Raw genomic sequence first — 67,405 nt, 5'->3', positions numbered from 1 at the left:
CGGACTCCTCATGCCACCAGGCAAGGAGGACGCAACCAACAGCCTCCTGTGGCTGGTGTGACAGGTGACCACACATGTGGTGGCTTAAAACAACAGAAGTCCCTTCTTTCACGGCTCTGGAGACCAGACGTCCGAAACCTGCATGGGGCTGATGCTGGGCTGGGGTCAGGGCGTCGGCAGGGCTGTGCTTCCTGCCAGCCTATGGACAAGAATCAGCCCCTGCCTCGTCCAGCTTCTGGGGTTCCAAGGGTCCTTTGACTTGTGGCCCCATCACTGCAGCCTCTGCCTCTGTGGTCACATTGTCCCCTCCTCCTCTGTCTGTAATCCTCTGTGTACCTCTTCTTACAGACACATGACAACTTTTACAGCCCACCCGGATAATCCAGGGTCAACCCCGCATCTCAAGATCCCTAACGCGGTCATATTTGCAAAGATTTTGCCATGTAAGGTAATATTCACAGGTTCCAGGGCTTAGAATGTGGACATTTTGGGGGGCTGTCATTAAGCCTACCTGGAGGGTGCGCCCAGGAGGGAAGAAACTGAGGCACAGAGCATATTCTCATATAGTTAGCATTGTATTCTCACCCAGCAAGTGAGGCCCGGAGTCTGAACTCCCAGACCGACTTCCCTGCTGCCAACGGCTGTCCTCACATGAAGTGAGGTCGGGACAGACAGGGCCAGCCCTGCCTTCCCCTCCTGGCATCTCCCTGCTGGCTGCCCCCCACCTCCCCTGGCACCTGCGTGGGAGGCCCGGCTGCAGAGCCGGGCTCTTCTTTTCCTTTGCCCGAGAGCAGCATCTCTCCCCAGGGCAGGTGTGGTAGCCCGGCAGAGGCGGAGGCTGTGAAGTCCCCCGCCGGCCCGCCCACGCCCGCGGGAACAGCTGGGTCCCAGGCACATCCTGTGGACGTAACCCTCCCCAGGCCTGCTGATGGCTCCCTGGGCCTGGGCCTCTGCTCACGCATGCGATGCTGGCAAACGGCCCCAGCGTTGTTTCCTGAGGGACTTAAAGCTGCCCACCCTGCCAGAAGCCAGGAAGGGCGCGGGCGCGGCTGGCGGGGACCGTGGCAGGAAGGGTGTGCCCGGGGCACATGCGCCTCCTCTTTGGTCACCACCAGCACCCAAAAGGCCTTTGTTCAGGACTGAACTCTGTCGGGCCCTGGGAGGAGCTGTGGGCCAGCTGGAAGGACCCATCCTGGCCCCAGAGTGGGGCTGCTGAAATCTGTTTACCCGGCTCCTCCGTCGCCAGCGTGTGTCTAGGGAGCTGGCCTTGTGTATCTTTGGCAGATAGAAAATCCTGTAGAGATGACCCGGGTGATGCTGAAGGTTTCCAGCCGTCCCAAATCATTTTCCCTCCCCACCTCTCCTGTCGCTGGATCCACTGGGAAAGTTGTAATGGTCTGAAGCGTGTGAAAATGCTTCGTGAAGTCGGGACACTACCCGCCACGGGGATCACTATTATTAGTGTCCGAGGAGCTGGACCAGGACACCCTTATCTCCAGGTGGCGGGGGAGGCCGCCTGCTAGCACGTGGACCACAGTGACGGTTTCTCTGCTGCGTGGCTGGTGATCAGTGTCACGGGGCTTTCATAACTACCATCTTGTTTGATCTTCCCACCGCCTGGAGCAGAGATGAGCCCTTCTCACTTTGCAGATAAAGAAACACACTCCAGAAACTTTGGGTCATTTGCTCAAAATCACGTAGCGCTTGCCTGATGTCGGGTCGGAACTGGGGTCTGTGGGCCGAGGACGGGCTGGGGCAGAGCAGCAAGGGGACCTCGGGGGTGCCAGGGAGCAGCCGGCCGCCAGGAGGGGCAGCGACAAACACTGAACGCCGGGCCAGAGTAAAGGCTGGGAGCTTACGTCCCTGCCTGCGTGACTTAGGTTGGCGGCTGGGCCGTAAGTGCATTTTACTGAAGGCTGATGAGGGCTGGGACTCTGCTGGGTGCACAGTAAGAACTGTAAATAATTCAATTAATAAAGCAGCAAAGGGACACAGGTGGAACAGAGGCTGTGAAGGCAGGGTGGGAGCTGAGGTTTCGGAAGGGAAGGGGCCGGGGGCGGAGCCACCAGGAGGAACACAAGGGCCGGCTGGGCCCTGAGCTGCGGCGGGCCGGCCGGATGGAACCTGGTCCCGGCACTGCAGGGGGTGGCGCGCGGTGTGAGCAGACCACGGCCGCTCGGCCTGGCCCCGTGGCCCTGATCTGCCCTCCCCGGAGTCACACCAGAAAGACAATAGTCCCAGAGAGACTCCTTCTGGGGACAGGACAGGCGGTGCCAGGCTGTCCAGCAGGACAAGGAGCCCTTGTGCGCCCTCGGCCCAGATCCTTCTCCCCCCTCCCTGGCCCTGGGGGGTGCTCGGAAGTTCAGATCCTGGGCCGGAGGAGGCTGGGAGCTCACGCCAGGGGCCAGTGCTGGGCCGGGTCACCTGGAGGTCTGGGGAGCAAGGTGGAGGGGGAGGGGCTGGCTCCTGGTGCGGCTCGCGGGGGGCCTGCCTGGACCAGAAAGGAGGCAGATGCTGAGCTGTCCAGCCCCTCCTCCTTGGCCCTCACAATGGCCTTGGGCACAAAGGGGAGGGATGCTTAGTCCCACCTTACAGATGAGAAAACAGAGTTCAGAGAGGTGGAAGGCTCTACCCGAGGCCACCCTGGGGTTCTCGCCAACGCTGGTGTGGGGACAGGACCTGGGTGCGTGTCTGAGTGTATCCAGAGGTGGAGGCCATCTGAAGGGTGGGGAGGGAGCTCTCCTCCCACCCATGGCTCCACCTTCCCTCTGCTTCCCCTGCCGCCTCCACCTGGCCAGGCTCGGCCTCTGGGGCCCAGGCTGAGCCTGCAACACCCCAGAGAGGGCGCCAGGGTCCCAGCCAGACAGCTCTCATTTACTCAGCTTTTCCTTGAAATTCCACACACTCTGGGCGTTTGGCGGGAGCCTGGAATGCTCTTCATCTGAACAATCTGTCTTTCAGGGCGCCTGCATCAATCACCCCATTGTTCCTCCCATTTCCTGGACTGCTCAGGCTGGGGGGCACCCGGCGTTGGTGAGGGGGGCGCCCCCTGGTGTCCCCATCTGCAGGCACTCATTGCAGTGCCCGGAGCTGAGCTGGTGACAGTGGCCTGAGGGCATCTTCCGACCTCTGGGAGGGGAGAACCCACGACGTAGGCGGTCAGGCGCTTCATGAAGAAGGGGTGCAGCTGTGAGAAAGGACACTCCCCGGGTCCAGGGCCAGGGTTCAGCCTGAACTGCCCCCAACATCTGTGCGGCCTTAGGTGACTCAACATCCTCTCTGGGCCTCCGGGCCTTAGCCGTAAATGAGAAGCTGTCCTGGGGCTGGTGCACACTGTGCTGCAATCGTGGCCGGTCTGAATCCCGGCTCTGCCACTTGTTGGTCAGGTGTAGCTGTTTGACTGGATGAGCCTCAGTTTCTTGCTCTGTAAAATGGGCTTAATAACAGTCACTGCTTATTATTTGTGGAATCCGTATTTGCAAATCAGCCCACTTGTTAAAATTTATTTGTAACCCCTGATCACTACTCACGGGGCCTTTATGGTCACTCACATGCAGGGGGGTGAAAAATGTCACCTGCGGCACATGTTCCCAGCTGACGTTGAGCAAGACGATGTCTGTCTTCTGGTTTCCGTCTCATACTGTAAACAAGTATCTAGTGCCATGTTTTTTGCATATTTGTGATTTTGTTGGTGATTCCAGTGTTTAAAATGGCCCCCAAGCTGATGCTGCAGGGCTATCTGGTGTCCTGAGCTCAAGGAAGCTGGGACATGATTTTTGGAGAAAACACGTTAGATGGGCTTCGTTCAGGTGTAAGATCTAGGGCTGTTGGTCGCGAGTTCAATGTTAATGAGTCTTCGGTACATATTAGGTAAAGTGTCTTTAAACAGAAATATACATAAAACAAGGTCATGTGTTGACAGGTTGGTGAAAACACTGTGACCAGAGGCCCCCAGGAACCCAGCCCTGGATGTCCCAGGAGCCGTGGCTCAGGGTTTGTCAGGTGAGAGTTCGGTGACGGTGGAACAAGACCTCGAACGACAGGGATCAATGGCACTTGTCACACAGGTACCTGAAGCTCTGAGGCTTGGCTGTGTCCAGTTGGCCAGTAGCTCTGGCAGTTATTACTGGTCCACGACGCCTGAGTCCACAGGTCCTTCTCCTGACCTCTGAGCCTCCTGTGGGGTCAGCTGCCTGGATGTGGGACCACCCGCCCCCCACTGCCAAGGGCACACGTGGGACATCACTGCCGGCTTCGCTCAGGCCTGGAGCTTCCAGGCAATGCTTACTCCATCTGGTTTCAGCACGAGGCCCTCAGAACTCTCGATGCCCACAAAGGCTCTCCTCGGACGTTATCTAATTTGATTCTTGCGACAACCCGTGATGGCAGTTTTTTTTTTTAATTTACTTATTTTATTTATTTTTATTTTTGGCTGGGTTGGGTCTTCGTTGCTGTGCATGGCTTTCTCTAGTTGCAGCGAGCAGGGGCTACGCTTCGTTGCAGTGCGCGGGCTTCTCATTGCGGTGGCTTCTCTTGTTGCGGAGTGCGGGCTGTAGGCGCACGGGCTTCAGTAGTTGTGGCACACGGGCTCAGTAGTTGTGGCTCGCAGGCTCTAGAGTGCAGGCTCAGTAGTTATGGCACACGGGCTTAGTTGCTCCACGGCATGTGGGATCTTCCCGGACCAGGGCTCGAACCCATGTCCCCTGCATTGGTGGACAGGTGGATTCTTAACCACTGTGCCACCAGGGAAGCCCCCGTGATGGCAACTTTGCAGTCCTGGTTTACAGATGAGCCTGAAGTTCAGGGAGCCTAAGTGGCCCATCCAGGGTCACCTGGTCAGTGGGTCAGTTCTGCAGAGTCAGGAAGTTCCCTCCTCCAGGCTCCCCTGTTAAGACTTCAATGCTCTGGGCATGGTCAGGGCCACACCTGCTCACTGACACTTTAGTTACAACGAAGGCATTGAGGTCCCCAGGAAACTGGCAGAGAGCCACGAGATAAACGTCTGAGCATCCCTCCCTACGCCTCTGCCTCCGCCCCGGGCAGGGGGCTCACAGCTCACCCAGGTCACCCCACGACTCTGCCTACCCTTTGCCTGCAGTCCTGGTGGGCTGAGTCTCCAGGCCCACAGTCATCACGGTTACCTTCCTACACGTGATGTGTAACCCCCATCCCCCCTCCCACCCATCCATCCCTCCCACGCCTTCTCAGTGAGTTTAGTTTTTATCTGGTTAAATTAAAAGTCTTTACATAATTTGACTATGTAAATGCTTTTCACAACAGAGCCGGCATAGTATATTATGATTAATATTCCCTTTTTCCAGCACTATGATTTTCTCTGAAGCTGAGTTTTGCCTTGTTTGCATTTGCTTGGTTGTCTGTGTGTTCACGACTCAACAAGCCTCCGTTTTTCTGGTGGCAGAGAGAACTCAGTTCATCGGAACCCACAGGGGATCTGGGACAGTTTCCTCCTCCCCTCCCCCTCTTTTCTTTTCTTCCATGACTCCCCCGCCCCGCCCCTGCTCTAACCTGTGCTGGTCATGCTGGGCCTCGGTCGCAGCTGCTGGTCACTGGGTACTTCCTTCCCACCGACCTGGGACTTCCCTTTGCCTCTGCCCTAGTGAATCCCTGTTCCCGGCACCAAGCCCTCCCCTTCTGTGGGTTGTTCCTTCATTTTGGTGAAACCCAGCCTCCAGCAGCTTCTTGAGAAAAGAGATACTAGAACTCTGAAGCTTCACATATTTAAAAACACCTTTCCTCCACCCTCAAGGTCAGTTGATGGTTTGGCTGGGCATCTGAGGCATTCTAGTTGGAAATCATTGTCCCGTAGGATTTTTAAGGCATTTTCTACTGTATTCTGGTTTCTGGTATTGCTACTGAGAGGCCTGTAGCTGTCCAAGTTTTCAGGCTTTGGTGTGTGACCACTTTTCTCTCCGGAAGCTGGTCTCCTGGTCCTCGGGTTTTTGGTCCTCATGGAGCTGGGCTCATCGCTTCAGTTCTGAGAGGTGTGGGCTCAGCGTCTCTGGTGACTGTCTCCTAGGCTCTCTGACCCTCCATAGCTCCAAGTAGTAAAATACTGGGCCCCCTGGATGGGCCTTTAATTTTCTTATCCTTCCTGATCAATTTCTTTTTGTACTTTCCGGAAGATTTCTTCCACTTTCCCATCCAGCCCGTCTACTGAATGCTTTATTGTTGCTATCGTATTGCTAATTTCCGAGAGTTCTTTTTATTTTCCGAATGTTCCTTTCCTTTTTTCTACAGCATTGTCTCCCATTTCATGGACACGGTATCTCCTCTCTCTCAATCTGTTTTTGAAGTTTTGTTCCGTTCCTTGCATTTTGTGCTTTCCCCAGATTACTTTTGACTGTTTTAGTTCCCTTCAAGCTAGACGTTTTCCTCAAGTATCTGGCGGTCCCTCAACGTCCATGTGTACAAAGGAATCGGAAGCACTCAAAGGCCATTGGAAGCTCTGTGTGTGGGTGCGGCTGGGGTCTAACTCCAGGGGACCCGCGGCCTCACTGCAGGCCTGCCGGACGTCAGTGCTTTCCTCGGGATGGTTGCTTTTCCTGGATCAGAATCTCCACCCTCTTGCCAGGGCGTCTGAGGCTGGCTGCCAGCGTTTCCGGAGCAGAAGTGGGAGGGGTGGCTATTACCCCTCCGTGTGTGAACTTTGCTCCGTCCTCTTGTTTTCAGTGTGATGCCCGTATCCCAAGCTCTGCCGGCGCCTGTGTCATTGACTGAGCCGACACCCACTGTCTTCCCTGCCTTCTAGGGTATCCTGCTGGTCTCGTTCTACCCACATCCCTTTATCTCCTCCTCTGAATTCCTTCCCCTGCCTGCCTTTGCATGTCCCACCCCTCGGGGTGTCCTCCTCCCCCTCTCTCCCCCCTCCCCCTCTTCTCCTATCCCCACACCCGGCCCGTATTCTCCAGGCCTTCGCTGGATGCACTGGTGATTCCCAGTCTGCCTGTCCAGGCACCATGTCCCCCTGGAGCTCTGCATTGGGATATCCACCCCCCCCCCCCCCCCACCAAATACCGGACAGGCTGCTGGTCCGTCCCCTGAGCATCTTGGGTGCCGTCTGTCCAGTGTGGACCTCGTCAGCTTCCTCCCAAACCAGCTCTTCCTCTGTGATGTACTTCTGCTTCCAGTTTAAGGCACCACACCCATCCTGTCGACTGAGCCGATTGGTCTAGATTCTTCCCTTCACCTCCCACTGCCTCTGCCCCTCACCTCCCAACACACACCTGTCAACAGCTAGAGCTGAAGATCATCCTCCTGATGGCCTCTTGGATCTGTCTTGCTCATAAAAAAATGTGGTCTGCCATTCTGGTCACAGCGAATCTCAAGCCAGCAGCCACTGCAGCTGGCCCCCATGCTGCGCCCTGAGGGGACTCAGGATGGAGGAAAACAGGATACTGGCCCTAGAGAGCTGAGATGCATATCTCAGGAATGATTTCAGTGAGCCCAGACTCTTGCATCTTCCCATCCATAGAAAGGCACTAAAATCATTAACTTGCGATGTCTGGTTTTCTTGATTAGCAGGAACTTTTTGATGTTCAACTACAAGTTGTTTTTTGGTTTTTTTCCCAACAGAAATTCCTATATATCCAGGCTCCTCCCCTACTTCTTCGGAGCAGCTCCTTAGAGCTCTTTCCGTGGCTGTCTCCCGGGCTGTAGTCCTCAGTAAGGTCCCCAAATATAACATAACTCAGAACTTTTAGGTCGTGTGGTTTTCCTCAGTCGAAGTCTCGTGTGTTTCATGGCACTGCTGCTGCCTTAATTCAGGTCCTCCTCAGCAGCCACCCTTATTATTATTATTATTGTACTGTTGTATTTTATATGACTTATATTTAAATTCTTCTTTATTTGTTTATTATCATTATTATTGTAATTGCCTCTGGTCGCTTGGTCTCCAATTCTTCCACCCTCGGATCCAGCTTTTATTCTGCAGTCTGCATGAACGTTCTAAAATTCACATCTTCCTGTGTCACCTGGTTTACAGCCCTTTAACAGACCTCTAGTAAATGCACGGAGTCCAGGCTCCTTGGCACCTGGGGTGCAGACCAGGTTTTGGGACTTGTCATCACCCCATAGCCACTCCCAACTCGCCTCCGGCTTGTCCCCAGCTTAGTCCTTCACACTCTAGCGAGAGCAAGCTGCCTATAGTCCCCCCCCCACCCCCATGCATTTTCCTGCCACTGTGTCTGCTCAGACCACCCTGGGTCTGTAATGCCCTTTCTCCTTGGTTGCCTGATGAACTCCGATGTTTCCTAAAAACTCTGGTCTCTTCTCAGAGAATTCATCACACCCCATCAGTACTACAATAAAGCTCATATGGTATTGAGTGTTATTACAATTGTTTGGGGAGTTTTTTATATATTTATGTGGACAGCAAAGCAGGAGGTGAAGGCTCCCGTCTGTCTAGATTTTAGTCTGAATCATGAAGAATTCACATTTATCGAGATTGGGGAGAGGATAACAGGTGAGGTGTAGCAAGTGTGCACTTCACCCCCGGTGGGACCCCCTGAATTATTGTGAGGTGATTGTCCATGGGGGAAGGTGTTGGTGAGAACGAATATCATTTTGTCACAGGCTCTGAAATACCGTGGTTCCCTGGCCTCCATGCTGCTCTGGAACCTTAATATCCTTAGCGTAAAAGCAGCAGGAATTTTCTTCATACCTTTGCGTCTTAGGCATCAGAAAACGCCCACTCCCTGCAGACCCCGCTCAGCACCGCCCTCTAGTGCCGGCCCTTCCCCTGCAGCCCTTTCTCAGCATCACCCGGTCACCCCAGAGAGGAGCCGGGCGCAGGGGTCCCCTCTCTGGAAGTACTGTGAGCCCTTGGGGACAGCTGTGAACACACGACTGGATCAGACCCCCCAGTGTGTCCTTGAGTGGGTTTCAGAGGGTCTTGGAGCCCCCAGTCTTGGTGTGCGTGTGAAAGTGGATGACTTCCAAATGACGTGTGTGAATGTTACAGATTTCAAAACTTTCCAAAGGAAGTTCTAAGTCCCCCCAAAATAAAGAACCCCTTAACCACTTAGATCCTCAGGGGGACTTTTAGACGCAGGTACCCTCACTTTAAGGAAGATACACCACTGTCAAAGCAGCTATATGGGGGTCACAGTAACTGCACTGCAAACGCGTCTACCATAAGCTGTGTTTGTTGGTCCCCGGGTTTAGCGCTGGGCTTGGCCCAGCTCACCTGTGTGGACACATGTGGACAGCAGGGGAGGCTGAGCGGGTGATGGATTTGGACCCGACTGGGGACGCCTGACTGTGTATCAGCGGGGTGGGTGGCTGGGGAGGGATGAAGTGGAGAGAAGGAACACAAACGACCGTGTGTATGTGGTCGCTGGGTCACGAGTAAGTCACACACAAACACACACACTCACGCGCCCCGGTGCGCCCTCTGGTGGCGATGATGAGAACTAGAATTTAGGCAGTTTTCTCGCCCAGGACTGAAGTGAAAACCCCAGTTTCATGCGGTTCCTTATCAAAGTCTCCCTAACTTGTCATTTAAGGCGCATTTTGTGAAACCATAAAGCCACAAAATCCCCAGGTTAGCCATGGCCAATCCACACACAATAACTTGGATGTTAAGGATTTCTTAATTATTCCTGTTTTTGGCTGCCACTAGACAGTAGCAAAAATCATACTTCACTTTTTGTTGATCCTTTTTCTTTTTTTAAGCTTTATTTGATAGATAAAATAAATTAATCAGGATAATAATAATAATCTGCTAAAAACAGAACAGTGGTTCTTACACTTTTGGGGCTCAAGACCCCTTTACTTTACTGAGGGCTCTAAAAATCTTTTGTTTGTCAGTCATGATTACCAATATTTACCATATTAGAAATGGAAATGGAAAAAAATTTCAATATTGATTGAGTATTAAACATGCAGATCTTCCCAATGTGAACACAGTTCATACATTATACAATGAGTTTGTAAAAATATCATTCTTTAACATCACTGCCAATCTTATCAGAGAAGTCTACATATTTGGGAAACTGTTGAGCTCACAATGGCAGATACAAATTTTCCCAGATTTGCATTTTCTCTTGAAAGCTTGAATTTTTTTTTTTTTTTAAATGAAGGTCTTTTTTTTTTTTTTTTTAAACACTATTTTATTTATTTTATTTATTTATGGCTGTGTTGGGTCTTCGTTTCTGTGCGAGGGCTTTCTCTAGTTGTGGCAAGTGGGGGCGCCTCTTCATCACGGTGCGCGGGGCCTCTCATTATCACGGCCTCTCTTGTTGCGGAGCACAGGCTCCAGATGCGCAGGCTCAGTAATTGTGGCTCACGGGCCTAGTTGCTCCGCGGCATGTGGGATCTTCCCAGACCAGGGTTCGAACCCGTGTCCCCTGCATTGGCAGGCAGATTCCCAACCACTGCGCCACCAGGGAAGCCCAAAAGCTTGAATTTTTTAATTGGCAGCTGTTTCCCTCGAGGTGACAGGCCCACTGTATTCATTTCTGAGAAACAATCTACCAACACTCAAGTCCGACTAACTATAGTTTTCAATCAACCGAAAATGCCACGTGAAAGCGGCGGTTTCCACGTCCTCACACCTACAAGCAGACAGAGGACCTGTGTACCAGCTGTATTCAACAGAGTTCCTTTAGCACTTTCTTCCACCTCATCAAGGACACTCTCACGTAAAACTGGCTTTTCCCCAGTGAGCGCATCGTGGGAAAACAGTCTGCTGCCGCGACCTTGATTCCTGCTGTGGCATCAGCAGTTTTACCTGTGCCTGCCTTTGCTCCACCTGTTCAAAAGTCCACGATGGGGAAGAGATGGGTCTGCCGGGAGCATCAGGCTCACCTCTGCCCCGCTGGTTTCCTGCAGCCTCCATCGGGGTGCAGTTCCCTGTCTCCCGCTGGTTTCCTGCAGCCTCCATCGGGGTGAAGTTCCCTGTCTGCAGCATCGTGTCCCCTGCTGGACCGGCCAGGAGCAAGGCGAGGGCAGGACTCTGCGTTGTGGACCCTCCTACAGACGACCCCTCTGACAAGGAGAGGAAACGTGGGTGGAGGCCGTGAGTGGACCTTCGGCTGGGTGTCTGCACTGGCGGGGGGAGGGACACACACAGAAGGGGCCTCCGCTTTCCCGAGGCCGCTCCCACCCCTCTGCCCCAGCGTGGAAAGTGCGGGACCCACCGAAGCCGGCCCCAGAAGGAGGTGCGGGGTTCTGCAGAGGTCATCTCACTCTGGCTGGGTTTTGAGGGAACTTCCTTAGAACCTCTGATCTTGAGAAGGCCCCTCTCTAGCCAGTTCCGCCCCAAGGTGCCTGCAAAATCGCCCTGGGGTGAGAGTGGCGGACAGAGAGAGTGCAGAGCCCTCTGCTGCGTTGGCACCCGTGTCCCCCTGGCACTCCTGGCCCCGGCCTTGACGCGGGGTGGAGGGGAATGGGCATAGCCCACGGTGACCTCTGAGGGCTCAGTTTCACATCCACAGAGGCCCAGCTGCCCAGCTGCTGTCTCTATGTCTGTCTGAGCTCATTGTTGGAGGGGAAAACGGTTCATCACCTGTGTCAATGTCAGCGAGAGTTTGCGGCTGCCCCTCCCTGGGGGAGGGGGCAGTTGGGGCCTGGACACTCCAAGTGCCAAGAGCTTGAATGAGAAGCTTCCCAGCCGACCCTTCCCCGGGCCCCTGGCCATGGGTACCCCAACCATATTCCAGGACCCCAGGAAAAAGCAGGATCCCTCCTGAGCCCTGAGAGGCGATTTCCTGCACTGTCTTTGGTCAGAAGGCTCCTCTCCGTGTTTCCATCGGTCCATTCCTTTACTCCATGAGCACCGATTAAGCACCTACTGTGTGTCAGGCACTGTGCCAGGCGCTGAGCATACAAGCAGGAGTATGACGTGGGGCTGACACTCAGGTTTCTCCAGATGATTAAATAGATGACGTCAACGGGTTAAGTGCAGGGAAAGAGCGATGCACCGGGGCCTGGAGGAGGGCTCCTAGTCCAGTCAGGGTGGTCAGGGCAGGCTTCCTGGAAGAGGCAATGCTCCACTGATACTTAGAGGCGGGTGGGGTGAGAGAAGGGCCTTCTGAGAAGCATCTGTGGCTCCAGGAGCTTCGAGAAGTCCCGTGTCCGGAGCTGAGGGTGTGTGGAGGCGGGGAGGCTGAGAGGAGGTCACAAAGGGCGGGCGAGCCCACGGCGGGGTTTCCATTTCATTCTGAGGCCACTGCTGGAGGAATTGGGGATGGGGCCGTGTCCTCATTTTAGGAGGATGGTTCAGGCGGCGCGGGATCCCGGAGAGGCTGCAATGAAGTTGGCAAAGCGGGATGGCTGAGCAGAGACGGCAGAGGGCAGATGGGGGGCTCCAGGCAGGGAGCGGGGCGGAACTCGGAGCTCCGCTGACCGTGGGGCGGGGGTGGGGGATGGCCCTCGGGTTTCTGGTCTGGCGCCTGGGCGTGGCTATGCCATTTTCTGTGCCGTGGTGACCAGAGGAGGGGCAGGGGCGGAGGGGGCGTGTGGAATGGCCGCTGGGCACACGGGCCTCACCTCGGGGGTCCCCCGGGCAGGAGACACAGATTTGGTGCCAGGCAGGCTGGAACTCTGTCCCCACTGACTCACCCTCCCCTCTTAGCTCTGGGACTAAGTTCGTCCCTCTGACGAAGACGAAAATCATTTCTGGGAAGGAGGACCAGAGTGAAAGCGGTGAGGGGGTGTCAGGGCACCCAAGAGCACCCTCTAGGCCCGGCGGCAGTGGGGCAGGGTCCCAGGCTTGCTGTGGAACCCCAGGCCTGGGTCAGTGCCTGCGATGCAGGGCGCCTCCCGCAGGTACGAGGGAGGAATCAACGAGTAAACGATGGCGGGGAGTGTGGGCGCCCCCAGAGTTCAGGGTTTGGAGAGTCCGGGGCAAAGGCAGGAGATGGGTCCGGGCAGTCCTTGGCTGGGCTGTCTGCGCCCGGCTCACGGGCTCTGTGGCGGGGGGCAGGCGGGCAGCACAGGCTGAAGTCCGGACTTCCAGCCCCAGGGTGGAGTCTGCCTGGGGGTGAGGTTGGGGGTGCCGACTTGGTTTACCTACAGGGCTTCTTCAAGTGTGGTCCCCAGACCAGCAGCCGCAGCAATATCACCGAGACCTTGTTAGAAATGCGAACTTCCAGGCTCCACCCCGGACCTGATGAATCGGGAGCAACCCCCTAATAAACCAATGCAATAAACTCCCACAGACTCATGCCCAGCCCCTAGATTCCTTCTCTGATCCCCAGCTGCTCCTCTGGTTTCCATCCCAGCCCCTCCACCTGGAATCCTGTACCGCCCCCCGCACCCCCATATAACCCCCCAGAACCCGTTCTCTCTGCCTGGAAGCCTTCTTGCATGGAGGCTTCCCAAAGGTGACCTGACCAAAGCCAAATCAGAGCAACTTCTGCTGGCCCACAAGGAGGGCCGTTACCCCTCCATGGCATTTGGGTATGTCCCCTGAGGACACCCCTGTCCACCAGCTCTGTTCCCACCCGACTGACGCTTGGCTAGAGCTCCCCAGCCTCTTGCTGCTGGCAAGGCCTTTCCTGGCCTCCGAGAGGGGTCAGCGTCCTGCTTGTCCTGCCCCAGCCTGGGCTCCCGGCCCATGAGATGACCAACAATAATAGCCACTGGATTAACATAGCAGGCATTGTCTTTCTCTGACCATAGGGTGGGTATTAGGTGTCCATCCATCATCCTAAAAATAGCCAGTAAACAGGTGTAGCCCCTGCACACCAGCCCCCTGGATGCTGTTGGCATGCGGCTGGTGACAGAGGGTGGGTCAGGGGACAGAGGGAGTTAGTTTCACCAAGTTCCAGGCACGGGGTGTGGGGCGCCGTTTGGGACCTGGGAAACCCACCAGGAGAGGGTGCAGAGCATCTGTGGACCCTCAGACTCCACGAACTTGAAGGTCAGCTCAGCCCCAGGACCCTCACTGGACCCCCTCGGCACTGTTTACGTCACCCCCAGGTCCAGGCGCCTTCCTGGCGCACGGGTACCAGAGCCTCAGAAGATGCCCGAATGTCAAGCCTTTTGCCCTGTTGGAGCCGGGGCTGTGGGGCCTGGTTTCCACATTCCCTTGCGAGAGATGCAGGGTCAGCGAGACGGCTCCCCTTCCCCCGGGCCTCCCGGTGCCCTGGCCCCATCCCTGCTTGGAGCCCCGTCTGGTCTGCTGTCCATTCCCCCTTTCCGGGGCTGCCGTCTCCTAGGCGGTGGCCGCTGTGTGCACGGGCTCCGTGTCTCCTGAGCCTGGGACACGTGTGTCTTCAAGCCCGCCTGCTGCTGTGTGCTGCGGTGTCCCCTTCGCGAGGTGTGTGTGCGGTGGGCGGGGGGCGGGGGGGAGCGGGGAGGCGGGAGGGGCGGCGTGTCTGTTCTATTTTTAGCCGCCAGTTGCTGTGGGCCGTAGTTTTCATAGCTTCCCCTCCGCTTTCCCCCCACAGTCTGCAGTCAACCGCAAGGCGAGACCATCTCACCCACGGAGACCCAGGAAGGTGAGTGTCCACCGCCCGGGCAGTGGAGCTGGCGCTCCGGACTCAGGAGCAAGCGAGGGCTCGGATGGCGAAGAAGACGGTCTCGCCTGTGCCACTGGGTTTGTTGGTGGACGGTCCTAAGACAGTCCGCAGCATTTAGTCCCGTAGGGCGGCCTCTGCCCTGCAGGACTGTGGCTGGAGGTGAGCCCCCTGCCCGTTTGGAGCCGTGAGCAGGATTTTCCAGGCTGCCCAGGGAGCCCCCGGCAGAGCCTCGAGGACTGTTTTCACACTGCAGCCCAGCCGTCCCAGGAGGGAGAGGGGCGCGTTGGGGACCAGAGGGGGCAGAGGGGCTGCGTTTGGAAGTTGAAGGGGAGCTTGGTGAGCAGTGCAGGGGGCGACGCCCGGGTCGGAGGAGAAGGAAGGAGCGGGGGCAGGACTCGGGGGCTGGAAGGCTGCACGTACGCCCGCCGCCACCGACCAAGGAAGCCTCCTGCCTCTTTGTTCTTTGTCTTTGACAACTCGCTTGGCGCCCTTTGCTGTCTGCACAGTGGACAGAGCAGGTGCGGGCAGAGCGCCAGCCAGCCTCCTGGCTCTGGCGCAGAAGGGGGGCTCTCGGGGGAAGGCAGGGGGACAGCACTGGGGTGGGAGCTCGAGAGCCTGTGAGCACATCAGTGAGGACCCGAGGCGGGAGGGTGGGGTTGGGGGGGTTGGGGGGGGGTGGGCTCTCTAACAGGGGGCGGGACCGGAGACTGTCCCCAGCAGCTGTGGGCGGGCTTTCCTGTTCAGAGCTCAGGGTGCTGGGGGGGTCCCACAACTGCAGCCTTGGGAGCACAAGCCTTGTCAGCAGTCAGTCAGGGAGGACCGCATGCCCTTGAACTGAGGTCCAAGATCGGGGGTGCAGGCGATCCGGGGGAGGAACACAAGCCTGAGTAGAAACTTGTGGTCCTTTCCCTGCTCACACACAGTCACGTACACACTCACACTTACACACACAGACCCACACATAGCCTCAGTCTCGGTCTCACGGCCTGGCTGGCCTTCTGTCCCACCCATGGGGCCTGGGGGAGGGCAGCCCAGGGACCCCTACCTCCCACTGTGGGTCCCGTTATCTCCCTCTTGCTGTTGGGGGCCGGGAGCGCGGCTCTCCCACCCTCTGAGCTGCCGGCTCCATCCTGAGTTCTTATCTTGTCTCTGCTTGTCTTCCAGGGGACCTGTCGAGGGGTCCCGTCTGGTGGGTGTCAGTGCAAGGCTGGGACCCCTTGGCCTGGTGATTGTCAGCGGGCGGGCCGGGGGCGGGCCCGGAGCTCGGCAGGACGCCTGGCCTGGCCGGACAGGTAGTGGCTGTCTAGGGGGTGTGGACACGGCCGGACACCCCCCCCCGAGTCCCTCCGCAGTGAGATCTGTGCCCCCGGGGACCGTGTTGCGCGGGCTGGTGACGGAAGGTGGGCCCGGGGTGGGGAGGGCTCTTTCCCAGCTGCCCCTCCCCTCTGGACCGCCTCGGTGTCTTCAGAGGAGTGCGGCCCTAGAATAAACAGCTGGCGATAAAATCTAATTGCAGCCAAGCATCTCGGGAATGTGTGGACTGTTTCTACTCCCCTCTGTGCCCCAGGGTGACAGCTGAAGCTCTGGGTCACACTCCCTCCGCCCGGGCCTCGCCCTCCCCCCACCCCCGAGGCAGCGGCAGATGGGGCGTGGTTAAGGCTTTCGGTTGGGAGATTCAGGAGGGGTGGCTGAGCCCCACCCAGGCTTCCTGGGCACGAGGGGAAAGGGCGGAATCGAGGCAGAGGCGGAGGCGACGGTGGCCACTTTGCACGTGTCCTTCAGGGTCAGCCTTCCCCTACCCACACCGGGTTCTGGACCAGATCCAAACTCCTGACCCTGTGCTCAGCCCTCCCCTGGCCCCATCCCCTCCCTGATCCTTCACTTCATGACCCAGCTCGGGGCTCCCGACCGCCCTGCACACGGGCTCCCACCGCAGCCGTGCCCCTCCCTCCCCGTGTCGTTTGCACAGTGCCCACCGCCTCCACTGGAACGCTCTCTGTCCAGCCCAGGCCAGAGGGTGGTCAGGCCTGGCTGTGGAGCTTCCCCCTCTACGGCTCGAGGACCCCCTCCTCGGTCTGAGCCCCAGACTCTCGGACTGAAAGGGGTCCCGGGGTCCCAGGTCAGGGGGCTTCATACTGTGCTCCACGGGCAGAGGACCTCACGGAGGAGCAGGGGGTCCTGGGCTAACCCCCTTCCACCAGGGCCAGCCGCTCTATTGATTGGACTTGCTTTGAACAAAGGGTTCAAGAACCAAATATTAAATGGAAAACAAGTTCTCTAACCCCTGATTTTGCAGAGGGAAAAGCTGGCCCGGAGAGGGCTAGGGTGAAGACCAGAGTGGGACACAGGGTTTTGCCCTGACTCCTGGCCTGACCCCCCCTGCAGGGCCCCCTCACGGACCTGTCCCAGCTCATCACCATCCATGTGAATGGTGCCCCCTGGAGGTGTGCCATGTGGTGGCTTCCTGTGGCCTGTGCTCACTATTCCAGACCCTGCCCTCTCCGAGACCTTCATGACCACCCACTGCCCACAGGACAGTCTGTCTCACCCTGTCATTCGAGGCCCTGTAAGCGAGCACCCACCCCCCCAACTCCAAACGCATTTCCTGTGTATTCCATTCTGTTCCCCACAGGTGTTGGCAAACGTTTCCTGGGAAGGGCCAGATAGGAAATATTTTAGGCTTTGCAGGTTACATAAGGTTCTGTCGCATATTCTTCTTTGCTTTACAGTCTTTTGAGCAAACAGTCCAGTCCTGGCCTGTGGGCTGTAGTTTGCAGATCCTGGTCCTACACACCTGCCCAGCAGAACCACTTTAGATTCTCCTCTTGTTTCTTTGCCTTTGTAAGGTTTCTCTCCCCTGTGAATGAATGAGTAAATGAATGGAGAGAAAAAAGAGTAAACGGACAAGTATTTACCCCATCCTGACCCACGGGAAGGCGATATGTCTGATTTCTCCTTTCTGCTACCGGACCTTCTCTTGCAGGCTGGGCGGCTGACACAGCCCCACGGCCCAGCCAGGTCGGGGTGAGGGCAGGGGCTCTAACTCTCCCTCATCCACGGTTCCTTCCGCCCCAGGTGCCGCCCCAGGTGCCGCCCCACCGCCGCCATGCCGGAAGTGTAAGTAGTATTGCCTTCCCCCCTCCCCCCCCGCCCCGCCCCGCCCCGGGGTCCGGGAAGGCATGTCCCGTTGCTGCAGATTTCAGACCATCTGTTCGGTCCCTGAAGCAGTTCCCTGGGGGGACCAGATCCTAAAACAGGCACAGTCTTGAGAGCCGGGGTCCCCCGGGGTCCACGTGTCCGCCCAGGCTTTGAGCAGAACTGGCTCCCAGTTTGTTGCCGGAAGACCCTCTGGGCCTGTGTCTCAAGAGTTTGTTTGCACTGATCAAATGGATGGATCACAAGCCCCAGGCCATGATTTAACATTACCCAGTAGATGAACAAGCTTTGGGGAGGTACCTACTGGCCTGGGGAAGGAAGTTTTCACAGCCTAGGACCCCACCTTGAGGTTCCCATCCTCCCCAGTGTACAATGGCTGGTGTTTCCCAAAAGCGCCTCCAGTAGCCCACGGGGCCTGAGGGTCTCTACTCTATTCTGCTTGTCCTCAGACTGGTGCCCCGGCACCATGTCTGCTTTCCTTCTGGTGTGCTGTCACCGCGCCCTCCCCCAGCCTGTCCACAGGGTCTGCTGTCGCATAGATGCTATGCCTCGTTCACACTCACTCTGTCTTCTGCTCTCCCCCCCGCCCCCCGCCCACCCTGGCCTTCCTGTGATGGACGGCTGCAGCGAGGTGAGTGAGACTGGGGGCGTCTCTGCCCTGGCGGACGTTAGACAGGTGACGGTAGGGTGGGCATCTGAGGACAGAGAGCTTGGGTCAAGGCCTGGGGAGGGGTGCTCAGTGGCTGAGCAAATTCCCTGGAGGATATAAACCTTGGGGGAACATTCTGGACGTGGGGCTCCTCAAGGTCCAGGGAGGGGGCGCCCCAGTGCACCACGTCCCTGGAAGGTGGTCCTGGGGCTGGGACCAGACAGAGGCGGTGTGACCCTGCACCCATGCTGACCACCGAGCAGTCCTCCGTCACCGGGTCTGAGGGCGCGTCCAGCTCTGGGGGCCGTCCTGTCCTTGCAGATCTACATTGGAAAGGTGGGAGGGGATCATCCTTGGGTTATTCCACCCCCCGCCCACTACCTGGACACTGAGAGAATAGCAAGAGGATCCTTGCCCTCCCCTCAGGACTTAGACAGCCCTGCCCCCGGTACAGCCCAGGTCTGTTTAGGCTGCTGAGGACACACACAGCCTGGGTCCCGCCCCGCCCGGGGTGGGGACTGCAGCTGGGGAGCTGTGGACTCAGGGCTGGCAGGCTGGGAATTAGCAGCACAGATGGAGGGGACACTCAGCAGAGATTCTGTTTTTCCATCGTCGTGTGAATCTCTAAGTTTCACTGAGGCTCGTATGAAAGTGAGTCCCTGGTGACTGATGGTGAACGAGGTGGCCAAAATCTCCCCCGGTGGTGGGGAGACGGTGAAACATTTCCATGGGTGCATGACAGTGTAAACCGCGGCTGGTGACGCTGGTGATGACCATAGCAACAGGCCATTCCCTCGCAACCACGCGGACCGGACACACAGCAAAACCCTTGGCTTTCAGAGAGGAAAAGACAGACCAGCCTGAATAGCTGGATTAGACGCATGTTCCAGGCACGAAAGCCCCTTCGTTGTCTCCCACAGGGACGGCTCAAAGCCAATTGCTTCTACTTTACACACAAGAATAGCAAACCCAAGCTGTGGCCGGGGCTCAGCAGAGTAGCTGCAGGTGGGGTTGGGCGGTCACCAGTGGCACGAGAAGTGACCGCCTGTGTCCAGGAGGAGACAGGAGCCCTCGGAGTTAGGGATGGAGCAGCCCCCCTCTCGCTTCCCTGGGGGACGCTGCCACGGGGCCAAGACCTATTAGGACGTATCTAGTCAGCAAGAGATGTCAAGCATTTTTAATAAGAAGAGAAAATATTGTTTTCATAACTGAGAGCAATTTATATGGATTGTGTTGACATCAAGAAAAGTTTTGACGTCTAAAGAGATAAGCTTCTTTATTGAGGGAACTCACGGCTTACTTCTCTGACGTGACACAACATGGCCCCAGAGCGCCAAGCCGCGTGCCTCATCCACGCTGCTCGAAGCTGGTGCTCACCCATGATCTCATTCTGTCTCTAGTCCCTCTGTGGACCGGGTAAGGTGGGTCTCAGCATCCTGACTCACAGATGAGGAAGGGGGTGCCCAGACCCTGTGACCCACACAGTGTCTTGCAGGATTCAGCCCCTCGGTCAGGGAGCTGAGTCTCTGAATCTGAGAGGTGCAATCACAAGATGAGCTTTTAAGGGACCCTGAGGCGAGGATGCTGGGTAAGGATGGTGACAGGCTGGCACTCATCCTGGCCTGGTCCAGATTTCCGGTTCTGTAGCCTCCACCTCACCCGTCTCTCCTCCTCTTTCTCCTCAGAGAAAACCCAAGATTACTGCCTCCCGCAAACTCCTGCTGAAGGTGAGCGGGGTCCCGGCTCTGGGGAGGCGTCCGGGGAGGGAGAGGGGTGCAGTGCACCTCTGGGGGGGAGGGTCGTGGGAGGTCAAAGAGGAGGGAGACCAGAGTGGGGAGGAGGTGGAGGATGAGGAGAAGGGATGGAGGAGGAGGGGATGGAGGAGGAGGACGATGGGGAGAGGGTGTGGAGGAGGAGGAGGAGAGGGGATGGAGGAGGAGGAGGAGGGGATGGAGGAGGAGGGGATGGAGGAAGAGGAGGAGGAGGAGAGGGGACGGAGGAGGAGGAGGAGGAGAGGGGATGGAGGAGGAGGGGATGGAGGAAGAGGTGATGAGGACGAGGGGATGGAGGAGGATGAGGAGAGGGGATGGAGAAGGACGAGGAGAGGGGATGGAGAAGGACGAGGAGAGGGGATGGAGAAGGACGAGGAGAGGGGATGGAGAAGGATGAGGAGAGGGGATGGAGAAGGACGAGGAGAGGGGATGGAGAAGGACGAGGAGAGGGGATGGAGGAGGACGAGGAGAGGGGATGGAGAAGGATGAGGAGAGGGTATGGCGGAGGAAGGGATTGAGGAAGAGGTGATGGAGGAGGAGGGGATGGAGAAGGACGAGGAGAGGGGATGGAAGAGGAGGGGATGGAGGAGGAGGAGATGGAGGAGGAGGCGGCAGAGGGAGTCTGGCCGGAGCCCGGAGTCCATGGTCAGAGGGTGGGAACCCGGAATTCTGGTCCTGGCACCTACCCAGGGCTTGGCAGGAGGTGGGACCAACTTCAGGGTGGGACCCCTAGTGGGAGCAGAGGGTTTGCTTTATTTTGGTAAGAGATTCTTTCTTAGGAGCTCTGGGGCCCAAAAAGATGAGAAATGGTAAGAGGAAGGTTGAAGGACAGTAAGGTCCGGGGTCCAAGAGCGCGTGTGGTCGTGTGTGGTCCCCCGGGGTTTGGTCTCACGTGGCCGCGCACACACTCCGCTCCTGGCTGCCGCCTGGTTCACAGGCGCCCAGGGCTGCCTGGTCTGGGCCTCCTCCGGGGCTGGGCTCGCAGTCGGGGGCCCGCCTTCCCTTCGCGCCCCGATGGCAGGTGGGGGACGAGGGGCCCCGCTCACGGGCTCCGTCCTGCGCAGAGCCTGATGTTGGCCAAGGCCAAGGAGTGCTGGGAGCAGGAGCACGAGGAGCGAGAGGCTGAGAAGAGGCGCTACCTGGCGGAGCGCATCCCGGCGCTGCAGACCCGAGGCCTGTCGCTCAGCGCCCTGCAGGTGAGCGTGGGGGAGGGGCTCCCGACGGGTGACCGCTGGGCTCAGAGCTCTGTCCTTTACAAGTGGCTCCTCCCTCACCTGGCCTCACTAGTCTTCACAACCCCGTGTGGCGGGGTCGGGCTGGGGTGGGGCGTTGGGTCCCATTTTACAGGCGGGAAGGGAGCCTCAGCAGGGAGAAGGGGCTTGCTTGAGGCGGGGGTGCTGAGCAGGGGACAGGTCGTGTATCAGACCAGCATGACGGTGCAGGGCAGGGAGCTGTGCAACGCTTGGGAGGGCCCACTTCTCCAGACTGGCCCGTCCTTCCCCTGCAAATAGGCCTTTAATGTTTTTATAACATTGATAAGAGTTTAAACACCAGTGACTGCAGAGTGAAGGGACCAGAAGGAAATACAGATCGCCTTTGACTTACGATGGGGTTATGTCCCAAGAAACCCATCGTCAGGTGAAACTATCGTAGGTCCAAAGTGCACTGTCTACACCTCGCCCACCGCACATCACAGCACACCTGGCCCAGCTTAACCACGTGAGGACCACTCACGGTAGCTGAAAGTTGGGCGAAATCAACTAACACAAAGCCTATTTTATAATAAAGAGTTGAATACCTCGTGTAATTTACTGAAGATGAAAAAGCAGATGGCTGTCTGGTACAGAATGGTTTTAAGTGTGTCTGTGGTCACCCTCGTGAGCGCGGGGCTGCCCAGGAGTTGGGGCCGCACTGCCCAGCACCGAACATCACTAGCCTGGGAAGGATTACAATTCAAAATTCCAAGTACGGTTTCTACTGAATTGGTATTGCTTTCTCACCATCATAAAGGCAAAAAAATCATAAGCTGAACCATCGTAAGTCAGGGACCATTTTTTTAAAAAGATATTTACTTACTTATTTTGGGTGTGCCAGGTCTTAGTTGTGGCATGCAGACTTCTTAGTTGTGGCATGCGGGATCTAGTTCCCCGACCAGGGATGGAACCCAGGCCCCCTGCATTGGGAGCTCGGAGTCTTACCCACTGGACCACCAGGGAAGTCCCACCATTTGTACACCAACATGTCACCAATGGTTACCTCCAGGCGGTAACCTATGTTATTACTGCCTGGTGGTAGTAATTCCTATTTTACTATTAATTAAATAATAATCATTATTATCACTAATTATTCCTATTTTATTATTAGTAGTAGTATTTGTTTGTTTGTTTGTTTGTTTAGGCTGCACCGTGCGGCATGAGGGATCTTAGCTCCATCGAACCCGTGTCCCCTGCATTGGGAGCATAGAGTCTTAATCACTGGACCGCTAGGGAAGTCCTCTTATTTTATTATTTTGGCTTAATATATAATTTTCAAAATTTCTACAATTAACTTACATTCTTTTTATCATAAGAAAACTTTTTAGTGATAAGTACATTCAGAAAGGAAAACAAAGGACTTCCACTCAGAGCGAAGGGGTCCATCAGCCCCTTCCACAGCTCAGGTCTCGCCGAGGTGGAGGAGGGGCCGGGCACCCGGCTGGGAGGTGGAAAAGGGGGGCTGGGGGCTGAGCGGCTCCCTCATCTCCCTTCCTGACTCCCCTGCTTCCCCAGGACCTGTGCCGGGACCTGCACGCCAAGGTGGAGGTGGTGGATGAGGAGAGATACGACATCGAGGCCAAGTGCCTGCACAACACCAGGGAGGTGAGCCGGGGCTGGGGGGTGGCAGGGGCACAGCTGGAGCGGGCTGGCTGGGTGGGGCAGGGTGGTGTCTGGGGAGGTGGGCGCAGCTGGAGCGGGCTGGCTGGGTGGGGCAGGGTGGTGTCTGGGGAGGTGGGCACAGCCGGTGCAGGTCAGGTGGGTGGCGGGTGATGTCTGGGGGTGTCGGGTGGGCATTGACATGGCAGCTGTGGACCAGGTCCCCCTCCCACTGCCGGGTCTGGGGAGTGGCACTTAGGAAGCTCTGGTCCCTGCACTCCATCCCCCAGGGCTGGAGTTGGGCAGAGAGAAGGTGATGCTTTTCACACAGATGAAAAGCACAGACTTCCTCCAACCTATAAGGTGGGCTCTTCATTGGAAGAGAAGCCGCCCCTTTTATTCACCCACACAAATAATCATAGCCTGTTAATACCACCTTACCTTGCAAATGGCTTTCATGTGCATTGTCCCTTTGATCCTCCTTGCACGCCTGTGGACAAAGTGGGTGCTTTTATCTGCACCTGACAGATGAGGACACTGAGTTCAGAGAGGCTGAGAAACTCGGCTCAGGTCACACAGCAGTGGACCTGGGATGGGCCTGGCCCAGACTCCAGTCACTCAGCACTCCCCCGGCATGGGGCGCAGGGCGTCAGCTCCACCCAGACCCAGCTCTAGTGCGGTGGGCAGAATGCGGAGGGACAGGGTTCCTGCTGCTGGAGTGGGCACCTGTTCCAGCAGAGGGGTGGGGAGGGACTGGAGCCACTGCCCCCCTTCCCACTTCTCCCCAGCAGGAATGACGGTCTGTGGGTTCACGGATCCCCCCAGAATTTCCTCCTGAGGTTGCACCCTGGAAATCGCCCAGGGGGCTCGGACATGGGGTTTATCCATCCTGCTGGACCAGGGCTGTGCCCTCAATGAGCTGCTCTGAAGGCTCACTGGGAAGGGACTGGTTAGAAGCAGGAATCAGAGGAAGTGGCCCGCCCCACTGCAAACAGGGCTTCCGAATGACACTGCTGTCTCTTCCCTCCATGGCTAACGGAGTTCCCTCTCCGAGTCCCACTCACCCCTGTACCAACAGAATAGGATAGAACAGAGGTGGCTGTTTGTAAGGTGACAGATAGTGGGTCTGGGCGTCCCCGAGGGCCTGGCCTGGACCCTGGAGAAGTGGGGCCTGGCTGGGGCCCGGAGCCCTGAGCTGCCCCCTCCCCGCAGATCAAGGACCTGAAGCTCAAGGTGCTGGACCTGCGCGGGAAGTTCAAGCGCCCCCCCCTGCGGCGCGTCCGCGTCTCGGCCGACGCCATGCTGCGCGCCCTGCTGGGCTCCAAGCACAAGGTGTCCATGGACCTGCGTGCCAACCTCAAGTCTGTGAAGAAGGAGGACACGGAGAAGGTGAGCCCCCGACCTCACCCGACGCGGCCTCGGCCAGCCCTGCAGCCCCCGCAGGAGCCCCGCCAGCTGGCAGAACGTTCCAGGACCCCTGGGAGGCCCGGGGAGGCCTCACCACCCTGTTCTGGGAGAAGGAGGGCCGGGATGTCCCACCTTTTAGGGGAGGCTGACTTCCCATCCCCCAGCTGCCCCTGCGCAGGGGGGGCCTGGCGCTAAGTGTCCCCTGTGTGGCCGCCCACAGGAGCGGCCCGTGGAGGTGGGCGACTGGAGGAAGAACGTAGAAGCCATGTCCGGGATGGAGGGCCGCAAGAAGATGTTTGATGCTGCTAAGTCCCCGACCTCCCAGTAGAGGTACCAGAGCCAGCTCCCCGCCCCCAGGCCCCAGTTTACAGGGCAGCAGGGACCCCAGGACAGCGGCTGGCGGGCTGGGCAGGGCGGTCGGGGGAGAGGAGCCCTGAGGTCGCTCAGTTCTGGTCCCCCCGAGACTGTGGGCACATCATTCCAGCTTCGGGGCCCTTCACTCCCTCACCTGCAGCATTGGGATTGCATCAGCTCCGTGATCCCCCAGGTGTATCACCTGCGGTGCAGATGATCTGGCCCCTCCCAGGCCTGCTGGATCCGATACTCTGGGGTGGGATCAGCCCCTGGGTGACTCTGATGCCAGAGCTTAGAACCCCTGGATTCCATGACCCCCAGGGCCTTCCAGCTCTGACTTTCCAAAAGTCTAAAGCACTTTTAACTGCCTCCTGGGGAATCCTGCAAAGTGCCCAGCACTGGTCGGGGGGGCTTCCATTCAGAGGAGACAAGGCCACCCACTCTCCGAGGAAGCTGCTGGAGAAAGCAGCCAAGTTAGGACACGTGAAGCCCTCTGTGGGCATGCGGAGGGCACACGCAGCGGGGCAGGGTCTGTCCGATAGCCCTGTCCGTCTGAGAAGCCTCGTGGAGGGGCAAGCTCTCCGAGGATGTGATGGGATTGCAGACGCGGGAGGGTGTGTCGGGGGCTGATGGTGCAGCCAGAGCTCAGAGGTGGGGACTAGCCACACGTGGGAGGATGCCCGCGCGAGGAGCCCCGTGGGGAGGAGCGGTGTGAGGGGGGAGAGCTGAGGCTCGTAGGAGCCCCTGTGGACAGCAGTCCAGCCTGGGTGCCGGGGTGAGAAGGCCTGGGAACTGAGGGCTGCTGCCTCTCTGTCCCACAGGCAGCTGGCCAAGCTGTGCTCCGGGTGCCCTGCCGGCTCCTTCCTCCAGCCCCGCCCGCCGGCCTCTCAGCATCCGCCCCTGCACTGCAGAGGGCCCCCCCCCCCCCGCCCCGCTCCCACGTCTCCCCTCCAGCCTGCGCGCCTTCCGGCGGGACTGGGATTAACAGACACGAGAGGGGAGGAACGGCAGCGTCTGAAGACCTCGCCTGGCTGGCGGCTGGGCTCCCGGCCGCTGTGGTGCAAACAGGCCACAAGGAGGCACGCACCCTCCGCTCTGTATGTCAAGCGCCCGTGGGCGTCACAGCCTCTCCATTAAAACCAGTGTCCTGGTCGCTTCTGCAGCTCTGGCTGTAAGCACCTGCGGGAGGGGGAAGGCAGGGAGCCTGTGAGGGAGGCTGTGCTGGGCGTCAGGCAGCAGCTCGGGTCAGCAATGGAGGGCCACCTGCTAAGGTCCCCCTGGTCCCCCTTCCATCTGGTCCGGTGACACCACACAGCACAGCCTCACCCCCAGGGTGCTCAGCTCAGCCCAACCTGCCCTGCGGCTGTCAAGGGGCCCCTCCGTTCCCAGCCCCTGGCCCTGCTGCTCTCACAGGGCCGTTCCCCCGGCTCCCCTCCGTTCCCAGCCCCTGGCCCTGCTGCTCTCACAGGGCCGCTCCCCCGGCTCCCCTCCGTTCCCAGCCCCTGGCCCTGCTGCTCTCACAGGGCCGCTCCCCCGGCTCCCCTCTCCCGGCTGCCCTGGCATACCTGACCCTCGGGGCTGAGCAGTCAGGTCCGTGTGCTGCTCAGCACCTGGCCCAGCCAGGGGGATGCCTGCAGTTCCACCCCGGCCAGCAGGCAGCTCCTCCTTCACGCCCGCCCTGCGCTCTCCCGTTGCGTCCTGGGCCAGCCCTGTCCACCTGCATCCACCCTCCCTGACTGTCTTTCCTTCACACTCCTGACGGACCATGTCCCCCAGGACTGATTCTGTCCCAAGGTGGGGCAGTCAGTTGTCTGTCCTCCAGGTCAGGTCCTTTCTCCATCCCACTGACATCTGGACCAAAGCCCGGTGAGGGGTGTAAGTCTGCTGGGGTGGAATGGGGAGCCTGGGGGCACCCCCCCCCCATACGGAGGACAGCGGCTCCCGTGGAGCAGAGACCAGCGTCTGGGCCAGAGAGGGCCTGGCTTTTCTGGGTAGTGTCATGTGACTCCTGATATATGCCTACGAGGAAGCAGCTGGTCCCGGCCCGGCCCTTGGCGTTCTGGCCGCCCGGCACTGGTCCCAGGAGAGGCTGGGCTGTGTGAAGGGCCCTCCACCTGCCTGTGAGTCCCTGTTCTGCCCTCTGCTCCCAGTGCATTATCTGCCATAAATGCCAGAAGCTGGGAGCAAAGTGCAGCACCAGGGGCCCCTGGGCCGGGGTCTGGCTCCCGGCCACGCAGCCGGCCAGCCCCTGAAGGACCAGCAGCCCGAGATGTGTTGGGGGAAGAGCACTCTGCCTGGGTCCTTGCTGCAAACAGCTCAGTGGGCAGCAAGGCAGACGTGCTCAAAGAAGACAACTCCTAGAAACACGGAAACTCTCAGGCACAGACACGCCCAGACCCACCCAGACACACCCAGACACACGCGCACACACACGCACACACACACACACACACACACACACACACACACACACACAGCTGGAGAGCCCGGCGGGGCTGGTCCAGGCACAGACACACCCAGACACACACACACACACCCAGACACACGCGCACACACACACACACACACACACACACAGCTGGAGAGCCCGGCAGGGCTGGTCCAGGCACAGACACACCCAGACACACACACACACACACACACACACACGCACACACACACACACACACAGCTGGAGAGCCCGGCGGGGCTGGTCCAGGCACAGACACACCCAGACACACACACACACACACACGCACACGCACACACACACACACACACACACACGCACGCACACACACACACACACACACAGCTGGAGAGCCCGGCGGGGCTGGTCCAGGCACAGACACACCCAGACACACACACACACGCACACACACACACACACACACACTGGAGAGCCTGGCGGGGCTGGTCCAGGCACAGAGCCTGGCTTGGGTCTCACGCCTGGCAGCCACACACACGCCCCCTTCCCTGACCCACAGGTCACTGCGGCCGGCCCGGGTCCGTAGCGTGGCCTCCCCCCTCTGCTTCCTCTCAGCCCTGGGAGATCCTGGCCCCGAGTTGCAAAGGCAGTGCTCGGTTCCGCCCCCCGACTATTGACCCGGGGCCCAGCACGCTGGGGTCCCCACCCTGCGCTGCAAAGCCAGGCCTGACTCAGAGCAAACGCCTGGCGCAGAGAGCCCGTGGGAGGAGGGCCCTCTGGGAAAGGGCCCCAGCCCCACCCAAAGGCCTCCGGGAGGAAGTCCAGTCCCTTCTGCTTCCTGGCAGGGCCAGACCTAGCCTACCCCCCGCGTGATGGAGCCCTGAGTGGTGACGGCCAGGGGGCTCTGTCACAGGGCTCCTTGGGGTGGCAGTGGGCAGGGCTGGCTTAGTTGTGGCCACAGCAGGGCCTGGGCGGGAGGCATGGTCTCTGGAGAGAGAGAACCACGATTCCACCCGGTCCCCACTCACCATGCAGGGACCCAGCCTGGACACGAGCAGAGCAGAGCCGGGAGCTGGGCCCCACTGAAGACCAGCGGCTGCAGCACTCACTCCACTCCAGGCACTGCTCTCTGCACCTGAATTAGCTCATCTAACCTTCACGACACCCCATGAGAGAGGGACCGCAAGCACTCCCATTTCACAGATGGGAGCAGTGAGGCACAGAGAGGTTAACACCTTTCCATGGTCACACGGTTAGTGAACGAGGGGCCAGGACTGAACTCAGCTGGTCTGTTAGAGCCTGAACTCTTAGTCACGACTTAATAACATGCCTTATCAGAATCACATCATTACGTTCTCACCAAAACCTAAGGAGTAGACCTTGTTATTTCAGATTCATTGACACATGAGGAGACAGAGGTTGGGAGAGTTGAAGTCACTCGCCACGAGTCACGGGCTGTGACAGCTGCAGGCTGGGGACAGGGACCTGGGTCAACCTACCTTGGGGGTCACTCTTTTCTGGGATCAGACTTGCCTCAACAGAGCCCGACCTGTAACTTTCCAGAAGGGATGTGGCCGGGGACCAAGGGCAATGCATACACACCTTGGAGTTCGCCTGTCCCCAGAGGGGAGAAAACATTCAAATGAGATGCAAATGCACCCAAGTGGGCAAAGGGGCCGACTTCCTCCAACAGCAGGGACGCAGACCTATAGCAGCAGCTGGGCCAGCAGCTGGAGGGGGAGCTCCTGCCTCCTGGAAGGAACGACCAGGGCAGAGCACCACCTGCTACACCCCTGCCTGCCCCAGAGCCTCAGGAGGCCAGCTGCCCCCCAGGTCTCTATATCCACGGGGCAGGAGGCCGAGCCCACTGTCTGTCTGGGGCCCACCTCGCAGCAGGATGGTCAGGGCAGGCCCAGGCTCAGGGCTGCAGGGACTGGAGTGTCCCGCCAAGGAGGGAGCCCGTTAAACATTAGCCCCAATGGCCCCCCACGAAGCGAGTCAGGCTCCCCGCAGGGTTCCCGGCTGGCCAGGTTCGTTCCAGGTGGGTGACCAAGCTGCTGAAGCCTGGGACAGGCCGCTGGGACCAGTGCGGACGGCAGCCGCCTCTCCTGACCCCAGCAGGGCTCCCTCCTCAGCAACCCTAAAGCCGGCCAGCGGGCCCTCCGCTGGAGGCGAGTGACGTGCACTCTATCCGGAGACACACTCCTAAGCGGGTCCCTGAGGCCACAGCTGAGCAGCGCAGCCCCCATCTGCCCGTGGCTCTGGTGCACAGGGCTGTAGCCGGCTTCTGGAGGCCCAGAGAGGGAGACTGAGTTGCTCAAGGTCACAGGCTTAACCAGGGGGACAGAACAGGGCCCTGGACTCCCCGTAGGTGGACAGAGCTCTGGTCTCTTGGCCAGAGGCAGTGGTCCGGGGGCCTGAGCGGGTGGCCCACCTCTGGGCCCGGGTCAGCACCCACCTGGCTCCACTGGTTGACACGGGCTGGGTGAGCCCCGCCCTTGGCTCTGGGCTCAGGAGAGAAGTATGGCCACACCTGGATGCCAGGGCAGGTTTTCCAACCCGGGAGCCCCGGGGAGGAGTGAGTGTGTGTGTGTGTGTGTGTGTGTGTGTGTGCGCGCGTGTGCTCGTGGCCGTCCATCGGAAGGGGTGAGCCTGGTGTGTGTGCCCGTGTGCCCGTGAGGGTGGTGGCTTGCTCGCCCTTGAGTGTGATGGATGCCCACATGGCCCTCGTCTTAGAATTTTCCAGACGCAATTCTCCTGATTGGATCTCTGTGACCCAACTTCCTCCTGCTCCACTGCCCGCTGAGGAAGCCGGGCTACTGCAGTGAAGTTTCCATAAAGCTACATGTATTCAGTGAAAAGGGTTCTCCTTTTCTCAAGTATGCATGCCTTAATTCTATTATTTTAGTATCAAGATACCCTGTACTTATGGGGTGGGAGCACAGGAAGTGGTAATTGTTGTCTTCTAATTTCTTACTTCAAAAAACAAAATGGTGGCAACACCATTTGTGTATTCATATTTTAAAAAGTATTATTAGTTTGTGAAACCCAAAGCCAGGGAACCACTGCCCTGGATTCTTTAGGGTGTGGGTCTTACCTCTCAGTCACAGTCAGGCTGTGACTTCCAACCCCACTGGCCTGGGGCCGGGGATCCCCTGGTCTCCACTCTGGCCTCTTTGGGGAAGAAGAAGCTGCCTTACGTCCTGTGTAGACAGGGGTTGGGGACCGGGGTTTCCAGAGCCCGATGTCTTCCTTGGGAGGGGAAGAGAGAGGCGGCTCCCTCCTCCCACCGGCTGGGGAGCCTTGAAAACTCCCGTCCTGGACCAGGGGATTCCCAGGGTGATAAGCCCTGCCTCCCTGGATTGTCCCCGGGGGAAGTGGCCAGCACACGCTCACAGTTATTAACATACGCACAGAATTATACGGTGAACACCTCTGTGCCAACCACTCATTTTAAGAACTAGGGAACTGCAATTCAATATCTTGTGATTATCTAAAACAGAAAATAATCTGAAAATAAGTAAGTAAATAATTATATAAATATATATGTATAACTGAATCACTTTGCTGTACACCTGAAACTAACGTGATATTGTAAAGCAACTATACTTCGATTAAAAAAAAAGAACTAGGTTATTGCAAATGCTTTTGAAGCCCCTGCGCGCCCCTCTCCAACCATTACACTTCCCCTCCACAAAGGTAAAAGCGATCCTCAGTTTTGCGTGTTTTATTCCCCTGGCTCTCGATGTTTCTGGCTCCCAAAACAATGCACTGCGTCTTTCTGTCAACCTGACATAAATGCATGCTTTCTTTTTTTTGTTTGTTTGTTTAAATAAATTTATTTCTTGTAACTTTGCTCTGTTTAGATTATGTAGTTTTTGTTCAGTTATGAGAACAATCCTTAAAGGATGGTGGATTATTGGCTAGCTTAACGGATGGAATAGGAAAGTGGAAAATGTAAAACGTCAGGAAACATACATTCAGAGCTAGATAAGTTTGTTCTCTGAACCTAAACTGGCTAATCCATTAAACACAATCTCCTCAGAAAAAACCATGAAGATTCTACTAACTGATACATAGGGTTTCCTCATTCAAATAAAAGTAGATATACCAGCTAATCTAGAAGCTAGCTGAAATACAAAGAAGAAATCCCAATTAGAAGAATACCCCAGTTTCAAGATAAAATGCATGCATTTAAATGCGGTCCATCTGGTTGAAAGTTGGCACAAGATACTAAATCCTTCCCCAAATTAGAAAGCACAAATGAAGATTGGGGAGGAGTCTCACTTTATGATCTTGCTCTCAGATTGCTTAGCATGGACTTCCCTGGTGGCGCAGTGGTTTAGAATCCGCCTGCCAATGCAGGGGACACAGGTTCGAGCCCTGGTCCGGGAAGATCCCACATGCTGCGGAGCAACTAAGCCCGTGGGCCACAACTACTGAGCCTGCGCTCTAGAGCCCACGAGCCACAACTACTGAGCCCACGAGCCACAACTACTGAGCCCACGTGCCACAACTACTGAAGCCTGTGCGCCTAGAGCCCGTGCCCCGCAACAAGAGAAACCACCGCAATGAGAAGCCCGCGCACCGCAACGAAGAGTAGTCCCCGCTCACCACAACTAGAGAAAGCCCGCGCGCAGCAACGAAGACCCAATGCAGCCATAAATAAATAAATTAATTAATTAAAAAAAATTGCTTAGCACTCCTCCACTTGCGAATACACTTGAGACAGTAGGTGTGGTTGCAGCTGGAGAGGATCCCGAAGCGGCGCTCGCTGGGGCTGGCTTTCTCATAGGCCACCTCCATGCAGATCCCACACACCATGTCCTTGCTGCGCTACACAGCAGACGAGAGCTCCATGTCCTTCTCATGGGCCTCGAAATGCATGCTTCTGCTTTGAAGTTCATTAGAGGTGAAGATTGTAAAATTCACCCCTGTGAAAGAACGAAATGATGACATACTCACCCTTTTTCCTGTGAATAGACCTTTGGGTGGTTTCCGGAGTTTTGCTACTATAACCAGTGCTACGCTGGATGTTCTGAGCTCCTGCTGGTGCCCATGGTCAAGGTGCCGGGCCATCAGCACTTGCTGGTTTGCAAGTACACTCCTGCAGTAATTTACCATCAGGGTGACCCCGATCCTGGAGAAGAAGGGTCCTAGATGCTGAGAGCGCCCGGCCCAGCCTCCCAGATGACACAGAGGGGATCTCGGGCTGTGTGGGGTTTCCTGTTCTCCTTCCCAAAGCACGTTAGTGCAATTCTGTAAACCTACCACGCTAAGTGCTAGTGTAGACACGGGGGTGAATGAAACTCTCCTGCTGTCCCCAAGACGCTCGGGGCGTTGAAACACGGGCACGGATGCCCTGAGCACCACCCCTGCCCTTGTGATTGTCCCCTTCTCCCGCCCGCCCTGCAGAAGCCCTCGGGTGCCGTGGAAAATGCAGGCCAGGCTATCCGGAGCCCCGCCCCGACGTCCAGCCATGTGCTGGACAGCTCCCCGCGCTGTCCTTGGGGCCCTCACATTCCAATGGCTGAGGCCAGGGGTGCTGCTGACCGCCTCACAGGGTGCAGACAGCCCCACGCCAAGAGCTCTCAGGCCCCAGGTGTCAATACTGAGGCTGGGGCCCCTCGGGCTAAGGTCACCGGCCTTAGCCTTCACTGGCCCCTCAAGGTAGCAAGTGGGAGTCACCTGGCCTTCTCCCCTCCACCCGGCAGCCAGCCCCACGACCACTCGGCCTTCCAGACCTCCAGCCAACCCCTCCTCTGTGCTTAAGTCCTTCTTTTTTTTATGGACTTGAAAGCAGTCCCCTCGGTGGTGGTCTCCCCCCTCCAGCCTGGTCAGTCTTGCTCTCAAAGTCTCGGGGGCATTCCCACTTGGAAGCCATCTGCCTTGTCATTTTCAGCTATTGTGCAGGGTCATGGCCAAGTCCTGAGCTCAGGGCAGCATGAGGCCCCGTTTCCCGGTGCCGTGACGGGCACACGATGCTTCGGGCACACGAGCCCCTCTCCTTGCGGAACCACCTTCCACTCGAGACCCCACATCTCCGTTCACACCCCATCCTGTAGCGGGTCCCTCGCCCGCTTCTCTGATGAGTGAATTCCACTCAACCTTCAAGCCCAACCCAGATGTTCCCTCCCCTTGCAGACATCCCCAATCCCTCCATTAGGATTATTCTCTCCTGATGACAGTTTCAATTTTCATCACAGCCTGTCTTGAACACGGCTTGGGTGTAAGGACGCTTAGGAGTATACGTGTGTACGTATGCTTATGCACACGTGTGTGTACGTATGCTTATGCACACGTGTGTGTACGCATGCTTATGCACACGTGTGTGTACACATGATTAGGAGCACATGTGGATTAGGAGAACATGTGGATATGCACCAGCATGTGTGTGCCTCCACTGCCAAACTGGGACTGTCTTGGGGTCAGGAACCGAGTCCCCATCATCTTTGTGTCATTGAAAGCCAGCGCTATTTGCTGATTGTAGCAGGTAGAATTATGTTCCCGCACAAAAAAATGGTCAATCCCTAAGCCCTGGTAGCTGTGAATGTGACCTCCCTGGGAAGTCGGGTCTTTGCAGATGTGATCAAGTTTAAATGTGGTCATATTGGATCAGCGCGGGCTGTAACGCAAGGACTGATGTCTTGATAAGAAGAGGGAACTTTGGACGCAGGCACAGAGACACCGGGACGGTTCCCTGGGACTCTGAAGAAGGCGGACATGGAGTCACGTGGCGGCAGGCCCAGGGTTGCCAGACACCACCAGCAGCAGGAAGACAGACGCAAAGAAAGGTCCTGCCCTAGAGCCTCTGGAGGGAGCACGGCTCTGCTGATGGACTTCTAGCCTTCAGAGCAGTGGGAAAATAAATATCTGTTGTTTTTAAGCCACCTAGTTGGTGACACTTTGTCACCGCAGCCCTGACATAGCACCAAGCACAGTGCCTGGCACACAGGAAGGGTCTAGTGAATATACAATGCCTGCCCTCAAGGAACTTTTGGGGCACTAACATGCACGTAATTCACTTTTCCTTCCTTCTGGAGTCGTCTACACACCAATCTTCCGTGTCTTTGAGTTTTTGTGTCCATAGACAGGCTGCTGGAGTTTGGGCTTTTAGAGACACGGCTGACTGTCCGCTGGTTTCATGAAGTGTCCCTGGAAGGGCCAGGCTTCAAATGACTGGGATCATTTGTCCTTCTCTGTTGAGATGTCACCACTGACAAACCATGGGAAGGACATTCTCTAGGTCCCCAGGGGTCAGCAGGCTCCCCAGGAAGTGCTGGGCCCCAAATCCCAGCATCCAGGGACCTGGGTTATTGCCAGCCCCTCTTTCTCTTTCGCTGGAAGAGCCAATGGCCCAGGGCCTGCCTTGGCCTCTGCAGGGGTCTTGTCAGCTCTCCCACTGCGCAGCCCAGGACCACCAGCGTGCAACCACGGACTCATGTGATCCCCACAACCTGGAAAGAAGCTGGGCAAAGTATCATTCTTCCCACTACACACATGAGGAAACAGGAGATTTACCCCACGTCACGTGTTTCATACATGCCAGAGCCCAAAGCCCCGTCTCCAGGCTCCCAGCTCTCATTCCTTGAACCTCACTCCTCACCTCCTTTGGCCTAGAAGGAAGGCTCCCTGGAGGAGGGGGCATTTGGGGAAGGAGATGCCTTAGCAGGTTAGCTGTGCGTGTGTGTCCCAGCTTCTGCTTAGCGGCTGGCTTGCCCTCTACTGGGAGATCTCAGAGCTGGAGGGTATTGTAGAGACCACCAGCCCTGGATCAGTGCCACAGGGAGGCCAGGCTGGCCAGCGAGACCCAGCAGGACAGACGCTGTCAGTTCCGGCTCCCTCTTCTCCTGCTGGTGCCTGGGGCTGCACCAGTTCTGATGCGTTGGGAAGACAAGACTCTGCGACTTGGGGACTGACCATCCCTGGTCTCCCTGAGGCCGGCTCCCGGGTGGGCGGCGCGTGGCAGCCGGATGCGCACTTAAAGGGAGCCAGGTGGTGCCTCACTTGCTCCAAAACTCCCGTGCTAGTTCCCTGGCCACTGCTCCCTTCCGGGGAAAGCCGAGCTTCCCCCTCCTGGTTCCACACCCAGCCCCTCCAGCCCAAAGTCCAGACCGGCCTGCGAGGAGACCGCCTCCGACGTCTCGGCTTTTTCAGAGCCGGAGGCACTCCAGGGTGTGCAGAATGGAACCCAGGCTCTCCTTTCGGGAGGGGTGGGCTTTGCACCGGGCGTGCCTGCAGTTTTGCGCGCGGCGCAGAGGAAGCGCGCCCCGTGCTCTCCCGGGGTCTCGGTGCGGCGGGCCGGAGCGCAGAGCCGGGAGGGCTCTCCAGACCCCAGACGCGCGCCGGCTCCCACCTGCCCGCCCGCCCCCCGTCTGGGATTCTCGGGACCGACCCGGTTGGCGGGCGGAGAGCGGGCCCGTCCCCGGGCTTCGGCCCCGCGCCGCGGCACTTGCGGGAGGGGGCGGCCGGGCGGGCTGGTCGGACAGGTCCCGAACAGGAAGTCCCCACCCCCGTCCCGCCCCGCCCCGCCCCGCCCCGCCCCGCGCGGCCCGGGCTCTCGTCCACCCGTCCGTCCGTCAGTGCATCGGTGCGGCGGCCCGTCCTGGGCGCGCCTCCGGGCGGCCGAGGCGGGGACCGGGGCGGCTCCTTCTGCGACGCGCCTACCCACAGGCCAATCGGGGCAGCAGGCGGCGCGCGGCTGCGCGGGACGCAGGCCGGGGGGATAAGAGGCCAGGTGAGCCTACCTGCGCCGGCGGCGGGCGGGGTGCGCGCGGGGCGGCGCCGAGCGGACACGACGCACGCGGCAGGCGCGCGGGCTCCGGCGGCATGTCAGTCAGCAGGAAGAACTGGGCCGCGCTGTCCAGGTGAGCCCGGGGGCCTGGCCGCTCCTGGGGGCGACAGAGTCGGGGCCACACCTGGCAGCTCGCAGGTGTTCCGGCTCCCCCACCGCCTCCTTCCTCCCCTGGGGGCTGAGGCACAAGCAGGGTGCCTGGGGTGGCTGTCGGCCCCTAGAGGCCGGTACGGGGGATTGGGGAGGCGTTCTGGAGTTATGGCCCAGCCTCATTTCCCGAGAAGCCCCCCTGACGGCCCGCGTTTCTCTGTAGAGAGTTTGAGGGGCCCCTCCCGGGGAGGAGGAGGGGGCGCAGTGCCAGGAGCGGGGCAGCACCACCTTGGAGCGTTGGTGAATAGCACCGGGCGGGGGGACAGATCCCCTCCCACTGATGAGGCTGAGGTTCTGAGTGTGGCGTTTTGGGGTGGTGTCTGGGCTGGGTGACCTCACGATAGTTTCTGCCCCCCTCTGTGCTTCAGCCTTTATTTGTGAGCTTGTCCTTCCAAGGGTCTGGGCACTGGGTGTCTTATCCCTGCCTGCGGGACAGCCTGTCAGGGTCAGAGAAGCCTGGGGGGTGTCCAGAAGGCAACACCCCTCATGTGGTTGGTGACCCCTGAACTCCTTGGGGCCACCCTGCACCTCCCCCCAGAGGTGCTTCCATGAGCATCTTCACCTGCGATCCACCCCCCACTGCCCCCTCAGGAGACTGAGGCCCACGTAGTAGATGGATCGGAGCCCGGAAGGTTCTAGCGGGTAGAAGCTGACCCCTCCCAGGTGGGCGTGTGAGTTAAGGCCCAGGCTGCCTTTACAGGCGTGGAGCAGCCCCTCCCAGGCCTTCCCCAGCAAGGCCTCTGGCTCTCCCCACCCCCTTCCCAAGGGCTCCAGAGCTTCTGCAGGGCCGGGGGCCTCCCAGACCCTCAGACCTCACTGCTCTGAAGCACAGTTGCCCGGTCACCCTGCTGCAGAGGGGCCCGCGGGGTCTAGAGAGGGGAAGGATACGCCCCAAGAAAGGAGGAGCTCAGTGCCCCAGACAGGGGCCCAGCCGCCTCAGAGGCTGGACACACCCAGGGAGGGTCTGTACTGCGGGTGGAGCTGGGGGTCAAGGTCTCGGACTCTGCCTGCGTGTGGGTCACGGTGCCGGCGCTGACGTGGGAGTGTCTCTGCTTCCAGGTGGGGCCTGTATGTGTTGGGGTGTGTAGTGCGGACACGTCTGGGTGGATGGTAGGTTCTGACGTTGCTGAGTTTGGGCCTTGGGAGTCCGAGTCCATTTGGATGTCCGTTGAAGACCACAGCGCAGGGCGTTGGGGTAAAAATACAAAGCAGACATGGCTGAGTCAGGAGCCCCCGGTCTGCTGGGATGTGTGTGACTTTGTGTCTGAGACATGCCCGGATGTGTGTCAGGGTGTGTGCCAGGTGGCAGTGGGGCGCTGGAACTTTTAAAGTGCGAGCAGGGTCTGGTCTTAGCTAGTCCTCTGCTCAGATGGCCCCAGTCTCCTGTGGCTGCAGGGGGGGCCGGGGGGGGGGCGATTGCCAGGTAGCGGGAAGCCCCGGGGACCAGCCCTGCCCCGCCCCCTGGCCCTCCCCAGCCCTGTGGGCAGACACAGCTGTGGCCAACACTCACCCCGTGAGGCAGCTGGAGCCGAGGACCCTCCCGCCCTGCTCCCTGACGAACAAGCCTCAGCTGGCAGGAGGGAAGGGCCGTGAGTCACTGTCAACGGAGCCTCCCAGGCCCTCCCGGGGTTGGGTTTGGGGGTGGCGCTGAGGAGGGTGCGAGGAGCGTGGCCCCAGACAGGGCCCAGGTGGGCAGCTGAGGGCCAGCCTGCCGCCCGTCCTTGGCAAGCAGAAATTCAGACGCTCTAGCCCTGGGGCAGGGCAGTGGTGAGCTGGCTGGCCGGGTGCCCTGGTCAGCAGCCTTGCCCTCTCCTCCCTGGGCTGGCCTGGTGAGGGTGAGGCTGGGCGGGCTCGTCCGCAGGGGGTGAGGGGTGGATCTGGAGCAGCCGGGGGTTAATCATTTCCCTGCCTGGGTCTTGAGCAGCTCTGCCACCTCCCGAGCGGCTTGGCTCTCCCTGACACCTCTCCCTGGACCAGCAGGGCTAGAAGGGACCTCACTGACCACCCGCCGTGGCCCCTCGTCATGTGGAAGGCCTGTCCCCCCTCAGGGGCTGCAGACTGGCCCAAGGTCGCGCGGCTAATCAGAGCTGCGTCTCTCAGCCCAGTGCCACGCCTGAGCTCGCTTTTCTCCTTCCGAGTTCTGCAAATCCTTGCTCTTTGAGCCCCAGGGTTCCACAGGATGCTCTGGGGCAACCTTCACGCCCTTCCCCTGCTTTAACCAGGGCAGCTGAGCCTTGATCTGTCGTATCATGGGCTCCTATGTGCGATTCAACTGGGGAAAGAAGGGTTCTCCTGGTAAACCTGCCAGCACTTACACCCCTGCACTCAGCTGCTGCTGAGTGGGAGGATAGACCTCAGGTGAATGGCCCTTGGGAGGGAGCAGAACCAGCTCTGCCCTGAGCAGCAGGGCAGAAGGTCTTCCATAACTACTTAAGGGAAAAAGAGGTCCCTTCCCCTAAGAATGGAGCTGGTCAGGTCAGGAGTAGGGAGGCTAGCAGTCCTACCTGGGGGCAAAGAGAGGGATGTGTGTCTCCAGAGGAGGGCCAGGAGGTGGAAGAAAGGGTTGTTGAGAGGGAGGGGGTGGCGGGGTGGCCGCCCAGGGCTGCGGCATCAGCTGGTGACAGTGGCTGGGACTCCCTGGGGTGTGGGACCTACACGGTCCACCCTGGCCTGGCCCTGGCGCTCGAGAGGGCAGCGTGTTGGCTGCTGGGTTTCCCCAAACCTGCTTCCCCAGGCTGCGCCACGAGCTCGGGCCTGTGCTGGGCTGGAGAGTCGCACACCTTCCGAGGCCCTCCCAGACTCCGCTTCCTCCCTCTGACTCTTCAGCTGCTGGGCTCCCGAGAAGGTGGTAGGGCATCCTTCCTGGCATTTGGCCTTGTGGTTAAGAGGCTGGCCTGTGCTGGAAGCCTGGTTCCTTCTTTTACTAGCTCTCCTGTCCTGGGAACGTTATTGACCTCCACGAGCCCCAGAGCTCTCACCTGCAGAATGGGGGTGACCCCCCCCCCGTCCCTCAGGGCTCTCGGGGGCCTCTTGTCACAGGTATCTGTGAGCCGCTGGGACCAGCGCCCGGTGTTGTCTAAGCACATGTCAGAGCGCTCACTTCTGCCTTTATTCCTTTATTTATTGATTCGTTAGTCACCGCAGTCAACAAATACTTGTGTGCTCCTGAATGCAGGCCCTTAGTTACCGTTTGTTTATTCCTGGGGCTCCTGCGGAGCCGCCCAGAAGCCTGGCCTTCACTCCTGCCCTCTCCTCCCCATTTTCTCCTCTTTAGAGGAGGAGCTCTTTGCTTGGTGGAGATAACGTTTCTCCTGGGGTGGGGGTGAGGGGTGACCACGTCACGTGGGTGAGCGGCGGGGTCTTGGGGCAAAGCTGGGGATCACTCGAGGACGCCTGGGCCGCCCCGCCTCGGGCGGCTCGGGCCCCAGGACCCTCAGGGCGAGGACCCGCCTGGGGTGAGTCACTTCCCGAGACCAGGCTCTGACAGATCGCACACCGACTTGTCCCAGGTCCCACAGACAAACCGATGGCTCCCCTGAGGGTGGAACGGCCTGTGTGGGAACGGGCTTGCTCAGGCCCAAGGAATCCTGGGGGCTCCAGCCCAGCCGCGCCTGTCGGGGGAGGAGCCCCCGCTCGGTGGGCCGGTCTCCCTCGGGGTGGGGGGGTCCCTCAGCCTTGCAGGGCACAGCTGACCCCAAACTGTGCACTCAGTTAGGTGGGTCCAGAGGAAAGCGAGCTGAAGTGGGCCTTTCTCATCTGGACCCGGGCAGCGAGGAAGGGGTGGGGCATTGGGGCCTGGCCGGAGGGAGCCATGGGTTCCCGTGGAGTGAGTGAGTGAGTGAATGAATGATCACGGAGGCCCCGGGGAATCTGGTTTAAACCCCGTGGTCAAGGCCGTGGGTCCTAGATGGAGCCCTGCCCCATCCCCACGCAGGTGGAGTACAGACCTGACAAGCAGGAGGAACTAAGGTTTTCACCAAGAGCTACCATGACATCAGACTTGGGAGGTTCTGGAAGGTTGCCTGGGCCTAGGATTTGCTCCCTCTTTGTGCTCTTGCTTATCAAGGCAGAGATCTGGTGAACCCGCCCCCCTCCCCAGGGAGGAGGAGCGCCCTGCCCTCTCCTCTTCCCAAGTGAAGTTGACACTTACACTTGGTTCCACATTGGTGGCACTTGTGCGTTCCGGGCGCCGTGGTGGATGCGGCTCGTCCTGTGGTCTTTTCTCTCCCTGCAGGGCAACTTCTTCGCACTTTCTTTTCAAACCTTTCCTACCCTCTCCGCTCTGCCTCATTTGCCCATCTTTAAAAAGAAAACATGACTTAAGATCTGTGTGTTTATTGTATGTAAATTACACCTCAATCAAGACAGCAATCTTTGCATCCACGTCGTCCTCCAGGTACTGTCTCATCTTGGTGGCTTTTCTTTTCGTTAAACCTTCTCAGCAGAGTTGCCAGCCGTCACCAGCTCCTCTTTCTCGGGTCCCCTTCTCCCCTTGCTTGTCCAGTCGGGCTCTTTCTAAGGGTCCAGAAGCCTCTGTGCTCAACACTGCCTCCTGGTGGTCTTGCCTTTCCGGCGGTGTGGACAAGGCTGGCTCCTCCTCCAGGGCGACTCCTCCCGGGTTTCCTCCTTTGCTCCCTCCTCTCCCGCTGCCGCGGACATCTCACCAAACCCCTTCCTCCCTGATGGTCCCCATCCTTCTAGGAGCAGCGCCAGGAACTGCTCAGGCCAGAAAATCTAGTTTTCCTTGATTTTTCTCCTTTCCTCGCCCCTCATCCCCATCCAGCCCATCAGCAAACCCAGCTGGCTCTGTCTTCAAAATGTGTCCCGAATCCATCACTTTTCCCATCTCACTGTCACCACCCCAGGTCACGTCACTGTAGCTCGTGCCCTGGCAAGGGCCCCCCCACCCCGGCCCAGTCCCTCTCCTCCGCCTTCTGCAGTCCTGTCACCATACAGCAGCCGGAGAGGTTTAAAATAGTGACCATAATAAGTCTTACCATGCCCCGCTCGGTGTGAAACTATCCAGTGTCTTCCCACACCCTGGAATAAACCCACGCTCTCCCCCGTCCGCAGGCCTTCTGCCCTGGCTCCCCTCCCCTGAGCTCAGCCGGCGGAGACCTGAGCTGTGCTGCCCCCTCCCCCTGGAACGCTGCCACCAGACCCAGCCCCTCTGGTCCTTGGGGCCCTCTCCCCTCCAGGCGCCTTCTCTCCTCCGTCTCTTCCTGACGTTTTGTTCACGTGCGGGCTCCTTGCTCCCTGTCTGACTCCCCCACCTGGCACGCGCCCCAAAGGGCAGAACCCCGTCGGGCTCCTTCCCAGTCCCCGGAACCTGCCTGCCTGTAGACCGTGCTCAAAACATGTGAGTTTAGTGACGATCAGATCAGCAGATGTGATGCTGGACTTGGAAAAAAAGATCAGGGCCGTCGTGTGGGTGCTCCTCTTCCTCTTAAGGAGGAAAACGGAGGAGGCAAGGAAGGGACCTGCCCACGGGCAGGAGGACCAAGCAGAGGCCCGTCTGATCTGGGCCCCAGACAGCACTGGGAGGCCACTCCCAACCCTCACGGCCCGAAGCACGGCCTCCCTCCCCTGCAAGCCCCCACCTCTGACCTCCAGGCTTGCTCGTCCCTCCCCTCTGCCTGGACCTCGGGTTTCTCCCGGCCCTGGCCTGTCCCCCTTCCTGAGATTCAGCCCACGTTCAGGCTTTTCTGGGGCCTCTCCTGATGCTCCAGCCCCAGTAACCTTTCCCTCCCTGTGCAGAGCTACTGGTGGACACACTTGTCTTTCTCACTATTTGGCAGGTGTCTCCGAGGCAGGGGCCCTGCCCTGGTCTGTGAACCCGCAGTTTCCGACGGGGCGCTGGCCCAGCACAGTTCCTCAGGGATATTTGCTCTTTGGTTGGGATGGAGGGTGGGGGTGGGTTGGGGGGGGGGTAGGTGGATAAGGGTGACAGGCAGGGCGGTGGAGGCGATGGGGGAGGGCTGTTTGCCGGGACAGGAGGTTGGATGGCCGCGTGATTGAGGGCGGGGGTGGGTGGCTGTGAGTGGCCGGTAGGCCCTGTGGTGCAGGGTGGTGGGAGCAGGAAGCAAAAGCAGGTGTGGCCCCTGCTCCCGGCACCTGAGAACTGGTTCTCGGGAGCCAAAGAGGCTGACGGGGCTCCTGGGGGGTGAAGGGCGTGATGCTGGGCCCTCCCCGGCTGTCATTGGTCTCAGTGGCGAGTCTCCCCCTCTGGAGAGCTGAGAAGTCCCACGGGGAGCGGTGTAGCTGAGGACGTTTCTCTGTGATTGTCCACTGAGGGATGTTATCTAAGTCCCCGGACCAGAGAGAGAGGGGAGCTTGTCAGGTTCACCCACCTCCTTCAGGCAGAGCTGCACCTGCCCTCCCGTGTCCCTGGGCACCCCGGAGTATGGGCCCCCATCCCACTCGGGGGTCCAGGGCGGAGTCCAGCCCAGCGTCCCCCTGGGGGTGTCGGCCGCGCAGGCCGGGGTGGCGGGCCATGTGGGCTGCACTGACCCCTGTCCCCCGCCAGCCTGGCCAGGCAGTGGACCCTGGAGGATGAGGCGGAGCAGGAGCGAGAACGGCGGCGGCGACACCGGAGCCTGAGCTCCACCGCGGACGACGAGGTGGCCCGGCCAGCCCGGGACGGAGACCCGGCGGCCCCAGAGAGGTGCGGGGGTGGGGAGGCGGTACCCCGGTCCCGGATGATGGACGGACCAGCTGCCCCTGCCTGGGGAACTGGGCTGAACTCCTGTGGGTCCCACCCTCATCAGGACAGCCCGTGTGGCCAGTGCTCGTGAGACGCGCAGCCTTTGCTGGACATTTCGTGAGCGTAACTCAGTCCTTCCTGGCTCCTGAGAGAGAGGGTCCTAACCCGTCTCACAGGTGCAGGAGCTGGTCAGAGAGCACACAGGTTGCCCACCTGGGGAGCGGGGGCCACGGGTGTCGTCCACGCCTGTCAGGCCCCGGGGCCAACTCTCTCCATTCACCCCGGCTGCCTCCCTCTAACCCGGGCCCTCCATGGTCCGCCTCTGACCGGAGGAGCGCGGGGGCCGGTGTGGCCACCAGATCTGAGGGTCGAGAGGGGAAGGTAGAGAAGGGCCGTGTTCACCGGACGCTCCTGTCTGTCAGGACGGCGCCTGGTCCTGGCATGAGTCTCCTCTCGCCTCCGAACAAGCCGGGTTTGCAGGCTGGGAAACAGGCTCAGACGGTGAATTAACCTGCCCCAAGTCGCATGGCGAGCAGGTGGTGGGGACGGAAGAGTCTCCTGAGGGCCTCTCATGTTGCCCTTGTTCCCCTGGGTCCCCCAGAGCAGGGACCACAAGGTGTGCATCCTGAGCTGCACCCATGTGGCTGACGGGGCAGGAGGAGCTTCAGAGGCCTGGGTTCTACTCCCAGCTCCGCCGCCCATGAGCTGTGTGACCTGTGCCAGCTCCCTGACTGTCTCTGGTCCTGATCTAAGCTGCAAGGGGTGGGGCCTGGCACAGAGGAGGTGTTTGTTGATCGGGGCTGAGCGTGGAATGGTTGCCCCTTTCAGGGGTTTATGCATTTCTTTTAAAAGCATCATGTGCTTTGTTCAGAGGATACCTTAGAAGCCCGATGTGTAAAGCAGATAAAAGGGATCCTGATTTAAGCGATGGTGGTTCCAGGGGGGGCCACGGCCTTCCTTCCTCGCCCCTCCCGCGTGGCCCCAGAGGCATCTTCACTGGGTCGGGGGGCACCCCAGGGTCTCTCCCACCTCTGCCGGCCTCTGACTCTGTCTCCCGCCCCATCTCCCATCTTTCGACTCAGACTGCCGAGCGTGGAGGAGATGGAGGTCCCCCCCCGACCACCCCTAGACTCCAGAGGTGAGGACGAGGACGTGTGGGCCATCCTCAGGGCGCGGCAGGAGCGGAGGCAGAGGCAGCGGGAGGTGGAGGTCGCACAGGCCCCCGTCCGGGAGCAGCTGGAGGCAGAGGAGGAGGACGGCGTGGGCACCGGGCAGGCCAGGCAGCTGCCCCTGGTGCCCGAGAAGGAGCCGAAGCAGCTGCCTCGCCGGAGACTGAGCCGGGAGCAGCGGAGCTCCTGGGTCCGGGAGGAGGAGAGCTTGGCGGGCAGGGAGCCGGGATGCAGCAGGAAGGGGGGCTCAGAGAAGCCCTCTGCCCCAGAGAAGACAGTAGCGCCCGAAAAGAGCCTGGACTCCAAGGAAATCTCCGCCTCCGAGAAGAACCCCAGCCCTGAGAAAGCGCCTGTGTCCCAGAAGATCGCAGTGTTGGAGAAAAGAACCATCTCGGGAAAGAGGTTGGTTCTGGAAAAAACAAGTGTCTTGGAGAAGCTGCCGTCCCCAGGGAAGACGTCGGACTCAGAAAAGAGACTGACGTGTGAGAAAGCAGCAGTCTTTGAGAAGACCCCGGCCCCCGAGACGCAGCTGGCCCCAGTGAGGGCGGCGGCCCCAGGGCAGCCCCAGGCCCAGGAGCGGCCAGCCTCTGCGGAGAGCCCGTCCACCCGCAAGGGGCAGGGGAGGGCCGGCCCCGAGCAGGAGCCCCCGTCCTCGGCGGGGCTGCGGGAGCAGGGGTCAGAGCGTCCGGCTGTGACTTGCCGCCTCCCACCCATCACTCTCCAGGTTGGCGGTGCCCCTGCCCTCCCGCCCTCCGCCGTCCCTTCCGTCCTGTCCTCCTGCCTCTAGGCCGGCCTTGGCTGCTTCTTCTCACCCTATCTGCTCCACCACTGTCAGGATAGCGGACCCGGGGGCGGGGGCGTCAGCTGCGTGGCGAGGAGCACCTGGTACCCCGTACCACATCCTCAGCCAGGGCCCAGACTGCAGGCCCTCGTGGACCCTTGGGAAGCCTCAGATCCTTCTAGAAGTCCCCCTGGAAAGCCCTGCCTGATGGCCTGGCCCCGGGACTGTGTCCGCCATGCCCACAGCAGAGGGGCAGGAGGCACAGGACTGTCTTGCTGCCTGCTTCCCGCTGCAGCTCCTGGGATGAGCCAGGCCAGCGGCGCCCCCGTGGCAGCTTGGGCTCGGGGTACCCTGGCCTTCCGTGTGATACTCCCCCTGCTCCATCCAGATGAAAATCCCCAGCAAGGAGGACGAGGCGGACACACTCTCGCCCACCCAGGCCACCTACAGCAGCTCCCTGAAGCGCTCCAGCCCCAGGACCATCTCCTTCCGGGTGAGGCCCGGGTCCCTTTGCCTCCCATCCTCTGGAGGGCATGCCGTGGAAAGCAGCCCCCGTTACAGCCCAGGGCCCTGGGTTAGACACCACGGACGTTGTGCGCAGACACAGGGCTTTTGGATGCCCGAGGGTGGCCGAGAACAGATGGGGTTGGATCGAGTGAAGCACTGGTTAATGGCTGGAGGCGGGTGTGGACGAGACCCAGCAGCCCCAGGTGATGGGCCCAGCTAGCCTGCAGGAGGGCGGCGCAGGCGGACTGCGGGGAGAGCCTCTCCTCCAGGAGGGGAGGTGGGTGGGAGCCATGGGCTGTCCCAGTGCCTGCCACCCTGCCTTGCCCCAGGAGTACAAATCACGGGGACCGGGGCTGGTCCTCTCGCTTTATGCCAGAACTTACTCCTGCTTCCCTCTGTTTACTGGGTCACTCACTCACTTTTTGACTGACCGTGCGCTGTGCCAGGCCCTGGGGAGAGGCAGGAGACCTGCTGCCGGCCGGTGCCTGTCCCTGCCCCGCAGGGCTCGGGCCGGTGGGGAAGCAGGCAGGAAGCAGGTGGTTGCAGCTGCCCCAAGAAGACCTGGGGGCGTCAAGGAGGGGCTGCTGACCCGGCCTGGTGGCTGGGGCCGTGTCCCAGACCCTTTAATGGGGGTTGGACTGGGGGTTGAGCAGAGGTGGGTGGGAGGCCCCTGGAGGGGGATGTGTTCTGACAGCTGAGCCCTCCCTTGAGGAGGCCGCGGCTGACCCCACTCACGGGCACCTTCCTTCTCGTTTCAGATGAGCCCCCGGAGAGACCACTCAGAGGCAGCCTTAACCCGCAGGTCAGGGGCCCGGAGGCTCTGTCCGCTCCCCTCTGCTCCCGTCCTGCTTGTGCTGCAGGGTTAGCAGGAGGGGCTGAGGCCCGAGATGTGGCACAAGGGGACGGATGCGGGGAGCTGCTTGGAGGAGGCGGGGCTTGGGCGGGGCTGTCCTGAGGCGCAGGGGTGCGGAGGGAGACTGACCAGTGCAGGAAGGGGACGCAGCCGCTTCAGCAGGCGGGGCGCGGGCGCCCGGGACTCTGCATGCTTGACGAGCGCTTCCACCTCCCCCCCACCCCCACCCCCACCTCTGCCCACAGCGTCCATGCAAGCAGCTGGAGGACTGTGTGTGTTTTTAAAAAACAACAACAACAACAAATGGGGTCTGAGGAGCAGCTGTGCTCATGCGTTGGGAATTTCATGCACATGCATTGCATCTGTCTGCCCCCAAACTATCTCTAGGGCAGCAGTGCTGGGCGAGGCCTGGGCGTGGGGATGGGCGCTGGGGTACAAGGTGGATGAGACACGCCGCTGCCCTCGAGCAGCTCACGTCAGACATGAAGTGTGCAAGAGCCCCACAGCACGGAGGTGCCGGGATGGGAATGGGAACTGAGGGCTGGAGCCCCTCGTGGCTGCGGGAGCTCGGCCCTCGGGAGCTGGGGACTCGGTCCCAGAGCGATTGGCATCTGAAAGGACGTGGACTAGAGGGAGATTTCCAAGCGGAAGGAAGGTTTGAATCGAGGGGACAGCATGAGGAAGGGCATGGAGTGTGACACACACGGCGTCCGGTTGGCCGGCTCCTCAGCGTGGGGAGGAAGGGGCGGGGGGACACTGGTGTCAGGAGGGCAGGCAGGACCAGGTCATGAGTCTTGTACGCTGTCCGGTGGCCTGAGGACAGGATGGGGTTGGTCGGGGGTGGGGTGGCCTGGTGGCTGGGGTCCTGCTGAAGGGACTGTTTCTAGGGAGGACAGGGGAGCCCCCCGGAGTCTGTAGATCGTCACCTTGGCCAGGTCGTTATGGTCTCCCTCGGTGACTGAGGCCACATTCTCTTTGCCGAAGCGCTGGGGGTGTGGGCGCAGGCCTGGTCTCCCTTGGGGCGGGGGTCTCACCTGCCTTCTTGCCTTTCCCTGCCTTCCCATCCTGCAGCACCAGCACGAGGCTCCCGGCCAGCTCGTTCACACTGGGCCAGAAGCTGGAGAGATACCACACAGCCGTACAGGTGGGCGGGGCTGGGTACCTGCCTTGCGTGGCGGGCGTGGTCAGCGCCCACCCTCAAGGCTCAGCGGCTTGTGCTCTCTGCTCCCAGAGATCAGAGTCAGTCAGGTCTCCGGGCCCCTCCCGCCCTGAGTTCTTGGTGGCTCCCGTGGACGTCGCCAGCAAGCGCCACCTCTTTGAGAAGGAGCTGGTGGGTCAGGGCCGAGAAGGACCAGCCTCCAGCCGGAAGGTGAGTGGCTCAGGCCGATGAGGCTGGGTGTCTGCAAACCCCGGCCCCTGGCCTAGGCAGTGCCAGACAGCTCTGTGCCACCTGCCTCTGACTTGAGTTCCCTGCCACTCCTGCTCCTGAGCCCCCGTCCCCCTGGCTGTGCGCACAGCCCCAGTGAGGGGGGGTGGGTCCGGCGCCCTGGCTGGATGGGTGTGGGCCAGGTACAGGCCTCTGGAGATGCCCACCCGACCCCGAGACGGAAGCTCTCTTTTCAGGAGAACTTGCGGCTCTCGGGGGTTGTGACATCGAGGCTCAACCTGTGGATCAGCAGGACCCAGGAGTCGGGAGATCAGGACCCGCAGGTACCCCGGCCCTCCCGCGGTCTCACCACGGGCCCCTCGTGGCAGAGTGACCTGTCAGAGGAGGGGCAGCCCCAAAAGTAGTGGCGATATTCTGGGCGTGGGAACGGCCGTGGATAAGCCTGCGGGTCAGAAGGCAGAGAGGAGGAGGGTCTGGGGTCCTCCCTCGGGAGGGGAGGGGTCTGGGGACCCCTGTGCCGTAAGCCTGAGCCTCTGGTCTCCACCCTGATGCCGCAACCAGGAAGTGCAGAAGGATGCCCGCCACCAGGAGGGGCAGAAGGAGTCGGCGGCCGCCAGGAGGATCCAGTGGAGGAAGAAAGCAGACCCCTCCCTGGGTGCCGAGGTGAGCGGGGCGGGGGGGGCTGCCCTCGGAGACGCCACACGCCCAGCGTCACGCACACCGACTGGCCTGTGTTGGCACAGCCCCGTTCTCAGGCCGGGGGAACGCCGGCTGCGTCCTCCGCTGGCTTCGCTTCCCCACAGCTGTGCAAGCCCCTACCCCCCTCAACCAGCAGATCTGGGGCCTCTGGCCCAGTGCGGGCGCGGGGCTTGGGGAAAGGGGCGCCCTCCTGTCCAGCCCGAGGAACCCGTCTTGTTCTAATCGCCCTTTGCCCCGTAGGTGTGAGGACCCTTGTCTCGAGGCTCAGCAGGTACACCTCTGTCTCATCACCCCGCTCCCTTTCTGCCTCGGACCTGGGACCAGGAACGTCGGGGGCACTCAGCCAGCTCCTTCCCTGCCCAGCCTCCGGGGCAGGTGTGCCTGGCCCCTTGTCCTGCTGTGGGCACAGCGGATCCTGGGCCCCAGCGCCAGCCTGGGCACAGCACGACTCCCGTCCGCACCTCAGGCCTCGGGGTCCTGTCCAGAGACAGCTGCTCCCTTCCAGGGTCAGGGGCGCCGTCCTGCAAGAAGCCCAGGGTCCCTGCCTGGTCTGAGCCAGCAGGTGTCTCCGTGTACCTCTCAGAGGCCGGGCCACCCACTTCGGCCAGGCTGGAAGAGTCGCACTGTCTTCCTTGGCCCCGTCCCCTGCTTTGTTCTCCCTCACACCCCCACCTGCTGCTCTGGCCAAGCCGTCCTGTCTCCCCTCCCCCTGTTCTCAGGAAAGAGCTGATAAACTCATTCACTCTCAGGTGTAAGTGACTGATAATACTTTAAAAACTCTTCCTTCCTGGAGGCTTTGCTGTTCATGGGGACCGTCTGCAGCGTGCAGGGAGGGCTGTTTTGGCTGCGGGCGTGCAGGGGGGAGGCGGTCATCACTTGCCCTCACGTTTAAGGGGGTTGCTACCCAGTTGTCTAGCATGGTGACTTGAGGGGGGGGCAGAACTGCCACAAACAGTGCCAGGCCTGCTGTCACATCCCAACACACACGATCCCCAAATCCTGGTCCTCTGTTCCTCTAACCTCATGGCCCCTGTGGGCTTGGCGGACACTGGGCCAGCTGAGAATCTAGGACAAAGCAAACTCAGAAAGTCTGGTGCCTGTCAGAGCCCTTTGTGCTGTAGTGATAAAGGTAGACGTGTGCAGGTACGTGTGTGCACAAGCGTACGTGTGCGTGCATGTGTGTGTGTGTGTGTACGTACACACACACACACGTATGTATTTTCTTTTAATCATTAGAACTAAATTAGAACTCTGTTCCCAAGTGTCCCGGACCCAGCTGCGGGAACACGGGCGCAGGGCCCACGCCCCTCTACGCCCGGCCCAGGCCCACCTGGGAAACCGCAGGGCTCCTCAGATCACAGCTGGAAGGGTCAGCAGGCCCCCGAGCCTGTGGGGCAGACGCGGCCAGCCTTGGCCAGCCTCTGTGATCCCGAGTGAGGCTCCTATCTTGCATCCTGGGGTCCAGGGCACTGGAGGCCCTCGGGGCCCCGTCCGTGACCCCAGGCTGGCCCGTCTCCCGCTGGTGGGCTTCCTGTGGCCGGCCCTGTGCCTGCCCGGAGCCGGGGGGCAGCAGGACCTGGAGGGCCTGCCTGGGACACCCACACCCGCTACCAACTCGAGTCCCAGAACGAAGCCGGGGGCGGGGCAAACACTGCCCGGAGATGCAGGCCCTGCCAGGAATTCGGGGTTCAAACAGGCGACCTGCAGGGTTTTGAATGCTCCCATTCTAAACTTGGGAAGGTCCCAGCAGGTGAATTTGTCCAGCACAACTGTCCTCTGTAACCCTCCCTCCAGTGTGGGGACCCGAGAGCGGGCCGAGGGGCTCCGCTTGGTCCTGGGGATCTGGGTGTCGGAAGCTGTTGCCCTCGGGGGTGGAGCCCTTGGTGCCTGCAACCCATGCACTGGGGTGCCCATCAAGGGCTGACTGCTGGGCAGGGTGTGGGGACAGCACCCCACGACTCCTGCCCCCTTGCACTCATGCATCCCACACACGAGGGCCCTGCACGCCCCCTTATCGGGGGATGGTCTGTAAACCGGGAGATGGATGCACGCCCAGGATGACCTCAGCTGGTGACAGTGTGAGGACAGAGCGTGCAGCCTGGGGGTGACTGGGTGACAAGGTAGGGGGAGGCCCCTCGAGGAGGTGACATCCCACTCCCTCCAGGGACAGAACAGCCCCCCACCCTCCCACCCACACTCCGGGCCCTGCCTGCCTGCCTTCCTGCCCGGAGACCTGGGACCTCACAAGCAGCCTCTCCTCCTGCAAATGTTCAAGCACCATACCAGCATCTGCTTCTTCCAGTAAAATTCTGGCCAAGCACCATCTGTTTCCTCTTCCTTCCCCTCTACCACTAGCACGAGGAGGTGACGTTACATCTGTTTGCAAGGACGGGGCGTCCACGGCAGGTCAGATGTGGTGGCTGGAGGGTGGCTAGACTCGCCAGCTGAGTGACTGCCGCCCACGGTCCCAGTCAAATTCCCAACTTAGGACACTTACTGAGAGCCTCACGCAGTTAGTCCACGGATGCCAAGAACCTACCAGGTTTTCCCCGTGGGGATTCAGGTGGCCAGATCTCTGTCCCAGGCATCCGTGCAAGCAAAGTACGTCCCATCTGAAGGATTGTTGAGCTTACAAGGAACCCACTGAAGTAGCTCAAGTTAAGGGAGGATTTAGGAAAAGCGATTCCTAAATTCCAGGAGGTTCCAGGCCAGGACACAAGGCAAGGCTAGGTCCTGGTGGGCTGCACCAGGAGAGCGGGTGATGGGACACCCCTCCTCTTTCCCGACAGCTTGGCTGCTCACTGTTCGTCCCTGTTTCCCGGGAAGCCGGCAGCAGGCATGTGGCTTCAGCCTGCCCCGCCCCGGATCTCCTGGCAGTGTAAAGGGCCACATGGCAGGGATTGAGCCTGGAGGTGGGGAATCAGACCACTGGGCTCAGAGGCCACCGGGGACCATGGAAGGACAGTGGCAGCTGAGTGACGGGGCAAGTCTGATAGCAGAGTGGGTGAGGAGCACGTGGAGGACCCTTTCAAGGACGTCGGTGGTGGACGCGGCATGTGGCTCCCAAGGCAGCCGCATACGTGCAAGCAAACACCAAAGCCCCGGGCGCTGGCCTCACGGACCTTGTAATCTAGTGGGTTTAGCAGATCATGGTCCCGTGTTGCCTAACTTTAAAGCCGTAGTGACGTGAACGTCAACCATCTTCCCTGCCCCTTCACTCAACCAGCTGCCTCTTTGAGGAGAACCCTCATTCTTGGCTGGATGTGTGACCTTGAATCTGACCTCCTGTATTGGGTTTAATCCCTGCCCAGTAAGGAGGGCTTGCCACGTGGCTTAGGGGGTCAAGGAGAAGACCCACTCTGCAGATGTGCTCACTGAGGCCAGCAGAGCCTGCCTCCCCCACAAGGCTGCTCATCCTGCCAGAAGCAGCCAGTAGCCTGGAAGCCGTCCTCATCCACAGCATTACTTCAGTCGAGCTGCAGATAAGCCCTGCTTCTGCTCCCGAGACCCCCGCCCGGAGACTGACAAAGTGCCTTGTGCCCCCGGCCCTGCCCCCAGCCTGCCACCCCGCCGCTGGCGTCCACTTTACTGGGATTCTCAGGAGGGACAGCTGGTTTGTGTTACATGCCTTCTCCCTCCTGTCCCCTGCCTATCTGTCCTGGTTTTAAATAGCTTATCTGAGCAGCTGGACGACCACATGGGCTTATATGGCCTGGGGTGCATGTTCCCTCAGCCCTGTCCCCGGCACCTGCCAAAATAGCAGCCAGCAGCCCCGCTCCCCCTGCCCCCGCCGCCCCACCCCCCCCCCCCCAGGCTGTCTCCTGCCGCACATTCCTCCATCGCGGGGCTTGGCCGACCGCGTGTCTGCTTAAAGCCCTCTCCATCCCCTGCCCTCGCCCAGACCCTGCGAGGCCGCGCCACAGGACCGGTCTTCGGCAGCTCCTGCTCTGGGTAAGGCTCGGGCAGACTCTGGCGAGCGGAGGGGTGTCCTGTGGCCTGGCCCTTCTGTCCTGAGTCCCCGGGTCCTCTCTGAGAGGGTGTCAGAGCTGGGGGAGGCCCCGTTCCCTCGGGTGCTTCCGAGGAGGTGTTGCAGGGACAGGACCCTGAGACTAGTTTAACTGGCCCTCAGCGAGAGGTTGGAGGCTTGGGTTTGAGTCTGGGATCTGTCACCGAAGGGTGGTTTTGCTGGAAAGTCTTGGGTGAGCGGCTTTCCTTCCCCCGGCCTCAGCTTCCTCATCGGTAGGAGGGGTAGATAATTGCCAGGCCTCTAAATACATGATGCTCCAACCCATGGGGCTCCCCCTCCAGGCAGAGGGCCCCTGAGCCTTCCCAGGGAAGGGGTCCCTCTCGATCCCCAGAGAGCAGAGTGAGGCCTTGTTCGCATCAGTCAGAACAGTCCTTGCGGCCGAATTCTCTTTTCCCGGAATTCAGACACTGTCCTGAGGCAGCAGGGACCCCTGGAGGCCCCTCCAGGCAGACACGGGGTTCATCTGACCTCCCAGACCCAGGACTGCACCCCTCCCCAGGCAGGGCACGGGCTGAGCAATGGGGAGAGACCCCCTTGGGAGACCCCTTCATGGGGGGTGAACCCAGCTCACTGGGTTAGAGGGTTAACCCTGAGTCCAGCTGCCCCCCACCCCAGGGTCCCTGCGAGTGTGACCCTTGCCCCATCCACCTCCATACGCCCCGGGGAGAGCGCTTGCTCTAAGCTCCGGAGGGAGAACCATTCCCTGTTCTCCTGGGCAGGCTGAGGACAGACTGGGAAAGGGACCGCCTGGAGCGCGGGGAATTTCAAAGCACATTCCTGTCCTCATGCAGCTGGGAAGCACCTGACCTCCTGAATTCCTCCCCTGACCCGGGTCTTATAGGGCAAGGCCTCCTTCTCTAGGGGCAGAAGAGGAATCTGAGAGGATCAAGTTGCCCACTGCCCCTCCCACTCCCCCCGTACCCTGGCCTAGCTCTGCCGGTGGGCTAACAGCTGCAGGCTTAGGAAGATTCCAGTTGAATGCTGGGGACAAGGGCTGAGGGATGGGACCCCCATTCCTCTGTTTTATAGACAGGTTAACTGAGGCCCAGAGAGTTTAAGTGACTTAACTAAGGTCACACAGCAAAAACTGGGTTTTAAACCCAGCTCTTTTGACCGCATGGCCAGCATTCTCTCTGCCTTCTATCGTTTTTGCTTTACTCCCCAAGAAATGTGACCCCACTCTCTTGGCTGTGAGGGAGACCGGCTAGAAATCAGTCTGCGGTGGCAGGTGGGGGCCTGGGCGTGGGCATTCTGGTACCTCGCCTGCCGGGTTCTCGACTGCCTCCAAGCTGGAGCCCCGCCCAGGCCCATCGCCTTCCTGTCACCAGTCCCCTGAACAATTGTCTTGCCTGCGTCCTCTCTGCCGAAAGCCCTCCCCTCCCCATGGTCGGCAGGCTATTTTTAGGAGCTTGGACGGCACTCAAAGGAGCAGGGGGCGGTCTCTGGGGCTGTGCCCGATGGCTCTGAGCCCATGGGAGGGCGGGCGGGAGAGCAGAGAGAGACCCCAAGCCCCAGTCTGGCCACGCACCTTCCCTGGGAGGCCTCCCCTGCGCCGAGGTGACAGACTCCGCCCGGGGTTCAGGGAGGGGCTCCCCAGTTCTCGGGCCACCAGTTCTGGCTACTTCCCTGGGGCTCCAGGCACTGCTTCCTCTGCCAGACCCCCACCCACTCTGGGCTGGGGGCTCTTCCCCTGCCACTGTCCCCGCAAGGCCCCATTTGAAGACCCTCTGGGGTGTGTCTTCTCAGGACACCCTACACATCTGACACCTCTTCTTCTCACCCACTGCCACCCTCACCTGGGGGAGCCAACTTCTGTCCAAAGCTCCCTGTGCCTGGCCCCGCCCTCACTGCCCCACCGACTCCAGCGAGGGGGGCTGGCGAGGGGGGCTGGCGAGGGGTCTGGCTCGCTGCAGCGCTCGCCCTGACCCAGCAGGACTGGATGAACTGAGGCAGGTTCAGAAGAGCAGCCAGTCTGAGGCTGTGGCCGTGCTGGGTCTGAGGAGGTGTTCCGCCAGAGGGGCCGCAGGGCAGAGGCTCCTTCAGAACTTCTCGGCCTCAGAGGGGCTGCCTTGCGGTGGACATCACGCCACCCGCCAGAGTTGCGGCTCACTGCGTGTCCGCAGATGGGTGCCTGGGGTGGGTCTCGGCCAGGACAATGGGGTGTGCGGGGACAGGGGATGCGGGCGTGAGCGCCGCTCTCCGTGCCACTGTCACCGCAGGCTGAGTCGGAAGTTGGTGGCTGCAGCGCCGGGTGCCAGTGGGGCAGAGCCAGGAGCAGCCTCGCATCACCCCTTCGGAGAAGAGGGAACTGAGGTGTAGGGAGGTCAACGACCTTTCCAAGGTCACAGGCAAATGTGAGATGGAGCCAGCGCTGAAAGCCAGATCAGCCCCCCAGTCCCGTGCGGGCAGCCTCCACCCCCCCACCTTGGCTTCTCCCCGTCATTGCAGGGAAGTGACAGTAAAACGCTTTCCTCGGTGTCAGCCTGGTCCTCACAGACCTCTGGGCCGGGCAGCCAGGATGCGGGCACTCTGTCTGCGCTTTGGGAAGACTTGCCCCAATGCTCAGCTGACAGGAGAGTCTTGATTTTCTGTTCCTAGTGCAGTGGGGGGAGAATCTCAAGACGAGAGCTTCCCCAGAGAAGCTCCATTGAGTTGGACTTTTTATTGAGCCGGTGTAGATAAACACACTGCTGTGAGAAATGATGTAGACCCACACACCGCCCAGTGTCCCCTGCGGTAACACTTGCACAACCAGGTCCAAATCACAGCCGGGACGTGGAAGCTCCATCCGTGATCTTACTCGGATTCCCCGCTCTGCTTCAACTTTGTGGGTGTGTGTGAGTGTGAGTGTGAAATTCTCTTCCGTTTTAGCCTGTGCAGGCCCGAGGATCCACCACCAGAGATACTGAGCAGTTCTAGAACCACAATCGTCCCTCGTGTGCCTTTTCCTACCACGCCCACCTCCCTCCCAGCCTCCCCACGACCCCGAAACCACCAATCTGTTCTCCATTTCCACAAGTCTGCCGTTTCGAGAATGTTATAGAGATGGAACCACATGCCTCGGCTTCTCCTCCCCCCAGGGAGAGTAATTCCCTGGAGGTCCATCCGGGGTGTCAGCTGCACCCCCGGTTTGCTCCTTCCTGTGGCCTTGTCACCATCCACGCCACGCTGTGCCGCTCCCGGGGGAGACTGCGCGGATGGGGCAGTGCTTCTCCCCGGGTCGCTGGGCGAGGCTGGGAAGGCTGGGGAAGCTTAGAGCTGGGGTTCAGACGGTTACCACGTGGTGCAGGTGTTGCTGTGCCCCCGCCAGAGGAGGCAGCGGGCTCTGCTGCCATCACGGGCGGATAAGGGGCGGGTGGTCAGAGTCTCGGGTGGACACCGGGCCCAGCGTTTCTCGCAGAGCCGGGAGGCCGGCCCTCCGCCCGTGCTGACTGTTCCTCTCTCCGGAGGGAAGCGGAGACCATGTCGGACGTGGAGGAGGCGGTGGACAAGTCCGAGGAGTGAGTACCGGGGTCCTGCTGGGGGGCCGTCCCCTCCGTGCACCTGGCCTGGGAGATGCTGGGGTGTGGGCAGGGGCCGTGCCCCTCTGGGGGCCCGGGGAGAGCTGCACCCCTTCGTTTCCAGCCCTGTGCCTCTGGGCTGCCCCGCGGGGTTGGCAGTAAAGACCCCATTCCCAGGGCAGTGGGCTCCTGCCGGGAGCTGGGCCTCCCGAGAACGGACCAGAGAGGTTCCGTGAGGACCCCGAGGCCACAGAGCGACCGTGCCCCAGGAATCCACCTCAGAGCCCTTGTAATCACTGCCCCGGGAGGCCGCTGTTCCTGCGCCGCTCTGTCTCCCGCCCTGTCCCGAGCGCCGGGGAGGGGGCACACACTGGCGGCCAATCACACAGTCATCTCCTGGGGGGAGTGGGTGCACAGGAGTGACACGTGTGCCGGCACGGCTTGGACCCCGCAGACCTCCCTCCTGGTTGCGGGGCGTGGAGGGCCTGGGGGGCTGCGTGGAGGGGCCCCGCCCGCCTGCCTGGACTTGGACTCCGGGTGGAGGGGGGTGGACAGAGCACAGGGGACCAGCAGCTGAGCCAGGTTTCCTGGGGGTGGTCAGAGGCAGCTGGACCGGAGGCTGGGCCAGACCAGGCTGTGCGGGTGGGCAGAGCGGGCGGACGCCAGAACCCAGTGCGGAGGGCAAAAACTGGGGTCATCTTCAGGAAAAGGCCAGGGTGCGGTGTGTGGATGTGGGGTGGGTGTGTGTGTGCACGTGTGTGCAGCGTGCCCTATGCTCCTGACGGCATCTCCCCTTGCACCGCAGGGAGCAGGAAGGTAAGCGCATGCCCCACGCTCACTGGGCAGGACAGCCTGCTTTGAAACTGATGGTCTCTTCTCTCCTCTCTTGGGGCCGCACCTCATCCCCGGAGCAGAAAGAGCCGTGGAAGGTATGGGGGACGGATGGGGTGGGAAGGAGGGGCGGCGTGGAGGGAGCACATTGTCTTCGCCCCTTGCTCTCAGCTGAACAAAGACCCTCCACCAACCCCAGCTCCTAACTGGGATCAGCCCGAACCCTGGTGCTCAGGTCTTGGGGCAAAAGGTTTAAAGCTGTCTCTATCGCCCACCAGGTGGTTCACACGGAATCACTGCTTTTTTTCCAATTAATTATTTTTGCTCTTTTTCTCTAATTTTTTTTTACCATGTAAAGTTTTAAATGCACATAAAAGTGGCAAAAATAGAATAATGCACCCCCCGTGCACCCATCACCCAGCTCAGCAACCGTCAACTTACAGCCCATCTTCTCTCACTTACTCCGTCTCTGCCCAGTATTTTAGAGCAGACAAATCATCTGCAGACATCACAGCATCCCATGCTTACATAGTTCAGTATGAATCTCTAAAAGATAAGCACTATTTAAAAAACATAACCATAATACCGTGATCACACCTAAAAACGTTCAGTTTAATACTTTATCAAATGAGATTATGAAGGTGTTCAGGTATCTGAGGCACGTCATGCAGACATGAAGATGTTATTACCTGGTGAGGGTCCACTCTGACCCTCGGATCTTTGCCCTTCCTACTTGCTGATCATTATCATTATCTTGGTCCTCTCCTCAGCGTGGTACCCCTTCTCCCTGCAAGCACCTAACCTTCCCTTCCTCCTGAGTACTTGACACATGCCAGTGGTCAAGAGGCCTCTCTCTGTCCCTACCGTGCCCCCAATTGGCCCAGCATGGCCCTTGGGCCCCTCAGGCTTCTGCCCCCGGGAAGGGTGGATCCTGCCCCTTAGAGGCTCAGCAGACCCTCAAAAGCATCATGTCAGCACATCGTGCATGGACATTAGGAGGAGGGTCTCTGGGAGAGAACCAGGGGGCTTGGGAGCTGACCCTTGTTCCTGAGTCTTCTGGGGAAAGTGGGGGTTTCTTGCATTTGAGGCTCTTCCAGGGGTACCTGACAAAGAGGAGACACAGAGACACTCACAGGAGAACCCGGGGGGGCCTTGGGAGTCAGTTCTCAAGGAACACCACTCACATCAGAGGCTATTTGAATATTTTTTGAATCAAAAATCTAGCTCCACCTTCAGTTGTGTTTCCTGCAGACTCTCCATACGGTGGGTTTTCCTTTGCTTTGGAGGATTTGCCAGCTCCTGACAACAGGTGTTGGGGGATGAGGTTTGAGCCATAGACTCTGGATTTGGTACCGATCTGCCTGCTACCCACACTAGGATTTGGCTGTGAATTAACAAAATAATTCTCCACTGCGTTGGTGGTCTGAGTCCCTGGAGTGTCTGCCTTGCTTGCAGTGAATGGACCACACCCGGTTGGTTCCCTGGTAGCTAAGTCCCCGGCTGCCAGCGACCAAGAGAGCGAGGTCTGGAAGGGTGTCACTAAGCCTACAGGATGGACAATCCCAGGGCCTCTGCTTCCTTCAGGAGATAATAGTTCTACAGGCAGTCGGCCTTCCTAGAGTGGGAGTGCTGGGCCGTGCTTCCTTGCATGGGGCCGCTTCCTTCCAAGTCTGCCCTGTGCCCGGCTCTCCTGGAGACTGGAGATGTCTCGTGGGTCCCTGAGAGGCTCCTTCGGGGTCGGGATGTGGAGGGGTCTGACAATAGTGCGTTGTTCCCACTCTGGGGCCTCTGTCCCCGCGAGAGGGAGACGGGAGCCCTGGGGTCTGGAAGCAGGAAGTGACCAGGTACCCTGAGTGCCCCCCAGGGCCCAGGCACAGCCAAGCATCACCGATAAGGGAGTGCAGTTATTTCCCCTTTGCTGACCCCTGAGGCTCAGGGAAGCCACCGGAGCGGGTCTAGGAGTTGGTGGGCCAGGGCCTGGGCTCCACGGCCCACACCCGCGCCACCAGGCACCGTCCACTCCTGCCCCGTCCTCCTGCCCCCAGGCTAACCTGTCTCGCCTCTCCCCTCGCGGCTGCCGCTCCCCGACCTCAGAAGAGGAAGCCCGGAGAGAGGACGGGACAGCGGTGCAGATCTGCCTGTCCCTGTGCTCCCACCCTGTCGTCCCAAGTTGCCCCCATGAGGAGGGGCCTGCACTGGGGTGGGGACAGTTGTGGAGCGGCCGGGGCCACTGCCCCTTTCCGTGCTTCCCGAGAGGGACCCAGGCTGGCCAGTCCCCCACCCGCTCCAAGTCCAGGATCCAGAGGGGACCGATGTCCGCCCCGCTGCACACACAGTGTTCTGTGCTGGCCCCGCCCTCTTAGGGGACAGCCCCCGGGCAGGGTGGCCGGGGTGGGAGGGGCCTGGGGACAGAATCATGGGGAGAGCAGCTGGGGGACTGGAAATAGCCCGAGTAGCAAGGACGGTATGTCAGCCTGCAAGTGTGCACGGCTGCAGGTGGACGGGGCAGGGTGGGGGCACAGACTCGGACTGAATTTTAGCGGGAACTTTCTGGTAGTGACGTCTGAGGATGCGGGGGCAGCTGGGGCGAGGTGGGAACTGAAACATCAGATGGGGTGGGAGAGGTGTTAACAAGATGGGTTGAAGGTGGACCCCACACCTGGCCATGTCCTTGCTAGCCAGCCCTCCCCTCTCACCCCTTCTGGAAGGATCTTCTTTGAGGTAAGGGTCCTGCAGGGATCAAAGAACAGGACTCTCCAGGCCTCAGAGAGGACTCAGACCTAGAACAAGAGTGGAAGCAGGGGGTGTGGATGCAGGGCGTGGAGGCTGGGGGTGGAGGTGGGTGTGGAGGCAGGGGGTGGAGGCTGGGGGTGGAGGCAGGAGGTGGAGGCAGGGTGTGGAGGCAGGGGGTGGAGGCAGGGTGTGGAGGCTGGGGGTGGAGGCAGGGAGTGGAGGCAGGGTGTGGAGGCAGGGTGTGGAGGCAGGGTGTGGAGGCTGGGGGTGGAGGCTGGGGGTGGAGGCAGTAGGTGGAGGCAGGGGGTGGAGGTGGGGAATGGAGGCAGGGAGTGGAGGCTGGGGGTGGAGGCTGGGGGTGGAGGCAGGGGGTGGAGGCAGGGGGTGGAGGCTGGGGGTGGAGGCAGGGAGTGGAGGCTGGGGGTGGAGGCAGGGTGTGGAAGCAGGGGGTGGAGACAGGGTGTGGAGGCTGGGGGTGGAGGCTGGGGGTGGAGGCAGGAGGTGGAGGCTGGGGGTGGAGGTGAGGGGTGGAGACAGGGAGTGGAGGCTGGGGGTGGAGGCAGGGAGTGGAGGCAGGGGGTGGAGGCAGGGGGTGGAGGCAGGGAATGGAGGCCAGGGGTGGAGGCCGGGGGTGGAGGCAGGGGATGTGAACATTTCTGTGCTGGCCTCACTCCCCCCCCACCTCCAGGCTGTCCAGCCCCCCTGCCAGGAGGCCACCACATGTAGTGCCTCAGTCAAGGTCATCATCAGCACCCCCTGCAGGCGGATCCCTGTGCCTGGCGCCATGCTGTCGAATGTGTCTATCTACTCGGAGTGCCTGACTGGGGCGGGGTCTACACCCTGCCAAGCAAGTGGATGAAAACAGAAACCCCCCTGACTCTTTGGACCGTACATACGTCCACATGCGGGGCGGCTCCTCCACCCACACGCAGTCCTGCTTTGGTCTCTTTCAAATACAGATGAAGGGTCTCCAGGGTCTGAGCCCGGGACAGGCGCTCCCCTGACCCCTGTGGTGCCGCATCGGGGGACGGGGTGGGGAAGGGGGCTGAGTCGACAAAAAGAGCCTGGCAGACAGCCCCCACCCCTTCTCTGGTGCCGCCCAGCACCCGCCTGGCCTTCCCAGAGGCCTCCAGGTGCAGAGCCGGTCTCCAGGCCCCTGAGAAGGAGCTGATAGTAAATGTTTTAGGCTTTGTGGCCACCTGGTCCCTGTGGAAGCCACTCAACTCTGTTGTTGCGTGAAAGCAGCTTGGGCCGTGCTCCAATAAAACTTTATTTAGAAACAGTCTGGGGGCCAGATTGGGCCATAGTTTGCGGACTTCTGGTTTAAACCAAGAACAGAGTAGCCCCCATCTTGTCACATCAGTCACCCCCAAATTCATCTGGAACCTGGATGTCGCTGGCCCCCTCCCCACACCTCCGCCCCGGGCTCTGCCTGCCAGCATGAGCGTGTTCACTGTGTCTGGTTCACTTCTCCAGAACAGGAGGAGGAAGTGGAAGAAGAGACTGGAGGCGGGACTGACGCTGAGGAGACCAACACTGAAGGTGAGGCTCCGCCCGGGGGTGAGGGTGCGAGGGGCTCTGTCCTGGAGCTCGGGGTGGTGAGAGACCCAGAGCCACTCCTACAGCAGCAAGAAATCCGCCTGGACTGAGCTTTGCAGCCTGGGCGGCCACTCGTCCTGTCGGGGCTCAGCCCTCGGTCGCCCTGTCAGTAAACGCTGGCCACGTGCCCCTCTGGTGCCCAGTGGTCTTGGGCCCAGGGCAGGTGCAGACAGACAGTTCCGGACCCCAGACCCCCACAGGGCACACTTGGCCGAGGACCTGTTGCAGGGAGGCTCTTGGCAGGGGTTTGAGCTTGGAACCAGGACCTTTACTGATTTCTCACGTTCTGTTTAGAAGGTGGAGAAGAGGAAGATAAAGAGGCTGAAGGTGAGGCCCGCTGGGCGTTGGGAGGAGGCGCTGGGGGTCCGGGGAGCCCCCCTAGCAGCTTGGGGGAGACCCCAGGGAGGCGGGGGAGGGGCTGGGGAAGGCAGGACAGAACTCGGTGACCATGCGTGTTTGGAGGTTGGGCTCCTCCTTGCAGAGGAGCTGCCTCGGTGGCGCCCGGGGGAGAGGGGCGATGTCCAAGGGCCCAGGCAGGGCAGGGCAGTGGTCACAGCCACGTCCACACACGAGGCGCCTGGAGCCCGGCTGAACCACTCGAGGGTGGGGAGTCTGGGGGAGGAGATCCCAGGCATGGATGGTCCATGGGGTGGGTCACTGCTGCGGTCATTGTTGGCCGGCAGCCTTCACCAGGGGCCCAGGTGGCCCCAGCCACGCCTCTGGAGGGGCGCAGCCAGTGGGTCTTGGGGTCACGCCCCATCAGCTTCCTGGTCCCGGGCCGCCAGGAGGTCTGGGGGCAAGCGAGGAGGCAGAGGCTCGGGAGGGGACTCTGGGGCCAGGACCCCCAGGGACCGTGCCCTGGACCCCTCCTCACTGTGAGGCCAGCACTGCTGAACGAGAGGGCTGTGCGTGCGTGCGTCCCCCGAGACTCCCCCGGGGAGCAGCCCCGAGAGGGAGTGTGGGGTTTGCAACCCTGCGGCTTAGTTCTTTGGGTGCTCCTGCAACCCGGGGCTGGGAGGGCCTCAGGTGGATGGGGAAACGGAGGCCCACAGGTGCCCAGCTCATCAGGGGCAGAGTGGGACCAGATCCAGGCCTCCTGACCCCGTGGCCATGTGCTTCCCTTCTCTCCAGATGGCCCAGTGGAGGAGTACAAGCCCAGGCCCAGGTGAGTGGTGAGGCCCTGGGAGCAGAGGGCCCATGAGGGAGGACGGCTGGGACAGGACCGCAGTGCACGGTGGTACAGCGGGCATAGACCACCACGTATGGTTTTACAGGTTGTGCACTGCACAAGAGTCTCTGCCGTCTGCTGCCAGGGTGTGCGGGGTTGGGGGAGATGGGGGCTGAAATCCACCCACACGCCATCACCAATTCCGGGCCCTGCCCCCGTCAGCACTATGTCCATCTAGAGGAAAATGATGAACTAGCTGTGGCCCGGGGTGGACACCTTGTCCGACCCCACAGGAGAGCTGGGACTCCATCCTCAGTGGCTGAGGTGGGACCGGGGGGGTGGGGAAGAGGGAAGAAAATTCGGGGGAGCCAAGCAGTGAAAGTGTGTCAGCCTCGGCCTGTGGCTTCAGAGCGTCACAAAGGGCCACACAGGGCAACTTGTTGCCACACACGTGACCCTGCCTGGGAGCTCTGGGTGCTGGGTGGGATGGGTGTTTCGGGAATGCCAACGCCGCCAGCTGACGGCGCCTCAGCACACGCAGGCGTCTCCCCGTGGTGCCTTCCAGCTAGAGTGGATGGTCTGAAACCAGCCCAGCCCGACAGTCCAGCCCCTTCCCTGTTCCCCCGCTGGTGTGAGCGCTGCAGTGTCTCGGTTCAGCCCCACACAGATGAGGCAGACGGGAAACCAAGGCCCAGCGCCCGGGGTCTGGAGTCCCACGGCGAGTGTGGGAGGGGGTGGGGACCACCGCGGCCTCCTGGGCTCCTGGGGAGGTCTCATGGGTCAGCCAAGCTGTCACCCGTGCAGCCTCTCTACTTCCTGGCTGGGTGGCTGTGAGCCAGGCGCTATGTCTCAGAGTCTCGGCTTCCTTGAGCGAGACGACTGGTTCCTACTCTGTGGGTAAACGTGAGGGCACGTGCGGGTGCCGTGGGACCCTGGTGCTGAGTGGCCTGGGGGCTCCTGTGTGCATACCACGCTGGTGTCACTGTGCCAGTGGCCGGGTGGCGGCGGCTGCGTTTCTGCAGGGAGGAGAGGACCTTGCCCGCCCAAGCACCGCAGCCCCTTGGTCCAGGGAGGGCTTGGTGCTCACACCTCCTTCTGCCCACCAGGCTGTTCATGCCCAACCTGGTGCCGCCCAAGATCCCCGACGGAGAGAGAGTGGACTTCGACGTGAGTTGGGGCTTGGGGAGGGCAGGCCCCCTGGGAGAGACCTCAGGACCTCCTGGCAGAGGGGAGGTCACGGGCGGGGGGCACACAGTGCCCGACAGTGTCCTGGGTCCGGCCCCAACTGCTCTCCTGGACCCAGGCCCCTCCCCCCTGGCATGGGGGAGGTGGGCAGCCTCTGAGCCCCGCCCTCCCACCCAGGACATCCACCGGAAGCGCATGGAGAAGGACCTGAACGAGCTGCAGACGCTGATTGAGGCGCATTTCGAGAACCGCAAGAAGGAGGAGGAGGAGCTGGTCTCCCTCAAAGACAGGATCGTGGGTGTCGGGCCCCCTCCCCCGGTGGCTGGGAGTGGGGTCCAGCAAGAGCCCCTGAGGCCCCAGCACCATGGTCTCTTCCCTCCCCCCCCAGAGGGCTGGAGCTGAGCCATCATCTGTGCCCCCCTACCTCACTCCCACCGGGCACCCCCCCCCCCCCACAACCCAGCCACTAACGGAGGGAAGATGCGTGACCTCCAGAATCCCAAACCATTCTCCTGGGGACAAGAGGTTATTTGGATTCCTTTCTCCTCTCTACCTCCTGTGCTGCTTGGCCGACAGCAGGACTTGGCCTCTGTCTCCAGCACAGGGCAGCGGCCAGTGGGGGGGGCACTCAGGGGACACGGAGAAGCCCACCTGACATTCTTCAGGTGTTGAGGTCAGTCCCACAGCGGGCGCTCCCTCCGCAGGAGAAACGGCGGGCGGAACGGGCAGAGCAGCAGCGGATCCGGACGGAGCGGGAGAAGGAGCGTCAGACCCGCCTGGCCGTGCGTGACCCCCGCCGGGCCCTCTATGCGCAGATGGGGGCTCAGTCAGGGACGGCGAGCACCCCCTGGGCGCTGGGCGTTGTTTGGGCGAACTAGACAGAAATGCACTGGGCGTTTAAAGACCCCCCCACCCTCAGCCCTGCACAGCGCGCCCCCCCGGGAGCTGAGGTCCCATAGCCCCCGTCCCGCGCTGCTGCCAGGGGCCCCGCCTCGGTAATGCCGCCCACCCCTGGGGCCCCATGCTCCTGGCCTGGGGGTGGCGGGCCTCACTGTCAGGAGTTGGGACCCCGTTCGCTCAGTCCCGTGTCCCCGGCCAACAAACCCCAGCACCAGGCCCCATGCCCGGAGTGCCCTCAATCCTCAGGACAGTCTGCTTGGCCACAAAGACCGCCAGCGCCAGTCCAGAAGCAGGGTGTCCGGCCCCCACCCCTAATCCACTCCCTCCCTGCCGGAAACCAGGAGGAGCGGGCCCGCCGGGAGGAGGAGGAGAACCGGAGAAAGGCAGAAGACGAGGCCCGGAAGAAGAAGGCTCTGTCTAACATGATGCATTTTGGAGGCTACATCCAGAAGGTGGGGGGCCTCCAGGCGTCCCGTGTCGTGAGGAGTGCCTGTGCGCGGGATTCCGGGAAGAAATGTCCAGCCGCTGTTGCGAGACTGAGTTCCCATGCCAGACCCAAAGCTGGCGCTCGCCCAGCTGGCTTTCCCTGGGAGGGGCTGCTGGGATTAGGGCTGTGGGCAGAGCCCAGAACACCACTGCCCCTCCCAGCCCTAGCCCCACGCTGGCTGGTGGAGCCGGCAGGCCCTGTGCCCCGTCTCACATCCACCGTGTGTGGCCTCATGCAATCCTGGAGCCTCAGTCTGCTCATCTGTAAAATGGGGTTAATGTCCACCCTGCCTGCTTTGAGAGGGTCAGACGGGCTACCCTGGAACGTGGCTAAGTGCTGCCTGGACGCAGGCTGGTTTGCTCCTGGGAGCTCACCCCCACGTCCTAGTGCTGGTGCCCATCCCCGCCAGATACTCCGTTCCCAGGGGCGGAGAAATGGGAAATTGATCTTCTCTGTGCAGCGGACACATCAGAACATTTTCTTAGTTTTCCAAGTCCCCAGCTCAGAACTGGGCCAGCCCCCTGGCCCCTGTGCCCCACGGCGACCCTACGAGCAGGGCCCTGCTGTCCAACATCCCCACTCCACCCCGGACGCACGTCCGGTAACTAAGGTGGCCCGCGGGTGGGGGGAACCGAGGCACGCAGACGTCCCTCTCTGAGCGGAGGAGAGGTCCCTCTCCTTCCCGTGTCTCTGCCTGTGTCCCTGTGCCCTCCCCTCTCCCTGTCCCTGTCACTGTCTGCATCTTTCTCTCTGCGTCTTCCTCTTGCTGCCCTGGCTCTGCAGGCCCAGGTGGGTGCCAGTCCTCAAACCCTCCTCCTCCTCGCAGTTTGGGGAGCCCCAGGAGGGGACGGCGTCGGGCTGTGGGGCGAGATGTGGGGAGGCAGGGGTCCAGGGAGCCCCCACCTGTCTGTTTCCTGGGGAGCCCAGGCCGTTGCTGGCCTGGGGGTTGCAAGGCCGAGGCTCTGTCCCCGCTGGGTTTGGGGGTGCGGGGATAGGAGGGGGTGTGCTCTAACCCATTGCCCTGCTTCTCACCCCCTCCAGACGGAGCGTAAAAGTGGGAAGAGGCAGACGGAGAGGGAGAAGAAGAAGAAGATTCTGGCCGAGAGGAGGAAGGTGCTGGCCATCGATCACCTGAACGAAGACCAGCTGAGGTGGGGCCCGCACGCTGGGGCTGCACCCGAGAGGGAGGGGCGTCGGGCCGAGGGCAGGGGCACCGGCTCGCCTGAGCCACCAGGGGGTGCTGCCGCCCCACTTATTCCGTCGGCGGCTTTGGAGGGACCGCGACGGGCTGGACGGGGCGGCAGAGCCCCGCTCCCCTTCCCCACCTGCGCACGGTGTCGGGGCGCCCCCCACTCCTCCGTGCTTCGGGGCTTTGTCCTGGAGGCGCCAGTGCCCCATCCTCAGTCCCGGGCACTGCAGTCAGCCGGGGTGGGGGGCCTCAGCAGGCCTGGAGAGGAGAGGAGGGCTGGGAAGGGGAGCGGTCAGGAGCAGGAGGGAGGCAGGTGAGGGCCCTTCCTTACTGCCGCCCGCCCACGGCCTGTGCAGGGAGAAGGCCAAGGAGCTGTGGCAGAGCATCTACGACCTGGAAGCGGAGAAGTTCGACCTGCAGGAGAAGTTCAAGCAGCAGAAATACGAGGTGAGCCGGCCGGCCCCGTCCGCAGCCCCACACCGCTGCTGCCCGCAGCCCCTCCCCGTCCTGCTCACCTGCCTGCCCGCTGCCTCGTCTGACGGTGCTCAGCGCCCACCGCTGGGCTGGCTGGTGCTTCTGGAGACTGAGGGTTCACTGGGGCTGAGCAGACACTTCCTGGGGTTCCAGCCGTGGGGTCTCGCCACTTCTGGCCTCGAGGCAGCAGCTCAGCGCACTGAGCACGACAGGGGGACCAGGATACACGGGCCAGGCCTCCCGGTGGAGGTGGTGGTGGGGACCTCACCAGGGACGCAGCCGCTTCACTTCTCACCGTGATGGCCCAGGGCCCTAGTGTGGGGTCCTGGACACCAGGCAAGAGAGCGGCTCAGCCCGCTGGTCCTGCCCACCCCGTCCCCAGGCCAGCCGGGTCCTGAGCCGAGTGGGCGCCGGCGGGGTCACTCTCTCTTTCCTCCTTTTCTTACAGATCAATGTTCTCCGCAACAGGATCAATGACAACCAGAAAGTGTGAGCATCGAGCTCCATCCCCCCCTTGCCCCCTCCCCCCTCCTTCCTGTCTCCCAGGCCTCCCACCCCTTCCTCCTCTCCTGTAGGGTCAAAGAGCTCCCCCCGCCTGAGACTGCTGCCCTGTTGAGCCTCTGGAGGCAGCTCCAGGTGGCCCCCTGCCCCTCTCAGCCCTCAGCAGCCCCCCACGTCCCCCACCTACCCACCATGGAGGGCTACCCCGCGTCCTGTCTGACTGGGCCCTGCTTCTCCTGCAGCTCCAAGACCCGTGGGAAGGCCAAAGTAACCGGGCGCTGGAAGTAGAGCCTCAGCCTCCTCGGAGGCCGAGCCTCCTTCTCCCAGCATCTGCTCCTCACTGTGTCCCCGCCCTGCACACCCCCGGCTCCCGGGGTCCTCCAGCACCAGAGGCCGACTCCCGCCGCAGACCAGGAGCTGGCCCAGCTGGAAGCCGCACTCGTGCCCGACCACGCCCCCACGCCCACCCTAGCCAGTAATAAAGGCCACCACGCACCCACGGCGTCCTGTCACTTCTCTCTAGAGGGAGAGAAACTGAGGCGCACCCTGGCCTCCCAGGGACTCGGGGCGGACAGCAGCCCTTAGGGACACAGGCCCCTGGACCAGGGCTTTCGCGTGCTCCCAGTGGGGAGGGGGCACGGCCCGGGGATGCCCACGCTTTCCCCAGCCTGGGCCGCAGGGCAGA

At 60.6% G+C, this 67,405-nt stretch overlaps 3 protein-coding genes across 5 annotated transcripts; all 3 read left to right on the top strand.

The window, feature by feature from the left end:
- The first annotated feature begins 19,914 nt into the window (after positions 1-19,914).
- On the top strand, positions 19,915-25,838 carry TNNI1 (troponin I1, slow skeletal type). Its single transcript, XM_059943257.1, has 6 exons — positions 19,915-20,018; positions 21,128-21,259; positions 22,832-22,921; positions 24,128-24,304; positions 24,543-24,652; positions 25,498-25,838. Exons 2-5 carry the CDS (start codon positions 21,134-21,136, stop codon positions 24,648-24,650), a joined length of 501 nt encoding a protein of 166 aa, XP_059799240.1. The 5' UTR covers positions 19,915-20,018; positions 21,128-21,133; the 3' UTR covers positions 24,651-24,652; positions 25,498-25,838.
- Positions 25,839-35,659: 9,821 nt separating this feature from the next.
- On the top strand, positions 35,660-48,874 carry LAD1 (ladinin 1). Of its 2 annotated transcripts, none has more exons than XM_059943248.1 (10): positions 35,660-35,820; positions 42,554-42,691; positions 43,813-44,623; positions 45,069-45,173; positions 45,946-45,989; positions 47,112-47,184; positions 47,272-47,409; positions 47,664-47,750; positions 47,989-48,090; positions 48,367-48,874. In XM_059943248.1, exons 3-10 carry the CDS (start codon positions 43,832-43,834, stop codon positions 48,370-48,372), a joined length of 1,347 nt encoding a protein of 448 aa, XP_059799231.1. In that variant the 5' UTR covers positions 35,660-35,820; positions 42,554-42,691; positions 43,813-43,831; the 3' UTR covers positions 48,373-48,874. The 2 variants fall into 2 exon arrangements, with proteins under 2 accessions (XP_059799231.1, XP_059799223.1); XM_059943240.1 differs by lacking the exon at positions 35,660-35,820 and adding an exon at positions 35,844-35,950.
- A 3,124-nt stretch (positions 48,875-51,998) lies between these two features.
- On the top strand, positions 51,999-67,203 carry TNNT2 (troponin T2, cardiac type). 2 transcript variants are annotated; one of them, XM_059906307.1, is made up of 15 exons: positions 51,999-52,077; positions 55,608-55,653; positions 56,459-56,469; positions 58,579-58,603; positions 60,689-60,759; positions 61,111-61,143; positions 61,948-61,981; positions 63,091-63,151; positions 63,347-63,463; positions 63,874-63,951; positions 64,411-64,521; positions 65,598-65,707; positions 66,102-66,192; positions 66,668-66,708; positions 66,963-67,203. In XM_059906307.1, the coding sequence occupies exons 2-15, from the start codon at positions 55,616-55,618 to the stop codon at positions 67,006-67,008; spliced, it is 867 nt and encodes a 288-aa protein (XP_059762290.1). In that variant the 5' UTR covers positions 51,999-52,077; positions 55,608-55,615; the 3' UTR covers positions 67,009-67,203. The 2 variants fall into 2 exon arrangements, with proteins under 2 accessions (XP_059762290.1, XP_059762284.1); XM_059906301.1 differs by lacking the exons at positions 51,999-52,077; positions 55,608-55,653; positions 56,459-56,469; positions 58,579-58,603 and having other exon boundaries at positions 60,698-60,759; positions 61,114-61,143.
- Positions 67,204-67,405: the final 202 nt, after the last annotated feature.

The sequence above is a fragment of the Balaenoptera ricei genome, chromosome 1 (genome assembly GCF_028023285.1).
Source record: "Balaenoptera ricei isolate mBalRic1 chromosome 1, mBalRic1.hap2, whole genome shotgun sequence".
NCBI lineage: Eukaryota > Metazoa > Chordata > Mammalia > Artiodactyla > Balaenopteridae > Balaenoptera > Balaenoptera ricei.
Note: the sequence above shows the minus strand (reverse complement) of the source record. Positions and strands in the feature narration are given on the sequence as shown.

Excerpts from the sequence above, each read along its gene's own strand:
- TNNI1 (XM_059943257.1), top strand. The coding sequence starts at position 21,134 with ATGTTGGCCAAGGCCAAGGAGTGCTGGGAGCAGGAGCACGAGGAGCGA. Across the intron at positions 22,922-24,127 it reads GCCTGCACAACACCAGGGAG|ATCAAGGACCTGAAGCTCAA; the intron begins GTGAGCCGGGGC and ends CCCTCCCCGCAG. Across the intron at positions 24,305-24,542 it reads AGAAGGAGGACACGGAGAAG|GAGCGGCCCGTGGAGGTGGG; the intron begins GTGAGCCCCCGA and ends GGCCGCCCACAG.
- TNNT2 (XM_059906307.1), top strand. The coding sequence starts at position 55,616 with ATGTCGGACGTGGAGGAGGCGGTGGACAAGTCCGAGGA. Across the intron at positions 60,760-61,110 it reads TGAGGAGACCAACACTGAAG|AAGGTGGAGAAGAGGAAGAT; the intron begins GTGAGGCTCCGC and ends CGTTCTGTTTAG. Across the intron at positions 64,522-65,597 it reads TTGGAGGCTACATCCAGAAG|ACGGAGCGTAAAAGTGGGAA; the intron begins GTGGGGGGCCTC and ends CACCCCCTCCAG.
- LAD1 (XM_059943240.1), top strand. The coding sequence starts at position 35,913 with ATGTCAGTCAGCAGGAAGAACTGGGCCGCGCTGTCCAG. Across the intron at positions 45,990-47,111 it reads GAGGCAGCCTTAACCCGCAG|CACCAGCACGAGGCTCCCGG; the intron begins GTCAGGGGCCCG and ends CCCATCCTGCAG. Across the intron at positions 47,185-47,271 it reads GATACCACACAGCCGTACAG|AGATCAGAGTCAGTCAGGTC; the intron begins GTGGGCGGGGCT and ends CTCTGCTCCCAG.